The sequence below is a fragment of the Lathamus discolor genome, chromosome Z (assembly GCF_037157495.1).
Source record: "Lathamus discolor isolate bLatDis1 chromosome Z, bLatDis1.hap1, whole genome shotgun sequence".
NCBI classification, from domain to species: domain Eukaryota; kingdom Metazoa; phylum Chordata; class Aves; order Psittaciformes; family Psittacidae; genus Lathamus; species Lathamus discolor.
Window position 1 is genome coordinate 50,454,655 of NC_088909.1, and position 51,799 is coordinate 50,506,453.

The 51,799-nt window shown below is 40.3% G+C and overlaps 1 protein-coding gene across 1 annotated transcript; it reads left to right on the top strand.

Annotated features, from left to right (window-relative positions):
- Positions 1 to 20,568: 20,568 nt before the first annotated feature.
- MTAP (methylthioadenosine phosphorylase) lies at positions 20,569 to 48,828 on the top strand. The gene is made up of 8 exons (XM_065662623.1): positions 20,569 to 20,684; positions 26,235 to 26,321; positions 32,304 to 32,362; positions 37,708 to 37,875; positions 40,557 to 40,659; positions 44,249 to 44,488; positions 45,041 to 45,163; positions 48,025 to 48,828. Exons 1-8 carry the CDS (start codon positions 20,658 to 20,660, stop codon positions 48,061 to 48,063), a joined length of 846 nt encoding a protein of 281 aa, XP_065518695.1. The 5' UTR covers positions 20,569 to 20,657; the 3' UTR covers positions 48,064 to 48,828.
- The last annotated feature ends 2,971 nt before the right edge of the window (positions 48,829 to 51,799 follow it).

Sequence of the window (51,799 nt, forward strand, 5' to 3'; positions counted from 1 at the left end):
GTAGAGGGGCAGGATCACCTCCTTTGACCTGCTGGTCACGCTCGTTTTGATGCATCCCAGGATACGGTTGGCTTTCTGGGTTGTGAGTGCACACTGGAGCTGGCTCATGTTAAGTTTCTCATCAACCAATACCCCAAAGTCCTTTTCCGCAGGGGTGCTCCGAATCTCTTCTTTTCCAAACCTGTAGGTGTGCCTGGTGTTCCTATCAGTATTTGCAACTCCTCCATCAAAACAGGTCTCTAGTTACTTAGAATTAATTGGTAAATTTGATATGTCATGAAACAAAACGTTAGGCCCACCCCTGGTATTCACAGCACACCTTCCTCCATTAATCTTTTTGCTTTGGTTTGTTTCTTTTCTTTTCAGTTTGATGAGTTTACACCTCTCTTTTTAGACCACCTGGGACATTCTGGAAAGGCAGACCTTGTTTACAACCCATCTGCCCATGTCGGCATGCTGAAATGTCACTGACACAGTAAAGGGGATATAATCTGATATAATTTACAGGTGCCTCTAGGGTTGGGTGAAAGAGGCACAAGCAGAAATTTTTAAACATCTTGTCCTGGAAATTAACTATGTTGTAGGGGTAGCAAGAGGAGCTCTGTTGGCAGTAAAGCAGGAACATGAAGAAGTCTTTACCCAGCAAGAAAAGAGTCTCTGACTATGTCAGGTATATATAATGATGTCTAATAGCATAGGCAGTGTCATAGTTTATACAACTGTAATATGTAAATATGTAAATTATTAATGCAAGCATGACAATAGTGGTTACAGTTTGTGGTTTAGCAGTATTCAACTATAAGATAACTATGATGATGGCAGTGGATAGCTACAACAAGCTTAGCATCGTACAGTCATGGAAGATTTAACAGTACACTGCTATGGTTATGATGGCTGCTCCCAAATCCCTGGATTTTTCAGGTGCTACAATTTCTGCAAGAGCATGCTTTTGTCCTTGAGCACCCACATTGATGGCATGGGGCCTCAGGGTGTCACATGTAGTCAGGGTGATCTGAAAAAGAGGACAGCCACCATAGCAGCTGATGCTCATGGACTGGTGTCATTAATGCCAGCCCTCTCCTACAGACCTCACCCTTGTAATTCTTGAGTTGTCTGTTTACTGCTTAGGATGTCATGACCTATGTCCCTCTGGGCTTCATTTCCTCCATTTTCTGGATGGATTCATCATCACTGAATCATCTGCTGAGCCAACCCAAATTGACCAGTCACAGCATCCTCCTATTACCATGTCTTCATCCTGCAGCTCTTCCACAGTGGAGCCTATTCCCTGAAACCATCTCAGATGTGACCACTGCTTTCAACATTGCTCTAGGCATCCTAACCCTGCCACTATTACACTTTGTGTTCTAAGTTCTACAAATGAGTAGGACACTAAATCTCTTTATGACAATGCATGTCAGCAATTTCATTGTGGACTTACAAATATACTAAGGCTTTATGGTTAGGATGGGCTTTCACCACAGACAGTGCTAGACCTATTTGTCATGTTTATTATGTAATACAAGCAAAGTTATATTAAGGCTTTATCGTGGCCCAGTGCCCCCCTTTCCCATGCTTTGGACTAAGGCCCCTGCAGCCATTTGGTTTCTCTTACAAATTTATACAAGGATTGTTCCTTTGCTTTGGTTCTTCATCTGTACCATCTGCAATTTACAAATTATCTGTCACCTTATGTGCTAAGTGACACTGCATGGACAATTAAAAGTAGGCTGAGTTTCTTTTTTCCTGAGTATGATAATGATCAGACAGAGATCTGATCCTCCTTAAGTCATAGCCACAGAATTTTGTAGTCCAGACTAGTTCCTTCATCACAATGTAATTTTGTCCCACTGCATCTCCCATCAACTGCTGATAATTATTTTTGAGGTATGAAGGAAGAAGAGGGTTTGTCTTGTGACTTTTCAGGAAATTACACTTTGAATGAATTTTGTTACAGAGTGTTATCCCAGTGATCTGATTAGCAAGACACTAAAAACAAAGCTTTGGGAGGTTTTCAAATCAGCCATTTGCATATGCAAATTCACCACCCAAGGTCGGAAACATGAACACATGACTAAGTAGGCTGCCTCTGCCCTAATGCATGCACTGTACAGAGCTGGGCACATATCCAAGCCACCCATTTGTTCCTGTTGCTCTTATGCTGGCTAAAAGCATATTTGCTATAAATCTCCATCAGTTGGGATTTGCTGAGTTGTGGGTAAGGAGGGCAAAATTTCTACCAGAGTCATGCCTTCCAACCCTTGGGATTCTGTGATTCTGTGATTCTGTGACTCATCAGCTTGGTTTTGTTATGACAGGAGATGGTTATTACTGAAGGTTGTGGGAAGGGGGCCTCAGGATGCAAGACACCCATTCCTGTCACCCCCTCAGGACACAGCTGATTGAATTCACTGGTGTTCATCTTCCCCCTCACCCTACCTGAACTCATCAAGGCCCATGTGACTTCAAGCCTGATTTCACCTACTTTGACATGGTGTTTTCTATGTTCTCTATGATGTTCTCTAGCAACAAGAAAACCCTAATCTGAATAGAAATGCCTCCCATACGGTGTTACTCAGAGACAACATTTAAGAAACTAGCTTCCTGTACAAAGAACGGTTTGGGTTGAAAGCAACTTTAAAGATCATCCAGTTCCAGACACCCTGCTGCAGGCAGGAACAACTTCCGTTAGAGAAGGTTGCTCAAAGCCACATCCAACCTGGAGCTGAACACTTATCTTCAACACAAGCTTTCAAAATTTTCATATTATTTTTCTTGTTCTTCCCAAGCTCTGGAAATTAATATCTTTCCAAGCAGTTATTAATGATCTCTGTGTGAAGCTAAATACAGTTTCTAGGAGACTACCTGCATATCTGGTACGTACTAAAATACATGGCATATATCTAATACATACTTTCCTAGATGCATTGTGTAAAGAAGTTTGGATGTGGTTTGTTTCTCATTAGTATTTCTAATGAAACTGTAAGATAAAGAACTGTAAGTGTTCTGCTACACTAACTGCTTTTCCTGCCTTCCCCTGTTTCTCCAGAAACTAGAAACTGGTCCAGTTGTTCTGTACAACTGTACAGTTGTTCTGTAAAATTACAGAAGCTCTAATTTATCTGCCCTATATCTTACATCACCTCTGAGCCCTGATCCCAGGGGCACCATAACTTGTGTGACTGCCTCCCTCTGTTGCCTAGATGGTTTTTGAGTAAGATTATCTCTCTTATCCTTATCACAATTATTTCCAGCCTCCCATCCCCGGGAAGTTGACTTTAAAAAAATTTGGTTAAAAAGAATCATTGAATAAAAAATAAAATCAGTAGAAAAAGGTACTCTGTCAGAAGGTAATCCTTACAGGAGAGTAGAATATTAAGCTTATCCTGAAATATTTACTTGATTAGATTTTGAATTGCACACATGCTTCAAACATATGTTGGTTTAACAGTGCATTTGATGGAAGTAGACCTTGTTTTCTTCCTAAAAATAAGGAATTTGAGCTTTTTTTTTTTTTCCTTTTTCATTATAGAGTGGTTTATTTGCACTATTGTAGAAATATCTCCCACAATAATAATTAGCTTCTTGGGAACACTGGCAATTCCATAGTGTTAAATACATAAATTAACAGGTAGGCGTGTGTCTAACTTGCACAGAAGACATAAGCAGATCATTAATCATTTACAGGCATACTGCTAATTTAATGATTTAATTTATGGCAAGATTGCTAGAACGAGCTGTCACAGCATTAGTCACTTTTTTGCATTACTTTGCTGGTAGAGGATGTAGAACTTCTGGGAAATATAGAAAAGAATCCTAAGTCATATTAGCAGTAGTGGCAGCTCAAATTCCCTAGTGTGCATCTTCATAACTACACTTCTCCTACACTTCTACCTTTTCCTTTTGGTGCCTCAGAGAAGATATAAGCATTTTAATAGAAATTATAGAACTAATCTTTACAATCAAGTCTAACCTTTAACCTGGCACTGCCATGTCAATCACTAAACCATGTCCCTAAATGAAGTCTACACATCCCTTAAATACCTCCAGAGATGTGACTCAACAGCTTTCCTGAGCAGCTTGCTCCAGTGCTTGACAACCCTTTCAGTGAAGAAATTTTCCCTAATATCTAATCTAAACCATCCCTGATGCAACTTGAGGCTGTTTTCTCTTGTCCTTTTGCTTGTTATTGGAAGAAGAGACCAGCACTCACCTTGCTACAACCTCTTTTCAGCTTGTAGAGAATTGTAGAGAGTAATAAGGTCTCCCTTGGGCTTCTTTTTCTCCAGGCTAATCAACCCTAGTTCCCTCAGCCACTCCTCATAAGACTTGTGCTCTGCGACCTTATTGCACCAGTTCTTAAATCTGAATTGACTGGGGGTTTTATTAAAGGCTTTCTACCAGTGCTTCATCCAGTCATTTACCAGACTCGATAACCTGACTTCCAAGCTATCAATAAATTGGATAAAATCAATAATATGTCACCACTGTTGCCCTTTTACATACATGTAAATAGCTCTCTGTCAATAATTTTAACACTTCAACTGTGTAAGTCCTGCTAACAAATCTCAGTAGTAACAACCTTATAGCTGTGTTCTGTATGAAGACTTAAAATTCTTCCACATTTTCTTGAGCGTTGTGCATTAATACAGAGGTAACATTTCTACGTTGCACATTGCATTAGTTTTGCAAGTCAATTATGATGGTATTCATATTTCTTCTTCACAGATCTGAAGTTCCAATGATGCAATGAAACATTTACTGCCTGGAAAAGCCCTTCCAGATCTGAACACAAAAGCAATCAGAGTACCAACTGGCAATTATTAGGTGAATAGTTTAAGTAATATTTTTCAGATATACAGGATCATAAATTAACTCATGTGAAGGATTAAATAATGGTTCTTTCTCATGGTGAATAGTTTATTCACAAGTCATAATTCATAGACATGCTCTTTATGCCCGTAAAACAATTATGTTCTTTTATGTAAACAGGATTTCCATGGGTGATCCCATGTAACATATTGCTGCTTTTTTTGCTATTATACAATTCAATACCAGTTCTTTAGGACTGTTAAAAGGTTGTACGCATATTCTGTAAAAAATCAAAAAGGTATGGGTCACGCTACTTTAAGGAAAAGTCGGGGTAGTGTAGCAAATGAGCCCATACAATGCCACTGGCACTGTACTAGATCCTCGAAGACATATTTTTCAATTGTAAAGCACACTGCCAGTTACCAGTTCCCCACCAGTAAAAGTACTAGCTACATGTGCCATACTTGTATAACTTCCTCCTTGTATCAACCAAACCCATTTCATCATGAGTTTCCCAGTAAAATCCAACGAAAGAACCCATGCAATCAACAGTAATTTTTTTAAATCAGCTTGAAAGGAGAGAAAACTAGCCCATGCTGTTAGACGTGAGCAGTTGGTGTTTTCCAGTGTGTTCTTTAGTAATCAAAGTAAATGCTCAGATTAATAAAAAAAACCTGCTTAATAACCAATAACTACCAAACTCCACCATTCCCTCTTCAGAACAGTGGTTTTAAGCTATATAAGAAGTTAATTTCAGCATTTCAAAGCACAAGAACAGTTATAACTGACTCATATAAAAGGTTTTGTTTTTTCGCTGTGAATGGCAGCGTATCAATGAGCCTAAGACTTTCAAAGTCCTAATACACGTGCCTGGCCTAACAGAGTCAGTCCCCTACTGCTATCGCAATACATCATGACCCTGTTTCAGAAAAGCTTATTCCGGGATGAGAAATTATTGGTCTCATTACTAGAAGTAGCAGTTGACAAAGGCAAGGTGACTTTGTAATGGGGTCCCTGTCTGCTTGGTAATGAAACAAATCATTTCACATGTGTAACACTGTATTTTCCACTAACCCAGTGGGGCTCAAAACGCCAACATAAATAGGTGAAAAGGTCTCTCTGCCAGTCTCCTGAGTACTGTATTTTATTAAGGAATACCATTACTTTTGTGAAGTGAGAGGGGATTTTTCAAATGCTTTCATCCTTGTCCCACTTTTGCTGCCATGAGGATCAGCCCAGTATAAAAAGAAACTGATTTCATGGCAAAGCAGCTAAATGAACAGAAGTAGGAACCTTCCCATTTTCTATGGAGGGTCAGACATAGTTAAAGTTTGGCCTTCGGTGGCCACCCGTGGTGCCTTCTTTCACCATTTATTTTCTCTCATTCATTTCACATGTCAGTGTGGACACCAAATACTTCATCTACTGGGCATTGGGAGCTTGGTTCTCCAGTAGCTGTGAATGATATTCATCAAAGACACCACGGCTTCTTTTAAGTTCAAGAAGTTTATATTGTTGGGGGGGGAGAGTGGTTATATTGGGGTTTTTCTCCAGTTTTGCATAAATATATACTGCCTGAATGGGGCCTGTTTGATTCAGCACAAACTTCCACTACTGAAGCTAACAGGATTAATTCAACATGGATTTAATACTTGTGCTCACTCAGTCATATAAAACAATCATCTGGACAAGGAAGTGAAAAATAATTTGATCCCCATGCTTGTTACCAATCTTATTTCAAAATCCTTGTCAATTGCCAAATATTTCGGAAAATCCTTAGCACACCTAATCTGAACCTTGTAGGTGTTCGTGATTTCAGAAATTTCATGAAACAAATTATTTTTACAGTGAGTACATTACTTTTCTTCTACTTGAAGAAATGTAAGGCATATGTGTGCAATTTAAGCTGCACAAGAGGTCAGTGAAGAAATTATTCAGCTTCTAATTTGAAGTAATAACATTCTCATACACCTCTTGTGATATCAGATTAAAGGAACTCAGAAACAGTGCTGATTGCTTTCAGTATTATGGCATTACAAAATCGGTACTACTAAGAGATGCCTAGCAGATGTGGTGGTTTGAGCCCAGTGCCAAAAGATTGGGAAGGTGAAATATTCGGGGATTTTTTTCTTTTTTGGTGTCTGTGTGTAGTAAAACTTAAGCCAAATCTGCCTTTGCTTGCTACTTTGAACATGGCAGATTCTTTGCACCAAAGTACTTCCAACTTAGAGAAATTACTAAGGTTTGGAGAAGAAGATCCTGAATGATTTTGCTAATCACTCCTTTCATAATAAGTTTTTCTTAAATGTTAGGTAACTTCAGCTCATAGGTGAAAGCAGTTGATGGATTTTGTTCAAAAAGCTTCACATAATATTGTTCTTTGCCCACACAAAGCTAGTTTATTATTAAAAATGGTCTCTCTATTTCCATTATACATGCATGAGACCAAATCATGTACTAAAAAAATAGCATGAAGCCTCTTCACCACAAGTCCCTACTGAAGCATTTATTCAGTATTCATATGGACTGAAGCATGCTTTGACTTCTTTACACTATTTCCCTTGATGCATTACTTCATTCTTTGCATATGTGAATTGAGTTGCAGATGTTAGGAGTCTAATCATGCTTCGTAAACAAATGGCAGTTATAGTGTTGTATTTGTTTGAATAGATGAGAAACTATATTTATTGGGAGGATTTGGGGTTTGTGTCTGTTCAATAAACTATCATTCTAGCATAAGGAATACAGTCACGCTGGCATTATTATGCAGCATTTAAGTTAACTGAAATTCATTTAAGGTCTGCTAATACTGCATGGCTTTATGATTTAGTTTGCAAAACCCCAAACTTGTCTAATTTCTCTACAACTATCCACCAGCTAGATATGAGTGTTAGGCGCCCACTTACCTTTAAAACTCTTTGATTCAGCAAAAAGGTGTGAGCCAATTAACTGGTTAGATTAATATCAGTTAATGCTATAACCAGCTATTTTATAGAATCATAGAATCAGTGAGGTTGGAAAAGACCTTTAAGATCATCAAGTCCAACCGCCCCCAGCACTGCCAAGGCCACCACTAACCCATGGCACTGAGGGCCTCATCTACGCAGTGTGTGAACACTTGCAGGGATGGTGACTCCAGCACTGCCCTGGGCAGCCTGTTCCAATGCCTAAGCACCCTCTGGGGAAGCAATTGTTCCTCATCTCCATCTAAAAGTCCCCTGGTGCAGCTTGAGGCCGTTTCCTCTTGTCCCATGCCTTGTTCCTTGGAAGAAGAGACCAGCCCCCTCCTGGCTCCATCCTCCTGTCAGGCAGTTGTAGAGAGCTGTAAGGTCTCCCCTGAGCCTTCTCTTCTCCAGACTAAACCCCCCAGGTCCCTCAGCCATTCCTCACCACACTTGTGCTTTAGCTCTGAATTGTAGTTCAGAAGGTTTGGAGCTCCAGATCAGTGTCTGGACTCAGTCTCTGTTTCTGTTTTTATGAAATGACCATTGTCTCACCTCCCATGGACCTCAATGGGGTTCCCTCTCACAGTGTGAAGTGGGGGCTTCACCGCTCAACCCATGGTAGGGCAGATTGCCTTCAAATTTGCCGGGAATTTTGTTACCTTCCATGTTTAATTCTAGCCCTTCTTTAGAAGGGCTGCTTAAGTATAGCAAAATAACATAAATGTAAAAAAAATAGATTATTGGTCATATTATAATAGAAGAGGCATTTGACTCTTATACCTACTCCTGCAACAAGTATCTTGACTAGAGAAAGCCTCATTTTAAGCAAGACCTTATCCTTTTAATTGTCTAATATTTTTTTTTAAGTCTTGGGTGAAAGAAAAAACCCCACAGAAATAACAAAATGTAATATATGAGTAAATTTCCTTTCAAGGAACAGTTTTCCTTCAAAACTTTTCCTTCAGAAGATTTTTTCTGCCTATGCACAAAGTAACATGTTATTATCAGATTCATGTGTAATAATAATTTCTTATATTTTTCAAACTTTTATCAGCAAATACTAATTAATCAGCCAAATGACAGATACTCATTCTGTTTAAATGGTATTTTGAATATTGAAGTACAGCTGACTGGAGACACAGGCAGCATATTTAAGTGGGATGTCAACCCCATTTCTTCAACCTAGTCAGAAAAGGCATTCTGTAATAACAAGAAGGATTTCCCAGGTTGGAAGGGACAGTCAAATGATGCCAGGGAGGTCTGCTGAAAGCATGTCAGGCAGCGAGCTGTTTAGACTCAGTACAACCAAATATCAACACAGCATTAACACTGAGTGATGAAGTCACAGGAAATGGCTCCAGTGAACAATTCAGACTAAAAATTAATCCAGTACTTATTTTGTTGGAAAAATCTTGCTGCACATATGTATTTGCCACTGTACTAGAATAAGGCAAAGTGACTCAGTTACAAGACTTGTTTTTTTCTGAGTTTCTTGGGCTTTACTTTTTTTTCTCTCTCTCCTCTTCTTTTTCTTTTTCTTCTCTTTTTTTTTTTTTTTCCCAAAAAGCTTAAATTCACACAGGAAAACTGAGAAGAGAGAATAAAATGGGCAATCCAGAAGCCCAGAAACAAAGAAGAATGAGAAGAATATAGGAATATATGATCTAAGCTTTATGATGAAAGAGAAAAAAAGAAATAAAGGAATAAAATATGCTTTAGATAAATAAACAAATAAATAAATGCACTAAATATGTATTACTTGTGCCCAAGGATACAATTTTTCTCCAAGTGTCTCTTAGCTTGTGGTTTAAATCAATAAGAAATGGGATTTCCAGACTTTCCATCTCCTTTCATGTTGTCCAGTGATTACATCCTGCAGAGATAAAAAAGATTACCACTGTTGAGCACGGCAAAGAGAATTTAGACTGGAAGCATCTTTAAAACTGAACCTGACCCAATAGGTCCATCCTTTCAAAGCTGTTATGCCTGTTCTTAATGATGAGCATGCATGTACTGCTGCTGACTTCAGCTTAGTGTGGTTCAACTCAGTTGCAAAATTATAGGTAAATTTTTAAAATGTCTTGGAACCCAGTTGCTTCTTTGGCCAGAATGTAACTAACTAAAAAATAAGAGTGGTCATCTAAGCAGCAGAAACACTGAAAGCTGTTTTTCAGTACATTTCAGAAGGATTTTCAATTTGACAATAGAAGGATGAGGTTTTAGCCTTTTCCTTTGGAAAAACAAGTGACAAAGTGGAGATTATTTACTAGTTCACCTTCTTCTTCCCAGCCAACATGTTTTCATATATCCTAAAGGAACGAACATGTCTGAGACTCCTCTCCCTCATGAATTGGACTGACATGAACAGTAATGTCAAAAGTTAATGGAAGAAGGTGAGAAAAGAGGGTGCACGTTCACACAGAGGCAAAATGGTTGAGTATGTCAAAGTCTCCCTGGAAAAATCCTCTAAAATAACTATGTGAAGCACTACATGATTTTTTTCTATCTTCACCTTCCTCCTTGCTCTTCTTTGCAGAGAGATGTAAAAGCCAAAAGCTATAAAAGGGCTATATTTATCTATAAAGATCACAAGCTTCTTTCTTTCTTTCTTTTTGCCCTCTATGCATGGTGCAAAGATCCTTTCATAGGAAACCAGTTTTCATCAGCCTTGTCATCCCTTATTGTGGTTAGGACACCTGAGCACATACAATGCAGAGAATCGACCCATGATAAAAATACTTTGTTTGCACTCTTTTCACTTCCTTATTAACTTAGAGAGATAACTAAATAGAAATTTTCCCTATGAAGAGTGTCAGCTGAAAAAAATATTAGATAATCAGTCCAAAGTAAATAGGCATATAAGTTATGTATTTTATTTTGTTGCTTGGGATTTTTTAACTTCCCTAGCCTTTATTTTCTCATAAAGACAGCTGTTATCATGAGGCTAACTTCACTCAAAAGTCTATGACATAGCTGCTAATAATACCAAAGATAAAGGAGCACTTTCTGGGGCTTTCAGATGGATTTGAAGTTATTCTGTTCCCACTGAGTCAATAGCTCTTTGCCAAAAGCTTTTGAAATCCCTGTCTTCTTTCCTGCCATTTTTTTTGAACTAGCACCTTTTTCACAACAATAGTAAGCAGCACATTCAGACCATCAGTATGTACACCCACACAGGACAGCACTGTGTCCTGCCTGCTTGCACATCAATTTATATTTATTTTGCTATTCTGCCAATCTTTCTTTATTCTCTCAGTCAACTTTCTTTTCCACAACTCAAATGAGTCATGGGATCATGCAATCTGTTGTAGCATAAGCAGTTTTCCTACATACTTGTTGAAAATGGTTTCCTTAGAGCTCCACCAAAGGCAGTGACTGTAAGTACTTTCTAAATATGGCATTGAGAACTACTTCTTTAGATGCCTCTTCATTTAACAGCTGAAGTACCTCTCTCCATAATTCATTCTCCAGCAATATTTTTGTATTTTAACTCCTACTTAAATCCATAAGATGTGGCACATCTTGTTTCAGGAACGCCAAGACATGATCTTCAAACACGGTCTCTCAGAATGTGCAGTCCTGTACGGGGTCTGGCTGAGATGGAAATAGTTTTCCCCACAGCAGCCCTTATAGCACTGTGCTTCGTATTTATAGCTAGAAGGGTGTTGCTAACTCACCAGTGTTTTGACTACTGCTGAGCAGTGCTTGCATCAAGGCTGTCTCTCCAGCATTCCCCCTCACTAGTAGGCTGGGAGGTGGGAAAGATCTTAGGAGGTGATACAGTCGGCACAGCTGTCCCAAATTGACAAAAGGGATATTCCAGACCACATTATGTCTGCTCAGTAAAGAAACCTAGAAGAGGAGCAAGAGGGCTCTTTACATTTGTCTTCCAGAGCAACTGTTATGCATACTGAAGTCCTGCTTCCCAGGAAGTAGCTGGACATGTCCTGCCTATGGGAAGCAGAGAATAAACTTTTTGCTTTCTTTTGCTTCCACACAAGGCCTTTACTTTATGTTTATTAAACCGTCTTTATCTTGATGCGTGAGATTTTTCCGCCTCATTTTCTTGCCCCAGCACACCCTGACATGCTGTGGATAGACCAGCTTGGTGGGCACCCAATGTCCAGTCAAGGTCAATGCACCACAAGTCCTTTATTTTGTATAAATCCTAATCACAAGCCTGCTGTGAACATCCTTACAGGGACCCACAGTATGTCTATGCTTTGCTTCCTCCAGCATTCAGGTTCTTCTTCCTGGCAGTACCATCAACACAGGAAGCTTCTTTACGGCTGCAGGGTTTTACACTGTTAACAGCTTTTAACGCTTTGCTAAACTTGTTAAACTGAAATAATTTTGATAATGCATTGTAGTAACATGACAAATCAATTACCACAGCATAACTCTTTCCTTTCTTCATCTGAAGATTTATATTAATTGCTTAAAAAAAGGAAGATGATCTTGACAAATAAATCTACTCTTATTCAATTAGAAAACAGGGGAAAAGACTTTTTAAGAAGTTATTCCAAAGCGTTCATAAACCTGTAAACCAGTTCATTCTCTTCTGCATGTTTTTTATGCTCCTAAAACTATTCCCCGTTCACTTAATTCAAGATGACTAACTCTAGAAACAATCAATGGTCTTTCTCTTTCCTCCTGCTTTCCACAGCTGTTCGAGAATTCCCTGAAGTCATTAAAACTGAAATCTGTTACTATGCATTGTCCTGAGGTAAGTTAGGGAAGCCTTGGCAAAGTTCTTTTCTTAAGCAAGGAGGGGTGCAGACAGTTGAGCTATTAGGAGGGTGGAGGCACAATGAGTGGATAGCAGTATCAAGTTGAATTCTTACTGTAAATGAGCTCAAAACTAGTATTTAAACCACTAAAACTTGTAATTTATGGAGGAAGCTTGGTGGCCGTAACTTGTTCTGGCTCAGTGGAAGTATGGGACTGGGAGTCAAGAGACCTGGATTCTGTTTCTTTATTTTCTTTATTGCTCAGTTAACTTCAGTTGCTTATGTTCCTGTCTCCTGCTCTCTCTGCCTGTTTGGATCTGTGTAAACTGTAAGCTCTTTGAAGCAGAGACCATCTCAGTACACACCATGCAGTTGCAAAGCACTGCCCTCACAATTAATAGCACTTTTGCTTGTCTATACTAAAGATTTTTTCTTGCAAGTGTATACGTTGGAGGCTACAGCAAGACATAGTTTCAGAAGAGGGGGACCCGGCAAAATTACACTCATGCTAACCATGTTCTACTTATTACAGCAGCTAAAAACAGGAACAAAGGATGTTGAGCCCAAGAACTGTGATTTTTACCTTATAGCTGTCTCTTAAATCTTGCTCAAAATAGTGGAAATTAGTTACCCTTTTCTTCATAGATCAAATTTCAGCTTCTGAAAGCTCTTTCTGCCATGTGAGCACTATCAAGGACTTGTTTTCCTTCTATCTAAGTGAGACTCAAATGCCTATGCAGTGATGTCTCAGTATGCACTTCTGTGTTCACTTGAGACCTAGAGAATTCTCTTGGAAAAGGAGTTTCGGGAAATTCTTTCTCTTCTCTGTGCACATATGACCATGGCAGAACTACTTGCTGTGGTTGCGCTACCCTCCTGCTCAGGTTTGCCAAAAGATTACCTGTACCAGGGACAAGATAGAAGTTACTCTGTATGCTCTCAGTGATGTCTCTCCCTGCATCTGGGATACTTTGATCTCATTACAAGATGTGTAACTCTCCCCATTAACCTAAGCACCAGCTGAAGTTTTCAGTATTTCAAGACCCTGACCTCTTCTTTTATCAAGCCTTTATCCTACCATCTGTAAGTACTTTCCCATCTCATTTGGAGGTTGTCAGGAGAAATACTTTTACAATATTGCATGTCTCTCAACTACAACAAGATGAATGCCATACACATAACGGATAGCAGCAGATAGTGTTCAAACCATTGTCATGTTACAAAGCTGGAAAGTAATATCTCCTTTTATTTAGAGGATGTATTTTACTACTTTTACTACATTGTGTCAGTCACCCTATAATGAGACATGCTGAAATATTAGGTATTTATTTATAGTTTGGGTATTATAAACATTTAAATAACTCTTTAGGTTCACTCCAAATATTTTGAAATAGTTATTGAATTAAACTGTTTTTTAAGCTGTCACCTTGTAGTTCAAGTTTCTTTTATTATTTTGGAAAACGGCAATATAAAAAAAACATAAAAAGAAGACATAGAAAACTCCTCTTTTTCAAGTAACATGCATGGAATTATTTTTAATTGCTATTTAAAGCTGGATGATGAGCTAGAAGATGACATATGTATCAAGGCTTAACCAGGGTTGTCACACAGGCTACATTAGCAAAGCAGCTGCTCACACAAGGAAAAGGTGCTATTCCACTGCTAGAGTTAAATTGCATTGCTGAACCTACAATGGATTCACATGAAAAAGTGATGTGGGTTTTATCTGGCACAGCATAGCCAGGTGTTGGCTAGAAGCACCAGCAAACGTCAGAACAAAGTGCTAAATGCCCACGTACATATTCACCTCCACAAAGGATGTGCTGGACTGGGGGTCTAATTGTAGAGAAACGGTACAGCCCCACTTAATGGGAGCAGGCAGGGGCATGAACAAGGTGAAGATCTGGCCCCACTCCTGACACTCACCATCCACAGAAGGCTGTGTGGGATGGGCACGTAATAACTGAAGGAAGCGTTAGACCAGCAGTGAATACCTGCATGCCTGCGGCCAGGAGGAAGCGTGGAGGCAGCCTGCGTCAGAGGACTGAGTCACCATGCCTCCTGGGCCAATGCCCTGGGGTGCAGCTTACAAACACTGCGACCTAGCATTTAGTCATCAAAATCACACAGAAGCGATGCCTGAGCAGAGCCAACGAAGGCACCTGAAGTCAAGACGCAGTCAAAGTGGAGTTACGGGTAACAAAATCCAGCCAGGATTTGAATAACTACACTTCAGCATAAACGAACAGAAAATTTATGACACACATTTTCATGCTTCCCCTTTTAATACCTTTGTGATGTATGCAGAGCTAAGTCAAAGTGTGTGCTAAAAAATCATGCTGGAAGTAAAAGCACAGTTTTTGATGAGCAAGTTCCAGCAGACCCACCTGCAGGGGCAGCTTATACTATACCTACCGAGATTAATTTTATACGCACTTCCATACAGAGGTGATACAGATGTATTTCATACAAAAAAGAAGACAAAACCTAACTAACTGGTATGAGGCAGTGTTAAGGAGAAGCACATGCCTCTAATTCTAGCAGACCAGCGCAGCTATTAACTGAAATGCTGCTTGTCTCCTGTAAGAATTTCCTACATGATCTGGAGTTCCCTTTTATCATTGGCATTGTTGAAGATAACGGGGACCTTGAGGCTGTACACCACAATCAGGAAGATGAGTATGACTGGTTAATTGCAGTATGGATTTTATTTTCTGAAGTAATCTGTGTCAGTAACATCAACTGTCAAGGTTCTAGACCTGACTATTTTATCTCATAGCAGATTTTATACACCTGACCTCATACAGTGTGCATTTCTTTTCATGGAACCTATCCAAAATACTACATCAGTAAACTACCTGCAAGCTGAAAATTTCTCCTCTTTTAACCTGCAATTGGCACAGTTGGTCTGCAATGGACTATGCAATCTTCACCTCATTAAGGTTATTTATCGCTCAAAGGAGCACTTCACAGCTTCGAAGCTGATGAGGTCAGCTTCTTGATAGTTCCTCCCCAGGAAAAAATCATGCTATGGAAGGGATTTTCTGATGCTTCTGTGTTGGTAAAATAGTCCATTGCACATACTTCCACTTATTGTAAATTAGGGAAAAGCTAACTGTGCATTTTGAAAATGGATCAACCAAGTGCTAGTCCCATAGCACAGTCAATCTAGAGACAGCCATCTTCACTTCAGCTACTGATAAAGGTCACTTGAACTTCCTTGGCTAGCCTTTTGCTTTAGAAAGAGAGTTCTCAGATGTTTCTGCTCCACAAAAACTGTAGAAACAACAAACCCTATGGTTATGGATTGTAATAATCAGCTGGAAACTTAGGCATTCAAATATTCCTGAATGTGATGTTTGGAGGCTTCCATACAGGAGCCTTGATGTTTCTTTATGCTTAAAAATTATTTGTCCTAATACAATACATAGACATTAATTTTTTTTTTTTTTTTTGCAGTTAGTTGAAATCTGAAACTATTACTTTGGGGACAAGGTCCAACAAATTTTTTCCAGTATACAGCAGAAAACATGAAATTTCCATGGAACACAAGCGAAAGGTAGTTTCATAGTAAGAGCATATTGTAAATATGGGCTTCCTCCTTGAGTCAAGTCTTGGATGATTAGAAGGACACAGAAGATGTTCTTCTTTTAACATGCGCAATATTCCATCACTATTTATTGAAATAAATTTTGGGATTTTGCAGGACAGAAACAACAAAGTCTACAAGCAGTACAGCACAATGGGAACTCTTGACATTGAGGTCTGCATGAATGAATGCAGAAGGTAAACTTGACCGAGTCTTTATTCTCCCCTCTCTTCAATGTGAATGTTGTTTCTTTGAAGTAGCATTAGTAAAAGCAATTCAAAGCTCAGCTATGTGTACACAGCACCGTTACTTCTTTACAGCAACTTCTGTTGTAACAAAAAATATAAAACCTTTTACCTGGATACAGTGCTTTTCATCTTCAAAGCATTTTCACAAATACACTTTAGCTAATCTGAACACTCCTTTAAACATAGTTAAGGTTGATTATCATCATGATTATGACTTTACAGGAGGGACAGAGTTTAAATTACTTAAATGCACAAAGTATTTAATGTTGGAAGAGGAATTAAAAAGCAAGGATCTCTATGTCCCAATTATCAGACCACAGCATTAGACCTTCTTCTCCCAACCTTGGTTTGCACTATGAAGAATTATCTTATTATACATACACTGTCCTCTATATTTAACTAAATAATATGCTATTTGTGTAATTAAAGTGCTTCTTAAGCAAACAAAAGTGTTTCAGTTCATTGGGCTAAGATTTCACAACCCTGTCAGACATAAGGCCAAAACTGCCAGATAGTTACAGTGACCTTAAATTGTCACTTTCCCATCCATATTTCTAAGGACAGGGTCTTCAGGTATTAGAGGTGGGACTTTTACCATAATTCTCTCAAGGCACAACAGATGAAGCTTCATATTTAAGTTTGAAGGACCTTTAATTAGGCTTATAAATTTCTTATTTTCATCTAAAGGTTCTTTTGTATCTTTTGAGTGGTATAAGCTGTAAATGAGACTTAGTTCTTATACATTATTTTAGTTTAAGCCAAAGAAACACTGCCCATGAGACACAGCCACTGAAACACTGATAAATCAAAGCAGAGAGACTCCAAGCCATTGTGCATTTATTTTTTAAAAAGTGAAACTCCACTAAACTACTAATTTTTATTCAGATAAATGAATTTACATTCCAACATTCAGAATATGAAGTACAAAGTGCACCCTCTGGGAGAATACAAAGTTATCACTTTATTTCAAGGTTTTCTGCATGGTTTTGAATTACCAGCTGGACTTAAACCATGACACTATAATGTCATAAATGGAATTGTGACAGAAATTGCAAGCTCTCTAGTAATCCTGTAACTGGTGTCTTTTTAATAGTATATGCTCATCCTGAACATACATGTTCACAATGTTTTCTTGAATATTATGGCGGTGTCTTTGGTGGGGTGATGTTTGATTACCTGCTGCCAACTTACAATGGCGGCTGTAGAAAGCTGATTACTCACAATGAATGCTCCATTAAGAACTTTTAGACTACAGTTAACTCTGATGAAGAGTCACAGAACCGGATTCCATCTCTCAGTCCTGTAGAAGGATTTTAAGCTATTCAAAACCGACTTACCAAAAGCATAACGTCTACAAGAATGAAAGTATTAAAAAATGCTTATTTCACAAAACACTGTTTCTTGCCTGCCACTGAATACTTAAATCATTTTGAAGCCCTAAATGCATGTATGGCTTGACCTAGGGTGTATGCTGCTGTAAGTAATGGGGATTCACTAGATGTTGATATATGGTGAGCTCACATGAAGAACTGCAAAATTTCATACTGATACAGATTTTGCCTACTAGTTAACTGCTAAATTTAAATTAGGATTGTATTAAATTTTAAAATGTACTTAGTCTGCAAGAATACAGTTTACAGATTCTTTCTCTGATTCCGAGTATAAGCTGTCCACCTACTGTTTGGAATGCGCCCAAACAGCAGCTCAGACTAGACATCTTTGGACACCTCATATAACGAAGCTTCTTTCAGTTTCCAGTTCAACATCTCTTGAAGTATCTATATCATCAACAATTTAGCATGAGCAGGCTTTTCTGCTTGCTGTTCTGTATTCAGATTTACCCTTTATCTATATAAAGACGTATATACCCTTACATAGGGTAATGGTCCTACAAAATATAGTACAAAGAGTCCAAAAGCATGAAGTTGGAAAGCTGGTACCTCCCTGGACAGGTATAGTATCAAACTCCCATTGGAACAGCCTGTGCAAGAACAGCTAGCACAAGTTTTAAACGAGAGTAAGAAATAAATCTTTTAACTTGCGGTCCCTGAGAGTTCATGCAGTGAATATTTTCAAACTATTTGAGCAAATGAGCTCTCATATTCAAAAAGAAGCTAAAATAGAACCAGAAAAGCAAAGAAATAGCACATATTTGTGGTAAAATACTAATACTGCAACACAACTGACAGCTTTTTATAAGCAATTCAATGGAGGAAAACTGTAACAGAATTAAACAGACAGAATTGTCAATAACTATTCACTACAAGATTCTGTGCACTGGAAGTAGAACCTTCAATAGAAAAGCCAACCTAGAATGAGAAAAATAAAGTAAATTTCAGTCTGTGTATGAAGGTCTTTAACATACGATTAAGAGGACTGAAGTGTTTAAAGCTGCACAGAGTGCAAATTCCAGCCGAAACACAAGTTCAGCACTAGCTTCTGCTGCCTTCAGTAGTTATTAGGAATATCTTTTTTCTAGAATACAACAAACTGCCTCACAGCTCTCAGCAGATTTCTCAGCTGTGATAAAATGTAGGACTTAGGTTCAGTGATGAATCTGAGTCTGCATTTACTAGCAGATATGTGACATTTTTTTAACAGAGGGCACTGAATGGCATGTCTGGATGGCTGAGGTCTCTCACAGACGAAGTTGCTTTAAACAAAATCTATGATAAATACTTTTAAAAATTAACAAGATATTGGCTATTTTTGAAAGCTCTAAATTTTATTTTTATCTATTCATAGTAACAGAATACATAAACATATCAAAACTGTTGATGTCTCTCAAAATGTAAGATCATGTTACGGTAAAACAAATGTTCTGCTTGAATGCATGGACATTTGGCAGCAAGAAAAATACCACAGATAGGAATACTAAAATTAGTAGCATATATATATATATACACAGAGTTTACCTTTTTCTACCACTTGAAGCTATATTTAGATTGGAAAACTACATATGTGTACTTTCTGTATATATGTACTTCAGAAAGAAAACGGCTTTTATTTTTTTTTTTCCAAAACATGCTCTTGTTTGTTCTTAGAATCACTTTTGGATACTGAAAACACCGCCCTTAATTAAAACCACACTAAACCTCCAATTTTTTTGTTTTTATTTAATTGAAAACAACTCTCTTCCACTTAGTTACAAATACTATAAATTAGAAATTTTCAGATAGGTTAGAGCTGGAATTTTGGTCTCATTTTGCCATTTCTGGCAATCCAGGTCTAATAAGTACTTTTCACTTCATGTCAGTGTTTTATAGGGTGCTCCAGGGACTTTGTAGTGCTGTTTAGTCCTACCCTCTGCTGACAAATGAAGGAATTTTGTGGGGAAAGTCAAATAAACCACAGTGTCTCCAGGAACATGGAAGCGGAACGGCTGAGAGAGGGACCATCTGAAACTGAGCTCTCAGAGAGACCGAGATGATGCTTAGAAATTGTAGCACATGCTCACATATAGCTGATAAATCATTTTTATTATACCATGACATCACTGCAGTGTAAGTTAGAAAAGCACTTATACGTACCACCAGCTGCAGCACTGCTTCACTTACATGCACCCAGTGAAAACTCCCGGAGAGTCGCATGTAAACATGCAGATCAAAAGTATTAAACAGAAAGCAGGATGGGTATCCTGGCTGCGATTTCAAGAGGTATTTAAACACAGCAGCATTCCCACTCACTTCATAAAAGAACTTCCAAGATGAAAGCTTTTTAAAAACTGTAAAAACTTTCACTGAGGATACATGTCAAGGATGCAGGAACATTTCAGGGGATACAGACCAGATGGCAGCGATGCTTCACAAGCACACCGGAGGTACTCTAATGAGGCCACTGGTGTGCGAACAGCGTAATTACAGAAATAGGGCTGGCAATATCCACTTCTGGAGAGGAAGTATCCTGGGAGAAAAACAGGGAGGGAAAAGGAAAAAAAAAGCACCTATATCATGCGGTGCTACCCCAAGTAGTGCTCTGCATCCTGCATTGCCAACCGCTTCCCGAAGAATTCCAGCGGTATCGGCCGCACTTTCGGAGGCCGCCCCTCAGGCCGCGGGGCGGATTCCTCTGGCGCCCCCTCCCGCTCGCACCCGGGCCGCGGCGCTATCAGTGCTGCCTTGCGGCTCCCGGCGCCGGGAACGGCCGCCGCGGCTGCCCTCAGCGCGGGCGGGCGCTGCCACCTAGCGAGCACAGCAGGCGGCACCGGCGTGAGCCCTCCCGCTGGGCCCCGCTGTAAGCCGGGGACGGGCCACACGCGGCGCGCCGCCTCCGCGGGCTGGCCGGCTGCCAACAGCACCGCCCCGGCCTGGCTCCCGTCCTGTTTGTCACAAACATGGCCGCCGCCGCTGCGGCCGTGAAGGTAAGTTCGGACCTGTGTCGCAATGCGTCGGGGAAGAAGGCGGTGGAAGGCGGTGCCCACCGCCGCCCTCAACCCCTCCCCGCGTGTCACCTTCCCCTCCTCACCACTCCCGGGCCGGCTGCAGGCCGGAGGGAAGGAGGGAGAGAGGAAGGGAGCGAGCGAGCGGACGGGAAGGCACCGGCCACACCGTTTGGGGCTGCGCTCTTGGCGCTGCCCAGCCTGCGGACGGAGGCGCTGCTTCTCGCCCCTGTGTTCTTACCCGCTTCCTTCCCTCCTCCCTCCGCCCCGCCCGCCAAAGGGACCGAGTTTGGGAGCACTGTGGCCCCCAGTGCCGCCGGGCGGGACAATGGCCGCCATGGCGGGTCGCGTGTTCCGGGTGGAGGAGCTGCGCCGCGGCGCTTCGATAGTTACCGCCCTCGCCTTTCTGGGTGTCCGGCCCGGCACCGGTGTGTCGCTTCGGTCAGTGACGGGGGCCGGGCCGGGTTTGTAACCAGCGCAGGGTGCGCACGGATCCCGGAGCTGTGGCTGAAGTTTGACGAGAGACTGTTTAAAAGATGGCTCCCGAAGGTGACGGTCTGTGCGTCAGGCAGTTAGGCTGAATCTCCGGGGTTTGTGTAGTATGAATCTGTGTGTCCTGAGGTGAAACAGCTCCTCCGGTTGTTCCGGTGTGTAGAAATCGGTTATAAACAGTCTTTATTTTGCAGAGACAGAAGGCTTATTTATCAACTGCATGCAGCTTGCCGTTTATCTCTGTTTAAGTCTTTTAAATAAAATTCTCATTATCCCCAAAACAGGAGAGGAATACAGGTGTATTCAGTGATTGTCACAAAGACTCATAGCTGATCATGAGAATGCTCAGTATGTACTGCTGTTAAAGATCCTCAGATGGACAAGTGTAGACTGTTTCCGCTCTGGCACTTCTTGTGCTTTAACCTATATGAGGAATTTCATCAAACAGGTGAAGAAAGGCATACTCTTAAGTGTGGTCATCACTCGGACTCCCACAGAGAAATGCTTTTGATTTTCTACTTACTAGTATGATTTTTTTTTTGTTAGATTTTTAATTTTCTGTTAGATTTTTAATTTTTTTTTTTTTTTTGTTAGATTTCACTTTTGTTGCTCTTCATCCCAATGTTAGAGATGGACTATACCATAGTAAAATATTTCATATTTCATTCCACCTCAGTGCCCTTTCACTTTAGATTTAATTCCAGATAACCTTAGCTACAGCTCCCACTAATTTTTTTGCAGCTTATGTCCTTTATGTCCTTCCGTAGAATGGAGCACACAGTCTTACCTCTTTCCATTCCTGAGATCACTCCTAGGTGTGACTGTCCCAGCCTTTTGAGGAAAGGGGTGACTTTTCTACCTGAGTCAGCTCCTCTCTGCCATTCCTTGCCTTCAGTGCCAAGGCTGCTAGGTTTAAGTAGACCTGAGCTGCCTTGGCAGGATAATCTCACCACTGAGCCTAGAGCAGCCACATTCCTTTTGATAATTCACTAGAAGGTCTGTAAAACAGAATTTAATATAGAGTCAGTTTTTTTGGTCTCTAGTCCCAAAGCAGCTGATATTCCTGGGGAGAAATAATGTAAACTGGAGGAAAAATAATTTTCTTGCAAAGAAGTAAAAATTAATTTGAGTTGGAGCTGCCAGCTCCCCGTTACATGACTGGAAAAACAGCTGCCTCAATAAATCTCTGCTGGCCTGACTTTCCTTCTACTGTAGTAGCTCTCCTGTGACTTACAGTGAGCCCAGTATTTCTCTAGCCAGTGTTGCCTGACATGGTGTGAAGCTTGACCAAACTGCTGCTGAAGTGTTTTGCAGGGAAGAAGAAGGCAAAAGCAAATTCAAGGCAGTCTAGCTCTTCTGTGCTGTGGGTTCTTCACTCTGGGAGCTGTGAATATTTTGATACCTCATTGCATTGCTTCTGTTTCTGACAGCATGGTAAAAACCTACTCTGGTACTGAACTGTGCAGCATAAGCACCTATTGATGCCACTGCAGCCCAAGAGCAAATCTGAAAGCAACCTCACCAGGCCTGTGCTGCTGTGAACAGACCAAGCTCTGTGCTGCCCAGATCAGGGTTGCTGCTTTCTGATACATCAACAGTCTGTTACAGTGCTGCATCTTTGTGTTCATAGGGACCTCAGAGCATTGCAGCTCCAAAATAACTTTATGTTATGCAGCTATAGCTGCTATCTCTAACAGTGCACTCTTTCTTCCTCAACATTGCATTTTTTCCACTTCAGCAGATGTAAAAATACAGACAGATAAGCATTCTCTTTTGAATGTTGTCAATCTTGAGTCACAGGGCACTAATAAAACAAACATTATACCAAATTACACCAAATAAAGTTACTGAAGGAACAATTTTTCTTCTAGATCTGGAAAAAAAAAAGGCACCATTTCATCCTGGCTTCTATTTATACAGTAATCTTCCACATGAGCGTGCATGAACAGTATTAAAGGTAGTATTTTCACAGAATCACAGAAAAGTTGAGGTTGGAACAGACCACCAGCAGTCATCTATTCAGGATGTCTAGACAACTCTTGAATATCTCCAGGAAAGGAGACTTCACAGCCTCTTTGGGCAGGCTATTCCAATGGTCAGTCCCCCTCACAGTAATGAAATTCTTTTACAGGTGAAACTCATGTACTGAGTGGAACTTCCTGTCCTTTAGTTTCTGCGTGTTGCACCTTGTCCTATTGCCTGGCATCTCTGAGTGTTGATAGTGAGTTTTATGATAGCTACTGTGGCACACTAATTACATGATTTTTAAGGCAAAAAAAATATTCATCCTAAAATTTATATAATTTTCAGTATTTTCATGAGCAATCTAAAAATCTGAACGTAAATAAGCAACCTGAGTAATGTGGGAGCAGACCCATCAATACTACTGCAAACAATGATCCCGGTCTTCCCTAGTGCTTTGAGTGTATTCGAGGTTGGAGTTTGGATTTTTAATGGTATTTTCATTTGCACTACTCCTCGTTTTCCACAGGGGGGTAGCAAAAGGAAATAAGAGATCTGGATAAAACTATTTCAGTGTTTACATCATCTGTTGTGGAAAGCTTTCTCAGAGAGTGTTTGATGAGTAACGAAGACACACAGAGCCTTTCCTTGTTGAAATGAAATGTTTGATGAGGCAAGTTATATAGTGGGTGAACAAATGAGGTCTCTCTCTATGAATGTGGAAGTTAAGAAAAAGTTAGAGGAAAAGATGGTTGGGTGTGTGCTGTGGAAGGGGGGTGTTGTGTGTTGAAGTGTGAAAGTTTTACTTGGGAGTTTTTCTGTCTTTAAAAATAATAGCAAATGGTGGAACTATGTAGAAATAAGTCATGCCATGATGGCTTCAGTTTCTTTTTTTCATGATAAGCAGCTCAGCTGTGATATGAATTCTTAAAAGTGAGACAAACTTTGCAACAACTGGTTGCATTGGAGCAGGAAAAAAACAAAAAAGTGTAGTCGCATTTTCTCTGTGTGGGATAAATAGTGACATTATTTTTAAATATGATTTCTTTAAATGACATTTAGGCTTTAGCTTGTGAAGGGCCTGACAGTAGCCATTCTGTACAGAGAGTTAGAAGTGTTCTGAAGTCAAGAGAAAATTTGTCTTATTAAAAATGGAAGTCCCACTAGAAAAAATGAAAATCCTGAAATTATATAAATTTTAGGATGAATAATTTTTTTGCCTTAAAAATCATGTAATTTTTCTTAAGGTGGAGAATGAAATTGCAAGTCACTTTAATCTCCATAAAAATATATGTTTCAAATTACCTTTTATTTTTTTCCCCTTTTGTACAAAAGAACTATAATAGATGAGCAAGAACAAGAAATCAGTGGTTACTAAAGCATGACAGATGACTGGTAATTGTGAGTCACTCATGCTTCTTCAGTACAAGCGGTAAAACACAACACGACTTTTAGCCTATTTCCTAAGGAAATAAAATGTATTTTATTTATGTGGCCTTCTGCTTTGCCCTCTCTTCCATTTCCACTGTGTTTGAAACTGTTAGTCAATTTCATAAAAACTTGGGGAAGAAGTATTTGAAAAGACTTCATAAAACAAGTAGGAGCAAGAGTCTGTTAAAGTTTCTACTTAGAGAAAGGTTGTGAGTTGCATAAAACCTGACACCAATGTATTTTATTTACACAGGAGATAATTGGTGACCCAGCTGTAGGCAAAGTTTGAATAAGTATTTACACCATCTTAGGTACAAGACAGCCTAATTGCAAATATGTGAGAAACCCAGCAGTGCTCACAGCAGGTGAAATTTTTAGCAGCTTATTTTCGTTTCACTTGTGAAGATGATATTGAGCTGTCCCCTTTTTAAGAAGCTGTACAGAAGCAGGGAAGTTCTTAGATCTTGGCAAGGAAACACAAAAACCTGATTTTTTAAATAAAAGGTTTTTATTGTTTTGTGTGTATAATACTGCATACTAATGCCTGGTTTTCAGTATGGAGGTGTCCTGGTTTCCACTGGGATAGAGTTAATTTTCTTCCTAGTAGCTGTTACAGTGCTCTGTTTTGGCTTTAGTCTGGGAATAATGTTATAACACACTGCTGTTCTGCTTGTTGATGACTAGCACTTAACCCTTATCAAGGACTTTTCAGTCTCTCATGCTCTGCCAGTGAGGAGGGGCACAAGAAGCCGAGAGGGAGCAGGGACAGGACACCTGGCCTAAACTACCCAAAGGGATATTCCATACCACAGCACATCATGCCCAGTATATAAACTAGGGGTAGTGACCTGAAAGGCCCAGCTGCTTGGATCAGGCTGGGCATCGCTCAGTGGGTAGTGAGCGATTGTATTGTGCATCACATTGATTTCTTCTCGGTTCTTTTTTTCCCTGTTTCCTTTTTAGTTTTATATTCTCTCCCCTTGTTACTTCCTTTATCATTATTATTACTATTAGTATTATATTGTACTTTAGTTACTAAACTGTTCTTATCCCAACCTGAGGTTTTTACATTCTTTTGATTCTCCTCCCCATCCTGCCAGGAGAGAGGGTGAAGGAGGAGGTGAGTGAGTGGCTGCATGGTGCTGAGTTACCGGCTGGGCTTAAACCATGACATGTGGTTGTGTATAGGGCTCTTTTCCCCATGCAAACAAAACCCCTTTTGTTATAATGTGCTTTATACACATTTATCCCTCATTAGAGGGATTATTAACACATTTATCCCTCATTAGAGGCATTCCCAAATAACATCGTTCATTTTTATATTGAGAATAAATGAATGGATACGTCTTACACCTTAAGTACAGCTTAAAAATATTTAAATTTAAATACAGTTGTGGGATTTTTTTAATACAGTTAAATGTTTAAGTTTAAATACAGTTTTAAATACAATTTAAATACAGCTTTAAAGCCAGTCATTTGAAGCTTTCTTTGTGGGAAACTGTGCTGGGCATACTATGTTTTGTTGATTAGTAGTCTAGCCCCATCTCAAGCAGCAAATACATTTTGTAGCTGCCTAGTTAGTTTTTCAGGCATGCTGTTATATTGAGTGTAATCTCAAAAAGACTAATACGTACTTTTCTGTGTAAGATTGGAATTATTGGTGGAACTGGCCTGGATGATCCAGATATTTTAGAAGGCAGAACAGAAAAATATGTTGACACTCCTTATGGCAAGGTCTGTATAACCTGTTATTATTATTATTATTATTATTATTATTGTTATTACTAATGCATTGCTGAGACTTTTTGCTGTTTTAAAAAATGTGTGCTTTAAGAACTTTCAGACTGTTAAATGATGCATAAAGCAAGTACTGGCACAAGACTTTATTTGGTGTATGTTGTGTGATTCTTGGCTTGTAAAAACAAGGTGTTACAGAGATAATGTACAGAGGAGACTATACCTCTTCTCATTTGTAGATTGGGTGAATTTGTAGACTTTGTCCTGGATTCACAGTCAAGAGAAATAAACCCTCGCTTTCAAATCTGTGTTGTTGTGCGACATATAGTATATATCAGATTGCTTCAGGAACCTTTCTGAATTGCAGAAAACTGTCCTTTGAGGTAGATGGGCCACCATTTCCCTCTAACACTGAATTATGCTTTAAATACCAATGCTATCCTTACAGTCATGCTTATAACCACATAATTTGAAACTGATTTGAAAATGAAACTGGTTTTGGGGCACAGGTGTTCTTGACCAACCCTCCTTCACGTTGCTTCAGCCCATTTCCTCAGCAAAAGAGTGAAGGCTAGGCATGTTGCTGTATACACAATGCTGAGTGTGAAGAACAATTACTGCCCCAAAGCATTTGCAGTAGGAACAGGCAAGACAAAGACTGAGAGTTACATAGGCATGAAACCAATGGGGAGAGAAAGTTTCTAGTTGACACAGCAAGTTCAAAAAACTGAATCTTAGTTACTCTGTAATGTCGTAAGATAGAGGGAATCTGGGTGCTTTTTCTAAATCTGAATTACATCCTATGAAATCTACCAGTATATACGTCTAATCAAACATATGGCATGTGGTAACAAGAGACATTTTATGGGTAGACGCTTGCCAGAAAGCTCAGCACTATGGTATATGATTGAAAATCTGAATCCATGCCCCCATTCAAAATTGTTTAAGGGCAAAATAAGAGTGTAAAGAGCAAGCAGAGTTTGTGTGTGTGCCATTTAAGAAGGGGAAGGAGAAAAATATTAAGGGAGGAGGAAACATGATCAGAAAAATGCATTTGACTTTTCTATCAGCCTTCAAAAGCTGTTAACAAACTGCAAGAGAGTGAAAGGATCTTGCCTCCTCCGTTTTCCATATCCTGCTCTTCAGATTGTAGCTAGCATTGGTTTGAAGTGGAATCCACTAGTTAAACAAAACAAGTTGCCAGTGCCTTCCCTATTTTTTGAGTCATAATGATCGCAGCATGGCTTTGTCTGAAAACTGCTCACAAATTAAAAATACCACTGCGCTTGTAGTAGATATTATAGAATCATAGAATCATAGAATAGTTAGTGTTGGAAAGGACCTCAAGATCATCTAGTTCCAACCCCCCTGCCATGGGCAGGGACACCTCACACTAAACCATCCCACACAAGGCTTCATCCAACCTGGCCTTGAACACTGCCAGGGATGGAGCACTCACAACCTCCCTGGGCAACCGATTCCAGTGTCTCACTACCCTAACAGGAAAGAATTTCCTCCTTATATCCAATTTAAACTTCCCCGTTTAAGTTTTACCCCGTTACCCCTTGTCCTGTCACTACAGTCCCTGACGAAGAGTCCCTCCCCAGCATCCCTATAGGCCCCCTTCAGATACTGGAAGGCTGCTATTAGGTCCCCACGCAGCCTTCCCTTCTCCAGGCTGAACAGCCCCAACTTCCTCAGCCTGTCTTCATACGGGAGATGCTCCAGTCCCCTGATCATCCTCGTGGCCCTCCTCTGGACATGTTCCAGCAGTTCCATGTCCTTTTTATGTTGAGGACACCAGAACTGCACACAATAATCCAGGTGAGGTCTCACGAGAGCAGAGTAGAGGGGCAGGATCACCTCCTTCAACCTGTTGATCACGCTCCTTTTGATGCAGCCCAGGACACGGCTGGCTTTCTGGTCTGCGAGCGCACACTGCCGGCTCGTGTTCATTTTCTCATCGACCAGCACCCCCAAGTCCTTCTCTGCAGGGCCGCTCTGAATCTCTTCTTTGCCCAGTCTGTAGCTGTGCCTGGGATTGCTCCGACCCAGGTGTAGGACCTTGCACTTGTCGTGGTTGAACTTCGTAAGGTTGGCATCAGCCCACCTCACAAGTGTGCCAAGGTCCCTCTGGATGGCATCCCTTCCCTCCAGCATATCAACCAGACCACACAGCTTGGTGTCATCGGCAAACTTGCTGAGGGCGCACTCAATCCCACTGTCCATGTCAGCGACGAAGATGTTAAACAAGACCGGTCCCAGCACCGATCCCTGGGGGACACCACTCGTTACCGGTCTCCAGCCGGACATTGAGCCATTGACCACAACTCTTTGTGTGCGGCCGTCCAGCCAGTTCTTTATCCACCAAGTGGTCCACCCATCAAATTGATATCTCTCCAATTTAGAGAGAAGGATGTCGTGTGGGACAGTGTCAAACGCTTTGCTGAAGTCTTCGTATCTGGGAAGGGTGAAACCTCTCATAGGGGTCTCTTCAGATCAGGGTTAGGGGCACAGTGGCAGCACAACACTGGGAGGGCTGTTCAGTCACAGCAATGGGATACAACAGAATTTGGGTAGCCCAAATTATGCAGTGTGGTAGGTGGCCTACAGCAGGATTTAGTATTACTGAGAAAAGTAGGAGCACCTGCAAAGGCAGTGGAAAAAGCTTCCACTATCCAACACTTTTGGTTAGTATGGAAGAGTTTTTTATTTAGGAAGCAGCTTAGCTACTGTCTTTCTTCCATGTTCTTCACAGAATGCAACAGAATAGGGGAAAATAAATCTTGGTTGGCTGTTGTGGTTTGTGAGAAACTTTGATCAATGGACTGTCTGTGTCTGAGCTTGTAAATTATACATTTAGCATAGATGTAAAGAAAAAAGTTTCTTTACTTATAGAAGCAGAATAGTAGCTTACATTTTGTTCATACAGTCATTGAATTATCTTCTGCTTTGGCTTTCTGAAATTAGAAGAATCATTTAATAACAGAATTTACATCAGTAAAGAACGTGGGGATTTTTTTTCAGGTGAAATATGAGAAAGTGTAAAGGAAACTAGTATGAGAATTTTTGCAATTCTCTATATTGGCATTGGTTCTCTCATGGTCTTTCAAGTTACATTAGTAATACTAGTGAAAATGTGGTACATTTGTTTTTTATTAAATAAATAAGCTTACACTTGTTAATATTCCAGCTGTCTTTTCTGCCTTGTCCACCTGCACCATTTTCGTTGCATGCAAAATTTGGTATTTTGTGGAAGACACCCTAAAACCTTTCAGCATTCCATTTCCAGATATGGAAAATACTGTTCTTTTCTAGGATAAGAAGATTGCTTGCAACAGCATTTATAGTCATCATTAAATTTTGATGCAGATACACTTTCAGTTAGATTGTTTTACTTCCTGGACAACAGAACTTGGTTCTAAATTATCTTTCCCCAAGTCAGCAAAATATCTTCCTGTTCTAGAAAACTATTTTAGGTGCCCCCTCTCTTTTTTGGTCATAAGCATACCTGCAAACAAACCACGGGAAGGGGGCTCACGTTGCGAATGAAAATCAGACCGTGTGACATAACACTTAAGCTTTTCATCTGCCTCTCCCAAACAATGTACATTGCTTGGTTCCTAAACTAGGTCACAGATTAAATGAAGGCTTGAGGAAGCTGTGAGATACTTTTCCATCTCAAGTTTTCCGTATTTATTTCACTTGTACATTCTTTTTTTCGGTTCTAGCTTGCTTCTGAGGTAAGACCAAGGAAAAAAAGAATTCTGTAAGCATCATATGAACAATATGTGTATTCGTGTTACAGACAAATGGGATTTATTTCAGTTGTTTGTTACTGTCATCATTTAGGGTTTATTGCCTGTGGTTCTTTGCTTCCTTTTCTGTTTTGCAACACTTGAGTAATATATATCTGACTTGGACTTTCTGGAAGGGGGAAGTACTTAAATACATATATGAATTATTAATGTTTGAGAACATTTTATCGGGTCTTTTATTGAATCTTGTTTTTAAAATTCTGAGCTTTAAATTCAGATTGCTCCATTGTAAGTTTTGTTATTTTGTCAGCACTTCAAAGCTTCTGACTACAACTGAGATAATAGTAGAGAGGTACAGCATTCAAAAGAACTTGTGGGAGAAAGAGAACGGGACAGAAGCATGCACTAACTCTTACATGGTTAACACATACCTTGAAGTTTCTGTATTTTTCATTTCCTTATAACTTTTACACCCACTGATTTATCCTTATTTCCTCTCTTTTAATGACCCACAGTACAGTATCTGTGAATTATTCACCTAATTAAACTGTTGGTTCATCATTTTCAAGTACATTCTTTGCTCAAAATATTTCTGTTTTGCTGCCGTGTTTCTAGTAATCATGAGCAAGAAGGGTATTCAGGCAGTCACCTGGAAGATGCCCTCAAAGTGTTCTATGGAAATACGTGTTAAAGATGACAACTAGGCCTGTTACACAGCCACCATGAAGCCTTTTGAAATTACTTAGGGTGGCAGTAGATAGGGAAAGAAACCCTGGCTGCTGCAGCTAGATTCTGAAGCCTGCTGGATTTCAAAGGTGTTTCATTTTTGCTGCATCAGCAGTGTAAGCCAGAATTCAGTTCTGTGGTGGGGATGAACATCAAATAGAAGTTAAACTACACCTTTCTACCCCAATTTATAAATTAATATAAACTTGAACCTATCACTTGCAATAAAATTTGAATCTGTCACTTGCGAAGAAAAGAGTCCAGTCTTTAACTTACTGATCTTTTAATACTCATAATCTCGTAAGGTTTAATAAGACCAAGTTTAGGGTCCTGCACCTGGGCTGGGGCAGTCCCCAGCATCAACTCAGACTGGGCAGAGAATGAACTGAGAGCAGCCCAGAGGAGAAAGGTTGGAGATGTTGGTTGACAAGAAGCTCAACATGAGCCAGCATTGTCTGCTCACAGCCCAGAAACCCAGCCGTATCCTGAGCTACATCAACAGGAGCTTGACCAGCAGATTGAAGGAAGTGATCCTGCCCCTCTACTCTGCTCTTGTGAGACTCCCCCTGCAGTACTGCATTCACCTTTGGGACCCCCAGTGCAGGAGGAACATGGACCTGCTCAAGCAAGTCCGGAGAAAGCCATGAAAATGCTCAGAGGGCTGGAGCACCTCTGCTATGGAGACAGACTGGGAGAGTTGGGCTTGTTCAGCCTGGAAAAGAGAAGGCTCCAGGGAGACCTTAGAGCAGCCTTCCAGTACCTAGAGGGGTCCTACAAGAAAGCTGGGGAGGAACTTCTTACAAGGGCATGTAGTCATAGGACAAGGAGGAATGGCTTTAGGTTGAAAGAAGGTAGATTTAGATATAAAGACGTGAAGATCTTTAGATGTAAGGAAGCTGTTCTTTACTATGAGTGTGGTGAGGCGCTGACACAGGTTGCCCAGGGAAGCTGTGGCTGCCTCATCCCTGGCAGTGTTCAAGGCCAGGTTGGATGGCACCTGAAGCAACCTCGTCTCGTGCAAGGTGTCCCTGCCCGTGGCAGGGGGTTGGAACTACATGAGTTTTAAAATCCCTTCCAACCCAAACCATCCTATGATTCTATTCTAAAAACTAGTTACTGTAAAAAAAATTAAATATTCTACATCAACTAAGCAACATGTACATGCTGCTCATTTTCAAGTTTGTGTAGCATTGTTTGAAATACTGTTTCAAAGTATTTGAAAATATTACTGTTTCAAACCCCAAAGCACAGAGTTGCAATATTAATGTTGGCGGGAGCACATTAAAATTGTGGTGTCATGTTAGATCTGCCTGTTCTAACCCACCATACCGTTACTAACCCATCATATGAAATTACAGAGCAGAGCTGAAGAAAATGTGAGTCTACAGTGGTAACCAATATTTCCTTTCATAACTATCCTGCTTACTTTAGTAGTAGTTAAGGTTTCTAATGTGATTGTGAGGCTGTAACTCATTGTTATTTGCTTGTTTTGCAGCCGTCAGATGCTTTGATATTGGGAAAGATAAAAAATGTGGACTGTGTGCTGTTGGCAAGGTAAATGAGCATTTTGAGAGAGTTTGTAATATGTGTTCTAAAGTTTTCTCTGAAGTTTCTTTTTACATTATTTAAGCTGAATTTTTACTCTGACTTCACCTTGTTCTTTGTGGGCTTTTTTTTTTTTTTCTGAACAAATTTGATGCTGCAGGGACTAAAAGCATAAAAGCTACCATCTAGGTTAGGAAAGGGAAATCCAGTGGGGGTGCTGCCTGCTCTTGTGATAGGTAGGTAGTGCCTGATAAGCCCAGTAATCCATCTCCTCTCTGTATTTCCAATTTTCTGTTGTGAAACTTAGAAATTGCCTGTTTCCAGATGACTTATATCTCTGGTATCACTGTAGACTCTTCCAAACCATTCCCTTTTATTATTGAGTCCTCTGGCTGTTATCTTTATTGCTTAGGAGGCTGCATGCCCTCTAGTTGTCCTTCCCTGAGTCACTGTTATTCAGACATCTCTTAAAGAGACTCTGGAAGCAGGGTCTGCACTTGAGTGTATGGAAATACCACACTAGTGTAAACATGGATATCTGGGACCAGTGTGCTGCTAAATTAAACATAAGAATAGTAAAACATCTCACAGCATGGCCAGAGCCAAGTGCTGATAGTGTCTGTCAGCAGTTCACAGGTGGTAAATCGAGTCCAGGATCCACCCAGAGAGTCCAGGCAGGAGGAACAGAAGATGTAGGAGTAGCAGGGCCAAAGACAGGGCTGGAGACAAGGCTGCAGCATGTGTCCAAAGTCCATCCAGAAAACATGTCTCAAGGCAAGCTACAGCATAGGTCTAAAGGCCATCCTGGGGGCAGGGCTGGGGACAGGCACACCTGTGACATAGCTGAGGCCAGGAATGAAGGCTGAGGCCTGACCTTGGAGGCAGGAGGACCTAGGTTTATGGGTGTTTGGGTGAAGGGTGAGGCTGGCCAGGGCAACTATGACTCACTGGTGACCTCAGGGCCTCAATTCTTTTCATTACAGTATTTTTCTATTAAGCTACTCAGTGTCAAGCATTTCTGCAATTACTCTTTTGTCTGTGGTTTTACTTACCTTTCTTATCTTACGTGGACTTTGCTCATGCATTTTATTACACCTGGACAACATTTTTCTGATTTTCTGAAATGAAATGCTAAGCCAAGATCTCATAATTGTACTATATTAAAGTAAAACTTGGGTTACAGGTGGCTGAACTTACAAGCTGTGATTTACATCCTCATTGGAACTTAGAACCATTCATATCATAGAATCATAGAATAGTTAGGGTTGGAAAGGACCTCAAGATCATCTAGTTCCAACCCCCCTGCTATGGAGAGGGACACCTCACACTAAACCATCCCACACAAGGCTTCATCCAACCTGGCCTTGAACACCGCCCGGGATGGAGCACTCACAACCTCCCTGGGCAACCGATTCCAGTGTCTCACTACCCTAACAGGAAAGAATTTCCTCCTTACATCCAATTTAAACTTCCCCTGTTTAAGTTTTAACCCGTTACCCCTTGTCCTATCACTACAGTCCCTGACGAAGAGTCCCTCCCCAGCATCCCTATAGGCCCCCTTCAGGTACTGGAAGGCTGCTATGAGGTCTCCACGCAGCCTTCTCTTCTCCAGGCTGAACAGCCCCAACTTTCTCAGCCTGTCTTCATACGGGAGATGCTTCAGTCCCCTGATCATCCTCGTGGCCCTCCTCTGGACATGTTCCAGCAGTTCCATGTCCTTTTTATGTTGAGGACACCAGAACTGCACACAATACTCCAGGTGAGGTCTCACGAGAGCAGAGTAGAGGGGCAGGATCACCTCCTTCGACCTGTTGGTCACGCTCCTTTTGATGCAGCCCAGGATACGGTTGCTTTCTGGTCTGCGAGCGCACACTGCCGGCTCATGTTCATTTTCTCATCGACCAGCACCCCCAGGTCCTTCTCTGCAGGGCCGCTCTGAATCTCTTCTTTGCCCAGTCTGTAGCTGTGCCTGGGATTGCTCCGACCCAGGTGTAGGACCTTGCACTTGTCGTGGTTGAACTTCGTAAGGTTGGCATCAGCCCACCTCACAAGTGTGCCAAGGTCCCTCTGGATGGCATCCCTTCCCTCCAGCCTATCAACCGGACCACACAGCTTGGTGTCATTGGCAAACTTGCTGAGGGCGCACTCAATCCCACTGTCCCTGTCACTGACAAAGATGTTAAACAAGACCGGTCCCAACACCGATCCCTGGGGGACACCACTCGTTACCGGTCTCCAGCCGGACATTGAGCCATTGACCACAACTCTTTGTGTGCGGCCGTCCAGCCAGTTCTTTATCCACCAAGTGGTCCATCCATCAAATTGATATCTCTCCAATTTAGAGAGAAGGATGTTGTGTGGGACAGTGTCAAACGCTTTGCACAAGTCCGGGTAGATGACATCAACTGCTTTACCCTTATCCATCAATTCTGTAGCCCCATCATAGAAGGCCACCAAATTGGTCAGGCAGGATTTCCCCTTAGTGAAGCCATGCTGTGTGTCACCAGGCACCTTATTGTTTTTCATGTGCCTTAGCATGCTGTCCAGGAGAATGTGCTCCAAGATTTTACCAGGCACAGAGGTGAGACTGACTGGTCTGTAATTCCCCAGGTCATCCATTTTCCCCTTCTTGAAAATGGGGGTTATATTTCCCTTTTTCCAGTCGTCGGGAACTTCACCTGACTGCCATGATTTTTCAAATACGATGGCCAGTGGCTTAGCAACTTCATTCGCCAGCTCCTTCAGGACCCGCAGATGGATTTCATCAGGTCCCATGGACTTGTGCATGTTCAGGTTTTTAAGATGGTCTCGAACCAGATCCTCTCTTACAGTGGACCCAAGGTCTTCATTCTCACAGTCCCTGCATCTGCTTTCTAAGAACTGGGTGGTGCGGTCAGAGCCTTTGCCAGTGAAGACCGAGGTGAAGAAGTCATTCAGAACCTCAGCCTTCTCCAAATCCTGCGTAGCCAGTTCTCCCGAAAGCTTCCTCAGGGGGCCTATTTTGTCCCTAGTCTGTTTTTTGTTTGCTACGTACCTGTAGAATCCCTTCCTGTTATCCTTAACATCCCTGGCTAGGTTTAATTCTAATTGGGCCTTAGCCTTCCTAACCTGGTCCCTAGCTTCCCGGACAACATCCCTGTACTCTACCCAGGCCACCTGTCCTTGCTTCCATTTTTTATAAGCCTCTTTTTTCCTTTGAATTTTCCTCAGCAGCTCCTTATCCATCCATGGAGGTCTTCTGGCCCTCCTGCTGCACTTCCTTCTAGTTGGGATGCAGCACTCCTGAGCTTGTAGCAGGTGATCCTTGAATATCAGCCAACAGTGTTGGGCCCCCCTGCCCTCCAGGGCTATATCCCATGGAACCTTACTAAGCAGGCTCCTGAAGAGGCCAAAGCCTGCTCTTTTGAAGTCCAGGGCAGTGAGCTTGCTACACGCTCTTCTCACTGTCCTGGGGATCTCAAATTCGACCATCTCGTGATCGCTGCATCCAGGGCTTCCCTATAGTACCACGTTCTCAACAAGCCCTTCCCTGTTGGTGAGCACAAGGTCAAGCATGGCACCTCTCCTTGTCGGCTCCTCCATTACTTGCAGAAGGAAGTTGTCTTCCACACAATCGAGGAACCTCCTGGATTGCTTGTGCTGTGCAGTGCCATCGTTCCAACAGATGTCAGGGTGGTTGAAATCCCCCATGAGAACAAGGGCCTGTGAGCATGAGGCTATTCCTATCTGTCTGTAGAGTGCTTCATCCACAGGTTCTCCTTGATCAGGCAGCCTGTAACAGATCCCCACAGTAGTGTCTCCCACGGCTGTTTTCCCTTTAACCCTGACCCACAAACTCTCTGTAAACTGCTCACCTGTCCCCAGACAGAGTTCCATACTCTCCAGCCTATCCCTAACATAAACGGCAACTCCCCCTCCCTGCCTGCCGGGCCTGTCTTTTCTAAAGAGCCTGTAACCTTCCATTCCAACACTCCAGTCATAGGAGCCATCCCACCATGTTTCTGTGATGTCTGGTATATCATACCCCTGTAGATGTGCACACATCTCTAATTCCTCTTGTTTGTTCCCCATGCTACGGGCGTTTGTATAGAGGCATCTGAGACGAGCTCCGATTGAAGCCGGCTCGTTGGCTGGAGCAGCTGGAATGTCTCTACATTGTTCCGAGCATTTATTATAGGTGCTGGCAACTGACTGGGTGTGTTGGGATGGAATGATGCCCCCCTCCCCCAACACATCTAGTTTAAAGCCTCCTTGACCAGTCTGGCTAGCCTCCTACCAAAACTGTTCTTCCCCTTCTTTACACCTTCATAAGTTTACTTCTGGGGCTGAGAAACTTGCAACTTCACTTTGTGTTTTGGGAAAAATAACACAATTGCTTGAGAATGTCAGATTATTTTTTTTTTAAGGCATACATATTCTTAAAGAGGATTATGACAACAAAAAAATTTACATTAAAAAAAAAAAATCTGTATGCCTAGTAGCTTACCATAAACGCTAATGACAACATGGGAACCTTCTCTGACAGTGCTTGGTCATGTTGTGTGCAATGTCCAGTTCCCAGTCGATGAGTTCTTAAGACCTTCTGGTCTCTGTGCAAAAATCAGTTGGGAAATTAAGTTCCTCCTTTCCTCTTACATGGTTGAAAATAACTTTCAAATGTGTTTGGTCACTGCGTGAGTGATACACCTCTGTCGACATGACAGAGATAACACGAAAGCTTATGAGACTAAGTATTTTCTGTCTTGGTAAAAAAATACACTGCAACAGTGTGAAGTGATTCTTCTAATTTATGAAAGATGTCAGATCATTTTAAGAGCAAAGAGAAAAATGTAATGATTCTACAGTGTTCTTTGGGAAGGTGACTCTGTTCTTTCTGGTCTTAATTTCCTGTGATACGCTCTTTTCTGGGTAGAAGAATGCAAACCACACTTCTGAGCAGAAAATTTGTAGGCGTATATAAATCTTACAATTTTGTTGGAGTGTGTAGAAGATTAAATTTGTTACATTGGATTTTCAGAATCTATGGAACTGAAAAAATTCAGAGAAAAATGCTTTTTGTGCTTTTGAAGCTGCTAAAGTATATTTGGATCATATTTTCAAGTTTCTTTCCTTTTCCAAAAATATTTCATTTAAAAAGAAGACTATACCAGTACTTCTTAAATCAGATACTGAGAGAACCTTAATACAGTTAGGGAAACAAGCTATACTGAAAGTAGCTGAAATGATTCTACCTCCAATGTTCTACCTCCAGTGGTGTTAGCGAAATTACATTTTCTGGAATTCTCTTAAACTGGGAGAAAGAAGGCAATTTCAGTCTAATTTATTTTGCTCTCTTGCAACATGAATCTTTGCAGACATGGAAGGCATCATACAGTTATGCCATCAAATGTCAATTACCGTGCCAATATCTGGGCATTGAAAGAAGAAAATTGTTCCCATGTATTAGTGACTACTGCCTGTGGTTCATTACAAGAGGAAATACAACCTGGTGATCTTGTCATAATTGACCAGTTCATTGACAGGTGAGTAACATTTGGGCTTAATTGTATTCTTAGTTTTGGGAGAGAAAAATAGGACAAGTGGGGTTAAACTGTTCAATAACCTGTAAATGTTAATTTATTTTTTTGTTTTTGTGGAATGAGGTGATAGCTTCAGTTCTTATGGCAAAAAGTAACATCATACAAAAAGACATGATAGGAAACAGGAATGAGCTTACAAGAAGTTCAGCTGTAACAGACACAGAAGAAAAACCAGGCTTTGAAGAATAGCCTCAAACAAACTAACATACATCTCTTTTGGAAGAGTCTTCTGAAGAGAATATATCTTCTGCTCTCAGATGTGGGAGGGGAACATGAATAAGAGCATAGGCTGTTATAAATTTTGAGAACCTGAAAGGAGATGAAAAGGTGCAAGAAAACATAGTAGGAGCCAGGTAGGAAAATATGTACTGTAATAATGAAGCTCTACAGAAGAGACATCAAATGCAACACAGTGCAAAAAGATAGGAAGTTTTAAAAACAGGATAGATGCTAGCATTTTTTATTTGCAAAGAATCAAAAGGAAGTAAATTTTTTCCAAAGTCTGTGTACTCCAGTCAGTCCTCCCCTCTTTGATTATTTGACCTGTAGAAAAATTCAAGCACAGGGGAAAAAAAATGTATTTAAAGACCACCAACTACATCAGTTACTTCAAAAATGTAGTAGCACTTTTTAAGAGGTATATTTGTTATTTGTGCTTACAGGTGTTCTATATTGGGAAGTCTTACTTGGGTATTCCACCCAATTTTAAGTGTTTGGAATGGTTTGTGCAGCTTCTTTATGCTTTTGTGACGCTTCTGGTAATACTTTGTTTCCGACTGAAGATGTATACCTACATTTGTTCTCTCCTGTATTGGGGGCCCAGAGAGGTGCTGCAGTCCCCATCTTTGGGGATACTCAAACGTCACCTGAACATGGTCCTGGGCAGCCAGTACTAGGTGGCCTGGCCTGAGCAGGGGGTTGGACCAGAATACTCCAGGGTTTTTTTCTAACCTCACCCACTCTGTAGCTCTGTGGTCTGTGGTCTTCATTTAGAGTTTATTCAAATGGTCACCCATAGTAACTCGTAGCCCATATATGAGCAATGTTTCATTCAGTGCAGAAGAGTGGGAACTTTAGGAGACTTGTTCCATGCTTCAGGAAACCCAAGAAGCTACTCAGAAAAGCAGCTGCGGATCTTTCAGTGTGGAAAACAATATGTAATAGGAATTTAAAAATCATTACTAGCCTGCCCCTTAATTCAGAAAACTGAATTAAAGACAAGTTTTAATAGTCTGTTTCATTTGACAGTTTGATTTCTCTGATTAGTCTTTTTGCCTGAGGACCTTTGCCAGTGGGCGTCACACTGCCGGCTCTTTGGAGAGAGGGTCTGCATTTTTGCCTTTCACAAAGCTGTATCATCTGTAAGAGTTTTTCTTAAGTTTGTATATGTAGTGCTAAAATAGTGGGATTTCTTTATTAGACCATGTCATAATGTGGCCATTCTCTCCAAAAAACACAGGGGTATCTGAAAGTCAGAGATGAATATCCTCAGAGCTTTTCTAAGCTGTTGTTGGCCTGTCCAACAGCATCTGTTGTGCCTAGTGCACAAAATGGATTATGACTTTTCCCATTTGCTCCAATTCCAATTGCATATGTTTTTAATTTGCTGATCTCTTTTACTGTTTTATTATCTCATCCTTAAGACTTCACCAGTGTTTCTTTTTATTTTTTCCCAAATCTACTCTGACATATAGCTTGTATTTTTTTTTAAATATTTGCTGGTTACTTGGATGGGGAACTGTTTTGGGCAATAGTAACAGCAGAAATTTTGTGTTTTAGCTGTGGGTTGAATTTGACTGTTGCCTTACTTTTCTCCTGTAGAGCACAGTATTTGACACACTGATTGGAAGAAAAGAATGTCTCAAATAATTTTGTTCCACATGAGGTTTGCCATACAATTAGCTGAATTAGCTTGAGGCAGTACATTTGAAGGTAAAGTGATGGTGGGCAACAGTCCTAGAGTCGTTGTCAGAATGGCATGCTGAATGGCAGTTTCTGTAGCATTTGACCATTTCTATGAAAGGAAACAGTTTCTCAGTTAAAAAAAAAAGGAAGAAAAAAAACATTCTTCTACTTGCAGGCTACCAATACATGTATGTGATCTTTCTGAGAGAATTAAGACATCCTGTTCCAGGGGTTTTCTGGTTAAATTCACACCTCTCTTGTTCAGGAAGCTGTTCCTATAAATTCTCATAATTTCAATTTAGGAGTGAAATAATATGATCAAGCTCTATTTTGACTAGCTTGATTCAGACTTGATTCTTTTCCTTCCTAGAAGCTTACCATGCTCTTATTTTCAGAGATTCCTTGTCTGACTATTAAATTTAGCTAATTTCTTCTGGGTAGAATGGCAGCATATTGTGGCAGTTTGTGTAATTTAGGAATAAATTGGCTTTTCAGTATGTTAACAACAGAAGTTCTCTAATTAATTGACACTGCACAACTGGAGTAACAGTTAATACTCTCGAGTGCAATTCTGAAAGGTTTGTACAGGTAGTCATTAATATCATACTGATACTTTTGTTCCATCCCAGGAATACTGTTTTCAGATTTGTGTAAATATCTTGCTTTGTCTTCTGTTTTCTCCCTGTTCTTCTCATTGAGCATGTTTTCTGCTTTTCCAGGACAACTAAAAGACATTGTACTTTCTACGATGGGCAGCATTCCAGTCTTTCAGGAGTATGTCATGTTCCAATGGCAGAGCCATTCTGCACCAAAACCAGAGAGGTTAGTGAATTTCGTAGTAGTATATAGAAATGTTATTTCTGTGGCACTTTCTTGTCATACAGTAGCCTAATTATGCATTCTTAGAATACAGAGAGAATCTGTATCTGTTTATTCCTGTATCTCAGATACGTCATGGTGTGAAGGAAAAATGTCACATTTGTAAAGCATGGAAAATAACAAATCTTGTTTCTATAGGAGCTGTCTTCCTGAGGGAGATATGCAGAAGACATCAGTTGGCAACCCAGATTTTTTTCAGGATCTTAGTAACACAACAAAAGATCTTAATTTCATGTAACCAGAGAAGAAAGCAACAGAGTGGACAAAGCATGAAATTAAAATAGGGAATTAGTTCATTTTTGTTCTGAATAAAACTTCACCTGTGGTAGATGCACTCTGCGCTTAATACAAAGAATTAAATAGTACTTTGGCATTCACAGAAATTACAATATTGCATTTGTGCTTCTTTACATTGTAGCAATGGGTGACTGTGGAGAGGCAAGGCACAGTTTGAAGGATGTTAAACTTAGAAACAAGCCAAATTACAGTAGCCTTTTATTCTTAACTGTTGCTCTTAGTGTCATCATTTCAAGATTTTCAGGCTTCAAAAACACTTAGGCTAAGCAGTGTGAAACTATGCTCCCTTTCTCAACACCCTTAGAAGCTTCTGGGAAGAGTGCATCTGTGGTTAAATATGCCAGATATATATATAATATATATATCTGTATATATATATATGTATACGTGTGTGTATATATATATAGAGAGAGAGAGAGAGTATATTCTCAGATTTGAGGACCTATTGGTCTACAGCATCGTTAGTAGAGAAATGCTTCAGTGCACTTGGAATCAAGGTGTTTTGCAGTGAAGTAGAAACATTTTACATCTCATGAAGAAACAAACCACTGCATATTATACATGTACATGCTTTTGCCTTTCCTCCAATTAGCAGCAAATTATACAAAATGCTTTGCATTTTCATGCAGCAGGAGCCTAGCCACATGCTCTTACCAGAGGTTAGTTGGTATATAGTTGCTTTCTAACTTTGGGCATGAAGTCATGTCACAACAGATACAAGAAATTTATTGAGAGCTAACTAACTGTACACTTTCTGAAATTGATTAAAGCCAGTGTTATTACCAAAGTGATAGGCAGTATTTCATACTGTGTGTCTTTCTCACTTTTTTAACAAGGTAAGTAGATATGCATAAACCATTTCCTGAGATTGCAGGAAATACCTGACAAGGCTAGTTTTCATTTGATTCTTGAGTAGCTAGAAAAGATGTTCATTTTTTGAAAAATAACAGAGAAATGTTTCTTTTTAAACAGAGGAAAAACATTTAGGTACTTCCCGGTCTCACATGTGATCATTATCTCATTAGCCTATGTGTTCTAATCAGCCTAACAGATGTTTTAAAGAACATGAGAACATGTGGTTTTGAGCTCTCAGTGGGGCTGAAAATAGGTACTTTCACTTCATTTGAAAATACCAGATAAAAGAGACTTAAGCTTTTTTCCTGGAACTATCCCTGAACATTCTTGGGATAATTTCAGCTCACTAACTTATCTTAGTTCAGGGGAATTTTGTAGATAAATGCAATAATAATAAAGTCAAAACTATTAATGTAATAGACTATGTAAAGAATTTTGCATTAAAACATCTGAAAATGTTATATTAAATTGCATTTGTGTAAATACATGAAACCAGTGTTTTGTTTGGTTTATGCTCTGTAAATTAAATGATAATCTGAAAGGAATTTACCTTTTCTCTTGCTGTAAAGTTTTTAATAATGTAGGGTGCCTTGGTTATTATTGCTTTCAGAAACAGGCTTGCTGCAACAACTTATAGAGAGTAAAGTTGGAACTTTGTAAAGAGTTTCAAGGAAATACTGTTCAAGTGTGGTTTAAGTCAAATCACAATTGAAGTTCTCTATTTATTTATTAATAACATATAATTAGTTGGCAATAATTGAATAATATATTCAGAATGAATATCAGCAATAAACCACAATATTAAGTGTGATTAATATTAGATTAACTTAGAGCGTGTTAATAAATACCTACAGGTTTTAAATGTCATACTGTGGCTAATCCCCAGAAGCTGCGCTTTACCCCTACACTCATTTTCACACAGTTGTATGAACAAGTACCCTTTCGCAGCACATGTGGGTTACATGCACACCCATCCTCTTCTGCGGGTGCAGGTTCACCTGTAGTGTGAGATGTGGGTACTCCAGCTTTATGTGTACTTGTTCTGCTCCACACAATCCACTGATGTCAGTAAGCAGACACCTCACAAGGTCTTATAGCACACTCAAAGTATCGCAGCTTGTTGCGCCTGTGTGTGTCGAGTGCAGGCTTCTAAAAGGCTTTTTTCAGGAAGGCTGCCCCTCCTGGACTGTGTGAGGGTAATGATACTGACAAGTCAGCTTCTGGTGGTGGCAGGCTAGGTTTTCACTGCTGCTGTGTTACAAAGGCCTCTCTTGTCCTGTCACTATTTTTCATACTGCTTTTATCCTTCTTTTTAGGCTTTTATTTTCTGTTGATAGTAATTTTAAACAGATGTCATTGTAGTTACTTTCCCCTTCCTACTCAGGGCAGTTACAGGTGTCTTAGTCTCATTTACACTTGCTGGTACCCTCTTATTCCTGCTGTATCAACCGGCATTAGCCAGGCCATTTACCAAGAGAGAAAGTCATTGTGATTTTCCCATATACAAGGTCCCGGTTGGAAGTGTAACTATGTGGTATATGTAAAGTGTACAGTTCAGTCACTGGCATGGAAAAATGCAGTAATAATTTCTCTACAGATTCCCAGGGTACTCTGTAATATGTGCTTCGTAGCGTGTGTTTTACAAGCATATAGTAATGCAAAGTCTTACTTTGGAAAAAGTAAATTTCCTATTACTGTTCTCACCAGCTGAACTCCACCATGTGGTAATGTAGTGCTCAGTGGAGCATTTTAACTATTCTGTTCTCAGTGTAAACACAGCCTAAATGTCATGCAAAAATTTTCTGTTTTCCAGTCTTCTTGGTCTGCATTTGCAAACAGTAATCCAACTGATACTAACAAAATCAGAGGAATTCACAGAATCATAGAATAGTTAGGGTTGGAAAGGACCTTCAGATCATCTGGTTCCAACCCCCCTGCCATGGGCAGGGACACATCACACTAAACCATGTCACCCAAGGCTCTGTCAAGCCTGGCCTTGAACACCGCCAGGGATGGAGCATTCACAGCTTCCCTGGGCAACCCATTCCAGTGCCTCACCACCCAAACAGTAAAGAATTTCTTCCTTATATCCAATCTAAACTTCCCCTGTTTAAGTTTGAACCCATTACCCCTTGTCCTATCACTATAGTCCCTAATGAATAGTCCATCCCCAGCATCCCTATAGTAGGACTATTAACATTTCTTACTGCATGAGAAAAGTGAAACTGATCCTTGGTTTTGGACGTCTTTAGCTGTATGAAGCTTGACTTCTTTGTATAAAGCTAATTTCATTTGTATGCAAGTTTTTCGATGGGTTACAAAAGTAGTGCATTAAGGGGAATTATTCATTTCCTTTTCCTGATATTGGCATGTTTTGCAGGTTCTCATTGAGACAGCCAAGAAGCTGGGGCTCCAATGTCATTCTAAGGGGACAGTGATCACAATTGAAGGCCCACGTTTCAGTTCTCGAGCAGAAAGCCTTATGTTTCGCAGCTGGGGAGCTGATGTCATCAACATGACCACAGTGCCTGAAGTGATTCTTGCAAAAGAAGCTGGAATGAGTTATGCTAGTATTGCCATGGCAACAGATTATGACTGCTGGAAGGAACATGAAGAAGCAGTGAGTAAAACTTTTTTTCCTCTGGGTCCTGTCCTGAGGGATCTGGATGAGAACCTGTAGGTTTTGGTAAGAGATCATGTACTGAAATACATCTGTTTTTACATCAGTATCTCTGAGTTATTGTGGGTGAACGACTGTGAAAGTAAGAACAGAATCAGTTGTTGCTACTTCTTTCATTTTCATAAACTGGCCTCACTACTAGCAAAATTGTCTACTCTTGCCTGAATCAAGGAATCTGTATATGAAGCTCATGAGCTCTGTGTATGATTTGTCTTCCCATAATTTGTCTAGTGTTTTGGGGTTTGTTTGCTTGTCTTTTTCTTTTGCAGTTCAGTGCAAAACGATGTATCTGCTTTAGTTCTCTTATTTGTGTAAAATACAATCACACATACACCCACAGAGGAAAGAAGTTTTTACTGGCTAAAAAGATTGTGATATTTTAAGGCTTCACCTTTTCACCTAGAGATGTATGAGTCAAATTAATTTATTTGGGTATTTTAAATATGTACCATCAAAATTAAGAGACACCACTCAGTTTTATTGTGCTTCTAGGTTTCGGTGGATAAAGTTTTAAAGACACTGAAAGGGAATGCAAATAAGGCTACTAGCATACTCCTTACCGCTATACCTCAGATAGGTTCCATGGAATGGACTGACACCCTGCACACCCTGAAAGTAAGTATACATGGTGCTGATGAGTAGTAGGAGCAATGTATGCATTTATGCATGTAATATAGGTATACATTCCAAGATGTTTCTGCTTAAATCACAGCTTCTTAGAGTAGGTGCTTCAACAATCGAAATCCATTTAAGATGAGTAAATAAATCCATACAAGATTCTCACAATCTTTATTACAAAGATCTAGCTTCAGTTTTAAGAGTTACAAAAGGTAAAAAAATTAAGAACATCTGTATACTGTTGATGAAGTGTTATTCTTCATAGCACAGGTAAGATACAAGTCCATGTGAGTATCCAAATGAAAAACGAGTACCTCTACTCAGTTTTAGCTTAGCTATTCAGAACTATGAAAATCCAAACAGAGAAAACTGAACCATATTAAAAACTGTCTTTAATATGTAGAGAGAGGAGTCTGTTATATATATAGATAATAAACAGACTGAAATTGTTAGAACTGTATTCTCCCACAGGTTTTAGATCCACAAAGCATTAAAAAAAATAGAAGATAAAAACATTTGAAAATACATTGATGGGAAATTTGGGGGCAGATTTTTTTCTTAGACAAGAGTTTACTTACGTGTTTTAGATAACCTCCAGTGATGGCATGTTTGACATTCATTTGTGATTATAGCATAGAGGGAAAGAAAAATGTTAAAATAGTTTGGATGTCTGTACAACTTTTTTTGATATTTCGGGAGTTACCATTCTCTGGTGACTCCTCTCTTGGGTTCTTTCTTTCTTTTTTCTAAGAACCTACTTTTTATTAGAAGGTCTTGGGTTATGTTTATGACTCTTCATCACCTGGTTATCTGAAATTTTAGTGTTCCTTCTGTGCATTTATAAGTTAACTGACTTTTCCCTGCCCCTTTGCAGTCTTTCGGAAGTTGTGTCATGGATGGGTAAGGGAGACAACAGAATAAGTATTCCTTCTCACCTCTACTCCACAGAAGATATTTTCAGAGGAAGAGGGCTACACTTTTTGTTTTTGTTTACAAGGCATATGTATGCCTTGTATACAAAAAAAAACTCTCAGAGTTTGAACAAGTAATCTAAAAAGAGGTGCTAGATATTCCTCAGCTACTTTGGCTGTGCAGTCATGCAAGGAAATTTTCCAAGTATATAATGCCGCCTAAGTACTTAGGAATCTGTCTCCAATTTTGGCAAGTGTACTGCAGTAGGCATCGTTCTGTTTCTTTCATTTGTATGACTGTCATGATTCTTCATCAGGAGTGAAAGAGTAGGTGACTGCAAGGACCTGGCACTGAGTTTGCAACGCTTCTCTTTAATAAATGCTAACCCTTCTTTCAGTTCATTGCAGCTGTTCAGAACACCAGTTCAAGTGCTTCGTCCAGCTCAGCCCCTGAACTATTTGCTGCAAAGAAAACACGTGTCAAAGGAAGGGTCACTCCATTCTCATGTAGCTTCTTATACACTTAGGCATCTGCTACTGTCTGATCAGTGATGAATACTGAGATAATTTTTCTTGGACTTGGCAATTCTTTTGTGTGTAGGCTCTTTGCTGATAGTAACTTGGTTTGAGTGATAATATACTGAGGAAAAATGTTGATCAGAAGGCATTAGAAGAACTGAAAATAGGAACTAGGTATGGGCAGTAAGGATTGAGATCTTATGTCAGAAGACCAGGAGTCATTGATTGGTTTTAATTTAAACAAGTACTTTGGAAAAGTGACAGGAAAGTCTGAGGCTTTGGAGGCTTCTTCTGATTCTACTTAGTAAGGGCAGAAAAGGCTAAAAATCTTTTTTGAGGCAGTAAATGGTGGTAGTATAGATGAGGGATTTGTCCTAGGCTTCTGTGTTAATGAATAAGGAGAGAGACAGTTTTGCAATAGAGCGAAGAGATGTATATATGTGCCTCTGTATGAGTGTGTAGTTGAACCATAAAGAGTTTTTAAAAACTATTCTCTTTGTAGATGTGTTCTTCTGTGTGTTTTCCTCTGGGAATTTTAATGGTCAGATGATGCGGGTGTTTTGAGCTCATCTTTTTTGGAGGCACCTTTTCCTAGAGCTTGAAGGCAGTGCCTCTTGCGTGCCCGGCAGTAATGTGGTAAAGAATGCAGACAAGGAGGGAGCTGAGCAAAACTGCAGCTGGCACTCTGCTGTTATTGATGATGTAAAGCCATGCCAGCCTGTATCCAGGACACATCTGGGCATCTCATGTGGGCATTTGCCAGTGTCTGCTTCCAGTGTTTGAGAAAGCCTGTGAAACCATCTCTATATAGACAAAACTTTTCCTCTGAGTTCTGTAATCTGGCTGCTGTGACTGGAGGAACTTCACCAGGCAGGAGAAGTTCTTTGAAGTTTGTCTCTGCCTGGCTGCTGTCTCTTCCCATATGCACTTTTAGAGAAAGGTTACTGTTCTTGAGAGCTGTACTTCAATATTGATGGAAGAAACATGTAGAAATCACTTTTTTTTTTTAAGGAACTTAATTTTCAGAGCATTGTGATTATTTTTGTAAAGAGCTTTCTGGAATGTGATGTAGCCGGTATGCTAGCCTTAAAAATTAAAAGCAAGCTGCACAGTGTTTCATTTGTAGCCTGTGAGCCTAACATCTTTAATTTAGTGTTTCTTCAATATGATTGTTGTTCTCAGTACCAGTAAGCCCCTTACATAGGTTTATGAAGCTGTAATGTCAAGTCCTTGAACTGTTGGAGGGTATCCTGTCCCTGTAATTTTTGTGGTGTCGGAGGAAGCTGGAAATACTGTCTGTACACATGGAAAGAGCTATGCCTGTTTGTAATCCATATAGAAGCTATGTAGTCTGGCTTTTATGTTGAAAAGTAATTCTGCTGTGCGTTGGCAGAGGAAGCATTCATCTGCTTTGTCTTTGTATTTCAGACAACAGTGCAGTGTTCGGTCATTCTGCCAAAACAGTAGCAGCCTGGATGGATCTTGGAGTTCAGGTGCTCACAAGGAAGTGTGGATCACTCTTGAACTCCAGAGGTTATAGTATCTTCAAAAACTATTACAAACATAAAAAACGTTTAGCAGTGATAATGTGTAAGACAACTTTTATAACTTTTGTCATGCTTGATAATGTATAAGATGTTGTCATGCTCTGACATGTTGCTGAAAGAAAGGACGGGCTAGGTAATACTCTTACCGCTTCATAAAATAAGAACTAAGAAAGCAGATTCACAGGTATGCTATTTACTTTGCTATTTCTGCCTGCATCTTTTCCTTCAACAAGGCAAATGTTTACAGTTCACTTCAGAAACACCAGAAAAACTGAACAATCCATTTCAAAACAGAATTATACTATTTTTGTACATTATCTGGTTTTTTATTTCAGTGAATTTTTTTAAAGCAATGTTTTTTGTTTGTGTTATAGAAGACACAGATTAATAATTGTGGTGGTTCTTTCACAGCAGCAGTTGTGAAATTAATGTTACTGCTTTAAAAAATTAGGTAATGCCTAAGTCAAATTTGTGCCTGAAAATATGTCACTTGTAAAACTGTAGTGCTGCCAGTGTCCCGAACACTGTGCTGGCCTTTTGCTGCTTCATTGATCTGAACAACTCCAAGATTAGTTTCTGTTTTAAGTGATATATGTGCTTTGAATGTGTGCATTTCTTTTTTTAACACAATTTGACTTCAGTAAAATAATGCGCTTCTTGCCTAGTAAATAAAACAAATGAAACCTATGCTTCTCCAAGCTGTGTGGAATTTTTTTAATTCTAGCCATCAGTGAGTGAATTTTGTTTGTCTGACAGTAACTTTTCCCGTTCATGAACAGGTTAGTGGTCATACCTTGTGAACACCACTTGTAGAAAGGCCACTTTCAGGAAATACTGTGCTGCTGTTCTGACTCCCAGAAATAGTAGAGATTGTTGAGACAGAAGTGGGTGAGAATGCAGTCCAAAGCAAGCAAGGGAAAGGTCAGAAACATGAAATGTATGGATTGTTACAGAAAAAAAAAAATCCAAAGGTAAACAAAAAAAGTAGGTACATAAAGATTTTTAGCTCGCTAGTCCAGTCTCCTTCTGTGAAGCCTTTAGATTTGGACATATTCTGCCAAGCAAAACCAGTGCAGATGCTTTTCATGTACTGGGAAAATAGTTTAACCAACTTTCCATATTTTGTGATTTTTTTTTAAAGAAACTTAAATTGCAGGAGCCACACCTTGAAGCTTGACAGGAAGAAGGCTACAGATCTAACATACCTTTTTCTACTTTTGATACTGTTGTGGTTTAAGCCGAGCTGGTAACTCAGAACCACGCAGCTGCAAGCTCACTCTCCCTTTCCTGCCCCCCAGCTCACAGAGGGATGTGGAGGAGAATCAAAAGAATGTAACTCCTATCAGTTGACATAAGAACAGTCCAGTAGCTAAGGTATAACACAAATCACTACTGCTACCAATGATAATAATAATGATAAAGTAACAAGGGGAGAGAATACAAAACTAAAAGGGGAAAAGGAAAAGCAAACAATAAACACAAGTGAAGCACAATACAATTGCTCACCACCTGCTGACCAATACTCAGACGAACTCAAGCAGCGATGTGGCTTTCCAGGTAACTGCCCCCAGTTTATATACTGGGCATGACATGCTGTGGTATGGAATACCCATTTGGATCAGGTGTCCTGTCTCTGCTTCCTTCCGGCTTCCTGTGCCCCTCCTCACTGGCAGAGCATGAGATTGAAAAGTCCTTGATCAGAGTAAGCATCACTAGCAAGTAAAACATTGGTGTATTATCCACGCTGTTCTCAGACTAAAGTCAAAAAAATAGCACTGCAGCAGCTATTAAGAAGGAGAAAGATGGCTGCTACTGCCGAACCCGGGACAGATATCTGCCCAAATCAGATAGCTGCCCTTAGACAATGTTTTTCATTGTTGTTATCTTTGACCCTGGACAATTTTAGTGAATTGGATTGGAACCATAAAACTTGGGTTTGGATGTTTTAAGAGAAAGCTGTTTCTGGGTGTCCATTTTCAATCCCCCTTTTTTGTTTTTATATTCTGTAGTGACATAAGAAGATAACTTGTGTTCATTTTCTTGCTTTATATACTGAGTACTTACAGTGTCACAGGACAGTGTGGCACAGAGCAGATCCATACGTAGTGAGTTTTGTTACACATTTCTGTGATAAATTCTTCATCTTTCTACACACAGCTTGATGGTACCACTAGGTAAGGATAAGGAATTAGGTAGATGACCACATCTGAAGAGTTACTGTCAATAGCCCAGTGTCCAAGTAGAAACCAGTAGTAAGTGGTGTCCCTCAAGGGTCTGTGCTGGGACCAACATCACATAGTATCTTCATCAATGATGTAAGATTGTGGGATTGAGTTTGTGCATGACATCAAGCTGAGTCAAGCTAGTTGATTTGCTGGAGGGAAGGGTTGCCATCCAGAGGAACCTTGACAGGCTTAAGGGTTGAGTTTACGCGAATCTCACGAAGTTCAGCAAGGCCAAGTGCAAGCTCCTGCACCTGGGTCAGGTCAACTCATGGCATCCTTACAGGCTGGAGGATTAAGAAATTGAGAGAGCAGCCCTGTGGAGAAGGGCTTGTGGATACGGGTGCATGAAAAATTGGATGTGAGATAGCAATGTGCTCTTACAGCCCAGAAAACCAGTTGCATTCTGGGCTGCAGCAAAAGACAGGTGACCTGAATGTCGAGGGAAGTGCTTCTCCCCAGCTCCTGTGCTCATGTGAGGCTGCACCTACAGTACTGCATTCAGCTCTGGGGTCCTCTGCACAGGAAAGACATGGACCTGTTGGAGCAGGTCCAGAGGAAGGCCACAGAGATAACCAGAGGGATGGAGCGCTGCTCCAGTGGGGAGAAGCTGGGGGGGCGGTGTCAACCTGCAGAAGTGGAGGCTGCAGGAGACCATATTGTGGCCTTTCAAATGGGGTTTATAGGAAAGATAGTAACATTTTTTAGCACAGCCTGTTGCAAAAAGGACAAGGGGGAACGGATTTTAACTATAAAAGAGTACATTTGGACTATATATAAGGAAGACATTTTTTATGATGAGGATAGTGAAACACTGAATGAAGTTGCCCAGAGCTTGTGAATGCTTCATCATTGGAAGTGTTCAGAATCGGGTTGGACAGAACTTTGATCATCTTGATCTACGGAAAGATGTCCCTGCCGATGGTGGGGAGCATCAGGCTAGATTGTCTTTGAAGGTCCCTTCCAACCCAAACCATTTTATGCTTCTGTAATATCTATTTGCTCTCTCAACATAGGCATGGTATCTGAAGGTGTCTCATGCAGAATTAATACACAGTGGTAGTGTGTTTGTTCAAAGTTTAGCATAGATTTTATTCTCTTAGAAACATATTGGGAGATAGTTACCAATACTATACAATAAAGTTGGTAACTGGCAAGAAAAGCATAGGTAACATGTAATTATATAAAGATAGGCCAAATAGCAGGTTTTACTTGTCTTTCTAAACAGTCCTAAGAAAAATACTGAATTTATTGTAGGAACTGCTTCAGGTATGCTAGAGAACAAGATGCAGAGGTAATGGACTGCATCACTAAACCCAAGTAAACATTCTAGCAGAGAACAGTGGTTATTCTTGGACTCAAAATGTCTCATTTGACAAGAGTGAGACAGTAACACACAGAGGACTTCACTGACGGAAATTACCTCTCTTCTGT

Coding starts and splice junctions, on each gene's coding strand:
- MTAP (XM_065662623.1), top strand. CDS start 20,658: ATGGCCGCCGCCGCTGCGGCCGTGAAG. Junction 32,363..37,707: donor GACTGTGTGCTGTTGGCAAG/GTAAATGAGCAT, acceptor GAATCTTTGCAG/ACATGGAAGGCATCATACAG. Junction 45,164..48,024: donor ACACCCTGCACACCCTGAAA/GTAAGTATACAT, acceptor TTTGTATTTCAG/ACAACAGTGCAGTGTTCGGT.